The sequence below is a fragment of the Thalassophryne amazonica genome, chromosome 19 (genome assembly GCF_902500255.1).
Source record: "Thalassophryne amazonica chromosome 19, fThaAma1.1, whole genome shotgun sequence".
Lineage (NCBI taxonomy): Eukaryota > Metazoa > Chordata > Actinopteri > Batrachoidiformes > Batrachoididae > Thalassophryne > Thalassophryne amazonica.
Genome location: NC_047121.1, coordinates 48,101,914 through 48,171,804, shown reverse-complemented (window position 1 = coordinate 48,171,804; position 69,891 = coordinate 48,101,914). Strand labels below are relative to the sequence as shown.

General features: G+C 42.9%; 1 long non-coding RNA gene across 1 annotated transcript; it reads right to left on the bottom strand.

The window, feature by feature from the left end:
* Nucleotides 1–41,109: 41,109 nt before the first annotated feature.
* On the bottom strand, nucleotides 41,110–57,335 carry LOC117500632. The gene is made up of 3 exons (XR_004557811.1): nucleotides 57,259–57,335; nucleotides 41,770–41,777; nucleotides 41,110–41,119 (listed from the first exon to the last, which is right to left on the bottom strand). It is a non-coding gene; the product is annotated as an uncharacterized LOC117500632 (long non-coding RNA).
* Nucleotides 57,336–69,891: the final 12,556 nt, after the last annotated feature.

Sequence of the window (69,891 nt, the reverse complement as noted above, 5' to 3'; positions counted from 1 at the left end):
TAGAAGACAACAGTTGTTATGATTATTTATTAGAAAATGGAAGAAACACAAGATGACTGTCAATCTCCCTCGGTCTGGGATTCCATGCATGATCTCACTTTGTGGGGTAAGGATGATTCTGAGAAAGCTCAGAACTACACAGGAGGACCTGGTCAATGGCCTGAAAAGAGCTGGGACCACAGTCACAAAGATTACATTAGTAACACATGATGCTGTCATGGTTTAAAATCCTGTAGGGCAGCAAGGTCCCCCTGCTCAAGCCAGCACATGTCTAGGCCCGTTTGAAGTTCAGCAGTGACCATCTGGATGATCCAGAGGAGGCATGGGAGAAGGTCATGTGGTCAGATGAGACCAGAACAGAGCTTTTTGGAATCAACTCCACTTACCATGTTTAGAGGATGAGAACAACCCCAAGAAAACCATCCCAACCGTGAAGCATGGGGGTGGAAACATCATACTCTGGGGGTGCTCTTCTGCAAAAGGGACAGGACGACTGCACCGTATTGGAGGTAGGATGGATGGGGTCATGGATTGCGAGATTTTGGCAAAGAACCTCCTTCCCTCAGTAAGAGCATTGAAGATGGCTCATGGCTGGGTCTTCCAGCATGACAATGACCCCAAACACACAGCCAGGGTAACTAAGGAAGGGCTCTTTAACAAGTATTTCAAGGTCCTGGAGTGGCCTGGCCAGTCTCCAGACCTGAACTCAATAGAAAATCTTTGGAGGAAGCTGAAACTCCAAACCTGAAAGATTTGGAGAAGATCTGTGTGGAGGAGTGAACCAAAATCCCTGCTGCAGTGTGTGCAAACGGTCACGAACTACAGGAAACGTCTGACCTCTGTAATTGCAAACAAAGGCTATTGTACCAAATATTAACATTGATTTTCACAGGTGTTCAAATACTTATTTGCAGCAGTAACATACAAATAAATTATTAAAAAATCATACATTGTGATTTCCAGATTTTTTTTTTTTTTTTTTTTGGATTATGTCTCCCACAGTGGACATGCACCTAAGATGAAAATTTCAGACCAATTCATGATTTCTAAGTGGGAGAACCTGCAAAATCGCAGGGTGTTCAAATACTTATTTTCCTCACTATAATTTAAAATGTTTAGAGTCACATAGGCTGCTACATTAAAATGTGTGGTTGTTAATTTGGTACATGCTTTTCACCAGATGCCCTTCTGGTGCGACTCCACATTAGATAATTAGCAGGTGTGGTTTTGAACCTGGATCCTCCTGCACTAGAATACAAGCAAAGTAACTGCTTTTCCACAACCACTGCCAATCAGCTGGTAGTATATTGACTGCAAATTCTGATGAAATTTAAAGAAATTTTAAAAAATATTAAGTTAAACACTACTTTTAAAGCTTTTAAAACAATCTCATATTTGACTTATCTAAATTTTGTTTGTAAATACTAGATATTTAGACGTTTTTTCATTACATTTGGTCCAGTACGACATAGTACGTGCTCCACTTTCTAATTCACTTCAGTCCAGAAGGTGGCAGTAATGCACTAACAGTTCTTCACAAACTACCAATAATAAAAAGGAGAATAAGAGTTACAGACCCGTTTGACGTGATTTCCAGTTTGTGTTTTGTTTATTCTCCCTTCTTTCCAGTGGTACTGTTTTCTTAAGACTAGTTCCTGGTTTCGGTCGCTTGATTCCAAAGAGTGTTTGGCGCTGATCTTTGGTTCAAATCATGTCATGTAAGATGATCACAAAAGTACACAGTCAAAATAAGACAAAAGTAGCTGGAAGATGAACTTGGAACACAAAGGCTGTGGCGGTTGTCGACATACCAATACTTTTTCTGTGTATTTCAACCAGAGTGATAGCAGATGAGTAAATGGACTGCATTTATATAGCGCTTTTCCATCTGTATCAGACGCTCAAAGCGCTTTGCAATAATGCCTCACATTCACCCTGATGTCAGGGTGACATTCCTGCGTTGGGTGTGAGTGATTTGTCAGTTGGTGCCAACTGGTTCAAGACACAATGAGAGAAAAGTTTGATGCTCAAATTAAAACTCAACCTCAGGTGACATGATTGTGAAAACTTCATGACTTTCCATAGAATTTCATATGATCCAACTAGGTCGGGGGCAAGAAGTGTTGGAACACACTGACCGCCACTTCCACACTGTCACTCTGAGCATACCATATTTGTTTGTTTATTTACTTATTTATTTATTTTTATTAATTATGTTGTGTATATTGAGGAGATGTATTGAGGGATGGTGCCCTAGTGCCTTCTGGTGACCAGCAGGCACTGGGACAACACACACATATTAAATGTACACTGAAAAACTTTTGGAGTAATATTTACTTGAAAAAAACCTAGGAAAGTTTTTGTTCACTCAGAAATTCCAAGTAAATTTTACAAGGAGAATTCTTAAGTAACTTTTACTAATCGCTTGTCCACCACCCCTGCACTGAGTTTTAAGTCCCTTTAGTTCATGAACGTGTTCATTATAAAACAACCATCATTTTTTCTAAACACAATTTCTTTTGTCTCACTGGCTGACATATTTAAGTATTTTTTAATAATCCATACTAGGCAGAGTTTTGGCCAAGTGGTTAGTGCACTTGGTTTCAGTGCAAAAGGTTCCTGGTTCAAACTCCATCCCTGCTGCATTTCTCCATGTAATGAGGTCCTTACATCAGGAAGTACATCCAGTGTAGAATTTCTGCCAAAATCAACTGTGGCAACCTTGAGTGAAAACAAGGGGAACAGCTAAAAAGTTTTACTTTTCATGAATAAAGACAGAGTAAAATTCAATGATAATATTCAGTTGATGATTGCTAGTAAATGTTTCTTGAGTTATTCTTTTAGAAAAACTAATATGTGCAAGTAAAATTTACTTAACAATTCGCCTTGTAAAATTTACTTCAAATTTCTGAGTTTCAAAAACTTTCTGAGGTTTTTCACGTAAATATCACTCCAAATTTTTTTCAGTGTAGCGTGAGGATGAGATGGTGAAGTAGAACTGGAGGCAGACTGAGGACACCTATTGGACAGGGGTGACAGGTGTTGTAATGAGAGGACATGTTTGTGGGTAAGTGGACAGGGTTTAATGAAACCTATAGGAGTTACATATAAGAAAGCTAGAGGGCGGAGTCAGGCTCCCTGTTGGGAGCATGCACCGCCATTATCAAGATGGGCAAAAAGTGAGGGTTACCACACACTTCAATGCTACAAGTGACATCATGCTGTCATGTTTTCAGATGGATTTTACTTGTATTGGACTTTTACTTGGACGGATTTCACTTACATGCATGTTTGCATTCACTCTCTTTAATCCCATATCAACTCCAGAGTGTGCTTCAAGCATTATTTTGTGGTAAGCTGGAAATGTCATGTCATTAGGACCTTGGGACAGCAACATCACAGGGATTTATCTGTGGATTTATTTACAATGCATGACGCACCGTGCTGTGTTTAGCGATGGTCGAATCGCGAGTGTATTTCCACATCAGTGGCCGTTATGATCCCGAAGCCCCGCCATTTCTGCCAGGAGGATAAGAAATTGAACTCTCTTTATTCAAATTTAATGAATTATTTTAAATAAAAAGTGAACCAAGAACAGATAGGTATGACATTTACATTACACCCATTGTTTTTTTTTAATGCATTAAATACAAACAAATCAGGTACTGCACAAACTCTTGAAATAGATGCACACATAAAAAGTAATAGAACATAAGGGGCTTATTATATATTATTTACATATAATAAAAGAAAATAAAGCATAAGGCAACCGAACATTTACAGATCAAATTTGTCAATAAAAGAAACTAATTCTGAAGCATTACTGGATTCAATCAATGATAAAGACTTATAATAAAGTTTTAACTCATTTCTCCAATGAGTAATGTTAAGTTTTTCTAAAAAAAAACGACATTTATGTATGTAATTAGATAAATCTTGTTCACTCAAAACACATGCTGTATTGCACAGCCGTGTCCTTTTTGCACTCTTTGGTAGTGGCGGCTGTGCCCCGTGTAGGCATGGCAGCGTTACGGTACCAGTATAGGGAGTCCGCCGTCGAGCTTTCTTATATGTCACTCTGTGATGAAACCACAACACCTGAGACTCTGCAAAGCAAATGTGATTCGCTCCCATGGGAAAAGAAAAGCTGCAACAAATGTAGCTTGTTGTAAATGAATTGTACAGCTGAGGCCAAATTTATATCTTTTTACAGCAACAGCTTGTCAAATGTCAGGAAATGAAATTATCTTGTCACTTTTTCCTTGATCTTGTCTCATTGTGTTGCTTCCCATTTTTTTCTTTCTCCTCCCGAAATCTTGCATTTATAAGACTTATAAAAGCAATACCTGGCTGAAGAAGTTAGATATTATTTTTACCAAACACTTTTAACACTGTTTGAGTGAATCCCTGTGGGTAGAGTGATGTATGTTCTACATCCTTGAAATGCTGGTAGCAATTGATTCACCTAATGTACAGTTGTATACAAAAGTTTGGGCACCCCTGATAATTTTCATGATTTTCCTTTATAAAATCATTGGTTGTCTGGATCAGAAATTTCAGTTAAATATATCATATAGCAGACAAACACAGTGATATTTGAGAAGTGAAATGAAGTTTCTAGTGTTTACAGAAAGTGTGCAATAATTCTTGAAACAAAATTGGGCAGGTACATGCCCGTATATAGAGGGGGTTCAACCGAACCCCACCCCTAAGAATTCTGCTGATTTTTTTCTGATCTGGATATCAACGTTATGTATTTTCTTTTCATTGATAATAAGCAACAAGCACTAACTGTTACACAGCTATTAGCACACACCCTCAAGTTTCAATTTCCTCTGCCAGAGTAATCCCTTAAGTGATGAAAGGGGAAACTGCTAGATAAACTTTTCCCATGGGGGTTGAGAATTTTTGCTCCCTGGTCCCTATCCTCCTCTGATATCAAACAGATTAGTAGGCTTGTAAATACCCATGTAGACACACAATTACACTTGTCTGGTTTGTAAAAACATGTCTGTATGTATAAGCTGAGTAATAAAGGGAGCTTCTCCTTCCTGTTGCAAATACTGTAAAGGTGCAAATATTCGCGTGGGTTATGCGAATTTCACGAGTTAAACAAGGTCGCCAAATTAAATACCGCTATTTTAATACATAACGTACATATACGTACATATTCATAATGTAAATGCGAATATTAATACCGCTAAATACGAGGTCTGTTAGAAAACTATCCGACCTTTTTATTCTTTGCAAAAACTATATGGATTTGAATCGTGCGCTTGCATCAGCCAAGCTTGAACCTTCGTGCGCATGCGTGAGTTTTTTCACGCCTGTCAGTTGCGTCATTCGCAGCCGACAGACAGGTATAAAGTTTGCATTAATGTTATCTTGGTTCTTCCTGGGTGGTTCTTATGGCAACTGATCCAGTCTCAAGCAAGGACTATTTGTGTATAAAAATGTATTTCCTAAAATGATACATTTTGGGTTTCAAATGAAATTTATGTAGCTTTTTACCCCTCGAAATCCTCAAAAAGCTTCTGCTTCGGGGGGCTTCGCCCCCCTGGGCCCCCCACAAGGGGGTTGCCCCTCGACCCCACTGGGGGCCCTGCGGCCCACTGGGCCCCCAACTCAAGGATTTGAACCCTCCCTTTCACATTCCTATATACAGCCCTGGGTACATAAATTTGTGGTTAAAATGAGTTGCCATTCCAACTCATTATACAAGCTTTGCTTAATTTCTCACCCTTGAAAAATGTCAGCTACCTATTTTACAAAACACAGGCAACACGCTAGTGTGTGCGTTTGTATATGTACACACACACATACATACATACATACATACATACAGTAGTGTTCAGAATAATAGTAGTGCTATGTGACTAAAAAGATTAATCCAGGTTTTGAGTATATTTCTTATTGTTACATGGGAAACAAGGTACCAGTAGATTCAGTAGATTCTCACAAATCCAACAAGACCAAGCATTCATGATATGCACACTCTTAAGGCTATGAAATTGGGCTATTAGTAAAAAAAAGTAGAAAAGGGGGTGTTCACAATAATAGTAGTGTGGCATTCAGTCTGAGTTCGTCAATTTTGTGGAACAAACAGGTGTGAATCAGGTGTCCCCTATTTAAGGATGAAGCCAGCACCTGTTGAACATGCTTTTCTCTTTGAAAGCCTGAGGAAAATGGGACGTTCAAGACATTGTTCAGAACAACAGCGTAGTTTGTGTTATGTGTCAGACGCAGTCGGAGAACCGACCAGCGTTTGACAGGACCCAGTATAAAATAAGCAGAGCACGGTTCAAAGGATAACAGAATTTAATAACATAACAGTGAGTGCTAAATTACTAACAAATAAGTGCGCGGTCTGGCGAGGTGGAAGAACGGTGCGCTCCCAGCAGCACAAACGGTCCGGAGCCAGAACAGTTCGGACCCAAGGACCCCGCCGACACCCCCCAGGTGGCCGCGACCAACCGAGTCTGTGAAAGAAGAAACCATCATGTGAGTCCACCACTCCACACACAGAGAGACCACTCAAAGGTGTACATAAACAGCAAACACTTCCTGGCTTAATCACCAATCAGCTTCCCACCCTGCAGGCATGGAACACCCAGTTCAATTCTCCACTGCAGTGGAAGCTGATTAAACGACTAACATAACAGCTCAATATAATAAGGTGTGAGGGACACCACATTTACTGACTGTACTCATGTTAGTCACAAAACCTAAAGTACCTCAGGAAGTGTGCTGACGAGCGTGAGACCTCACCCCCTCCTCTTTCACAGACCATGGCATCAAACCTGGTACGGTCTCTGCATCCATGATGATGAGATGGTTCCCATCTGGTCACAAGGTCGAGTCTCTGGCAAATACACACTGTGTACTCCAGACTTAAATGCAACCATGCCCCAATCCATATAAATGCACCACAGCTGTGAGTCCTGACGAGCTGCACATAACCAGCCTCAGGTGATCAGGGTGAGGTCCTAATAACTCAGCCACACAGCCACTCAGTCCTGAATGCATGCCACCTGGAAGGAAAAACAGAAGACAAACAAAAGCCAGCCAGGCACGCCAGGCACCCCAGCCACAACAGTTTGATTAAAAAGTTGATTGGAGAGGGGAAAACTTATATGCAGGTGCAAAAATTATAGGCTGTTCATCTACAATGAACTTGAGTGCTTTAAAATGGACAAAAAAAAACAAAGACGCGTGGAAGAAAATGGAAAACAACCATCAAAATGGATAGAAGAATAACCAGAATGGCAAAGGCTCACCCATTGATCAGCTCCAGGATGATCAAAGACAGTCTGGAGTTACCTGTAAGTGCTGTGACAGTTAGAAGATGCCTGTGTGAAGCTTATTTATTTGCAAGAATCCCCCACAAAGTCCCTCTGTTAAATAAAACACATGTGCAGAAGAGGTTACAATTTGCCAAAGAACATATCAACTGGCCTAAAGAGAAATGGAGGAATATTTTGTGGACTGATAAGAGTAAAATTGTTCTTTTTGGGTCCAAGGGCCACAGACAGTTTGTGAGACGACCCCCAAACTCTGAATTCAAGCCACAGTTCACAGTGAAGACAGTGAAGCATGGTGGTGCAAGCATCATGATATGGGCAAGTTTCTCCTACTATGGTGTTGGGCCTATATATCGCATACCAGGTATCATGGATCAGTTTGCATATGTCAGAATACTTGAAGAGGTCATGTTGCCTTATGCTGAAGAGGACATGCCCTTGAAATGGGTGTTTCAACAAGACAATGACCCCAAGCACACTAGTAAATAAGCAAAATCTTGGTTCCAAACCAACAAAATGAATGCCTCTGTTGTATGGCTGGGGGGGCCTGGCTGCCTTTTTGTTTCTGTCTTTTGTTTTTCCTTCCAGGTGGCTTGCATTTGGGACTGATTGGCTGTGTAGCTGAGTTTATCAGGACCTTACCCTGATCACCTGAGGCTGATCACCTGCGGCTCATCAGGACTCACAGCTGTGGTGCATCTACATGGATTGGAACATGGTGGCATTTAAGACTGGAGTACACAGTGTGTATTTGCCAGAGACTCGACCTTGTGACCAGACGGGTGAGATCGTCGTCTCGGGAGCCATCTCATCATGAGTGGATGCAGAGAACGTCCAGGTTTGATGCATGGTCTGTGAAAGAGGAGGGGGTGAGGTCTCACGCTCATCAGCACACTTCCTGAGGTACGTTAGATTTTGTGACTAACACTTATACAGTCAGTAAATATGGTGTCCCTCACACCTTATTATATTGAGCTGTATGTTGGTCGTGTAATCAGCTTCCACTGCAGTGGAGTTTTGTGAACTGGATGTTCCATGCCTGCAGGGTGGGAAGCTGATTAGTAATTAAGCCAGGAAGTGTTTGCTGTTTGTGCACCTTTGAGCGTTCTCTCTGTGTGTTGAGTGTGGACTCACAATGATTCCTTCTTTCACAGACTCGGTTTGTCGCGGCCACCTGGGGGGTGTCGGCGGGGTCCTTGGGTCCGAATTGGTTCTGGCTCCGGACCGTTGGCGCTGCTGGGAGCGCACCGCAAAACCACCACGCCAGACCGCGCACTTTTATATTTTTTCACATCACTGTTATGTTCATTAAACTCTGTTATCCTTTGTACCGTGCTCTGCTTATTTTATACTGGGTCCTTCAAACGCTGGTCGGTTCTCCTGCTGCGTCCGACACATAACAGCCTCGCAGATGTGAAGAAATCATGAAAAACTGTGGTTATACAACTAAATACTAGTTTAGTGAATCACAGGATTGCTAAAAAAGCAGTTTGAACATAATAGTTTTGAGTTTGTAGCGTCAACAGCAGATGCTACTATTATTGTGAACACCCCCTTTCTACTTTTTTTTTTTTTACTAATAGCCCAATTTCATAGCCTTAAGAGTGTGCATATCATGAATGCTTGGTCTTGTTGGATTTGTGAGAATATACTGAATTTACTGGTACCTTGTTTCCCATGTAACAATAAGAAATATACTCAAAACCTGGATTAGTCTTTTTAGTCACATAGCATTTCTATTATTCTGAACACTACTGGCCTTCTTGTAGTTAACCCAGGCTGTACTCAGGGTGGTCTGCCTATATATATATAGGACCAGGCAGACCACCCTGAGTACAGCCTGGGTTAACTACAAGAAGGCCTATGACTCAGTGCCTCACACATGGATACGGGAGTGCTTGGCACTATACAGAGCTAACAGCACAGTGATAACCTTCATCAGGAACTCAGTGGGACTGTGGAACACATCGCTGCAGGCCAAGTCAACGTCAATTGCGGACTATACCAAGGTGATGCTCTGTCAACTGTTGTTCTGTAGGCTTCAACCCTCTTTCAGCCAACTCTTCTCAATGAGCGGCTACGGATATTGATTCAGGAGTGGAGTTACCATCAGCCACCTCCTGTACATGGATGACATCAAGTTGTATGCCAAGAGTGAGCGAGACATTGACTCACTGATCCACCTTGCCAGGATCTACAGCGAGGATATTGGGATGTCATTCGGGTTGGATAAGTGTGGGTAAATGGTGGCAAAGAGAGGGAAGGTGATTTGGATTGAGGGGGTGGAGTTGCCAGAAGGCAGGATAGTGAACATACAGGACAGCTACAGCTACAGTACCCGTGAATCTCACAAGCCACTGAGAACCATGGTGAAGATGCAAGAAGGTCAGCCACAACCAAATACCTCCAGAAGGTAAGACAGGTGCTGAGAAGCCAGCTCAATGGTAGGAATAAGAGCCATCAATACATACACCATACGAGTGATCAGACACCCAGCTCGGATAGTAAGTTGGCCACATAGATGCCAATGATATCAAGATACCAAAACTAACAATGCACAGAGGATTCCACCCAAATTTCAGCAGCCCGAGGCTCTATGAGCATTGCAAGAAAGAGGGCGGGCAAGGATTAGTGTGTCAGAGCCACAATCCAGGATGAGATGAGGAGCATCCATGAATACATCAGAACGATGCCCCCCCCCCAAGATCGACTGCTACAAGAATACCTCAGGCAGCTGAAGACAGACGGTGATAAAGTACAGAAGGAGGAGATATCATGGAAGACCAAGACCTCTGAGATGTACCACTGACAGCTAGAGGAAGTGACTGACATCAAGTAATCTTAGCAGTGGCTTGAAAAGGTCAGCCTAAAGGACAGCAGAGAGGCTCAGATCTTGGTAGAATGAGAACAAACCCTAAGCACCAGATCCATAGAGCCAGGAGTCTACCACAGCCGACAAGACCCATGTTACAGGCTGTGCAAATGTCCCCCAGAGGCAGTGCAGCACATAGCAGCAGGATGCAAGATGCAAGCTGGGACAGCATTCACTAAGAGGCACAACCTAGTGTCGGGAATCATGTAGGAACATCTGTGCCACATACGGATTAGAAGTCCCCAAGTCCCGATGGGAGACGCCGCCAAAGGTAGTTGAGAACGACAAGGCCAAGGTCCTGTGGGACTTCAAATTCCACAGACAAGCAGCTGTTGGCCAACCAACCAGACTTAGTGGTGGTTGACAAGAGAAAGATCGCAGTTGTGATCGATGTGATTGTGACTGAAGAGTGGTTAATGTCAGACTTTATTGTTGTTGTTTTACTCATCAAAATCTATTTAGTAGACATCAGATTCTGACTCCTTTTATTAAAAACTCTCATGTGGACCACACCGCAAGTTGTTAACGTTGCACTGCAGTCAGCTGACTGCCTGTGAAATTAAATAATAAGAATTAGACGATAAGCGCACACATCAGTTCACTATTAAAAATAACATTTACTCCACAGAAGATTGGTTGTATGAGAGAATACCAGACTCAAAGGGCTCCGTATAAAATAATTATTCACATTCAAATTAATGCTTATTTGGCTGTAATTTTTGGGGGTATTATTAACAAACTACTTCTGGCCTGGCGGGGGTTCTTGTTAGCCTGGCGGCCCGCCAGGCCTGTAATATTGTAAGGGAAGCACTGGATTTGCTGTTGCACATAAGAACATAAGGTCATGAATGATGTCCCATTTCTGATAATAAACAAGCTTAAATCTTATTCACTGTACCTTTAACTTTCAGAAGCGGACCACTTATTTTAGTAATAGAGTGGATTGTTTGTGTTTTTCTTCTGTTGTAGTGCTTTTTGCCAGTTTGCGTTTTATTGCTTTATCGCTAAATGCACTTTATTTTCTTCAACATTCTGTGGTTTGTGAAATCTTCGAGTCATTCTTTACAGAAAGAAAAATACAAAGTTGAAAGTGAAAGAAGATCTGGGTGATAATTATGAACGCACAGCGAAACACACTGACAGATCAGAAGAGTCTCAGATGATACAGTTTGCGGTTGAAACTCATCTCGGACGTGGTGAAAAGCAATATGGATTTGAGTCTAATATCTCACCGGGAAGTGTGTGGTGTAGATTATGACCTTTGTTGCTGTCTATATATTTTACAGGCTGTCTTCTGCCGTCAAGATCATTATTTCGCCCTGTCACATCTTCCTAGCGTGACACTTGATCCGCCCAGTCCCCGATAATCATTTTCCATAAAAACTATGTAGCCATCATGACCTGGCAGCAAAGGAGAAGGGAAAGAGGTGTATTTTTATCCTCATTTTTCAAAACCTCTGATGGGAAATGGCTGATCACGTATCGCATGTTTCAGGAGAAAAGGAATAAATCCTGAGAAAGATGAAGGGATCATCAAATATGAACCACAAGCCTGGCCAGTGAGCGGCTGTAGCCAATTATTCATATTCCATTTGCACTTTATGCTCTAAAATAGAGATGCAACTGCTGATTATTTTCATATTTGATCAAGCAAGAAAATAATGTTTTGTCTACAGCCCAAAGATAATCAGTTGACTGTCAGGGACAATTAAAGAAAGTAGTCAAATAAAGCAGAGGATATTCACATTTAAGAAGCCGAAATTAAAGAATAAAAAAATCAAAGGATTAATCAATTATCAAAAATGGGTGTCCATTAATTTAATACTTGATTAAAATTGATGAATTGCTGCAGGTCTAACTTGGAAAAAAATGCAGTGGCTATGCGTTTGAAATGAACAAACAAGCGCATTTCAAGCTACATCTAAATTCGGCTGCACCTTCTCCTAATTTCCATCATCCATCCAGATATCTCCAACAATCCAGCAGGTGGCAGTCTGGACACTGGTACATTGCATACAGAAATAATTTTGTCAGAGCTAAATATGTGGACTGTGCCAGGAGTATATGTGACCACTCAAAATACAGTTAAATGAACTGTCATCATGTTAAATCTACTTAGAGTTTAACAACTTGACTTAACACCATGCTGGAGCTTATTTAACATACAGTTTATTTTCCAATGCTATTTCAAGTAGGTCCAGTTGTACTACCGATAGAGTAAATTCTACTTGGCAAAATTATCTCCACAGCACTCAGACATCATTTCCACTGTATCATACCATCTGTTGGAAATAAAAATGTGCAATGCTCACATTTTTATGTGTGTACTGTAATTGCATGACTGAATCCTTTCTACTCTCAACAGTAATTTCTAATGCTCAAGGGTTTAAAGGCAATCCAAATAAACAGCACTGCTTAAGTCATTATTTATTTATTTTTTGGTATCTCTACTGACACTTGGCCAGTGTAAATTTTACTTGGCAAGATGTACTCTGAAAGGAGAGAAAGGTTCCTTTTGGAATTGATCTCATGCATTAAAATTCACCCAATTGTGATCAGTTTTCCTCATTAGATGCTATTTTAATTTGGAGGGGTACAAGATGATGGCATTGGGTTTTTTTTTTAAGTTAAAAATCTACACTCACTGCATTTTCCAGGATACATATCTGGGCTTTTCCAAAGGTAAACTTTTTTTTAAACAATGTCTTCTCACACACATGCCAATACCATGATAATAATATTTGTGATCATTTTGCTCATTATAATATGGAAATTTCGTACTGTTTTTATCTCAAGTATGTGCCTAGGCTTTACCAACCCATGCCACTATATTATTTAAACAAGGTAAACTTTTTTTTGGGGGGGGGGGGGCATGGTCTAGCGCACACCTTGCATACGTAGCTGCATTTTACGAATACTGTAATAATTTTGTTCACTATACAAAATTTTTGTACCATTTCATGTCTAGTAAATCCTACGAAATATACCAGTATACGAGGGCTGTCAACAAAGTATAGGTCCTTTTTATTTTTTTCAAAAACTATATGGATTTCATTCATATGTTTTTACGTCAGACATGCTTGAACCCTCGTGCGCATGCGTGAGTTTTTCCACGCCTGTCGGTGATGTCATTTGCCTGTGAGCACTCCTTGTGGGAGGAGTCGTCCAGCCCCTCGTCGGAATTCCTTTGTCTGAGAAGTTGCTGAGAGACTGGCGCTTTGTTTGATCAAACTTTTTTCTAAACCTGTGAGGCACATCGAAGTGGACCCGGTTCGAAAAATTAAGCTGGTTTTCGGTGAAAATTTTAATGGCTGATGAGAGATTTTGAGGTGATACTGTCGCTTTAAGGACTTCCCACGGAGCGGGACGTCGCGCAGCGCTCCCAGGCGCCGTTGTCAGCCTGTTTCAAGCTGAAAACCTCCACATTTCAGGCTCTATTGATCCAAGACGTCGTGAGAGAACAGAGAAATTTCAGAAGAAGTCGGTTTCAGCATTTTATCCGGATATTCCACTGTTAAAGGAGATTTTTTTAATGAAAGACGTGCGGGCGGATTGCAGCGTCGGCTCGCAGCCGTCGCAACGCTCCGCCACAGGAAAAACACCTCTGTTGGAAGCCTTAAGGACAAGTTGGAACATGTCTAGCTGTTAAACAATTTCTCATATACTCACTCCACTGAAAGCCATCAAAAGCCACCTGGATTTTACAAATGGTTATCAACACGGAGGTGTATTCCCTGTGCTGCCGCACCGCGCCGGCTGCGTCCCGACGCGCGGACACGTCCGCACGTCTTTCATTAAAAAAATCTCCTTTAACAGTGGAATATCCGGATAAAATGCTGAAACCGACTTCTTCTGAAACTTCTCTGTTCTCTCACGACTTCCTGGATCAATAGAGCCTGAAATGTGGAGGTTTTCAGCTTGAAACAGGCTGACGACGGCGCCTGGGAGCGCTGCACGACGTCTCGCTCCGTGGGAAGTCCTTAAAGCGACAGTATCACCTCAAAATCTCTCATCAGCCGTTAAAATTTTCACCGAAAACCAGCTTAATATTTCGAACCGTGTCCACTTCGATGTGCCTCACAGGTTTAGAAAAAATTTTGATCAAACAAAGCGCCAGTCTCTAAGCAACTTCTCAGACAAAGGAATTCCGACGAGGGGCTGGAGGACTCCTCCCACAAGGAGTGCTCACAGGCGAATGACGTCACCGACAGGCGTGGAAAAACTCACGCATGCGCACAAGGGTTCAAGCATGTCTGACGTAAAAACATATGAATGAAATCCATATAGTTTTTGAAAAAAATAAAAAAGACCTATACTTTATTGACAGACCTTGTATCCTTGAATGAACACACACACACACACGAGGACGCAATTGAGAAGTTTTGAGCCTGTCCAAGAAAAAGTAGGATGTGGGTCTCCGTATTTGGCTTTCTGAGAATGAACATTTCTTGAAAATGTGTGAGATTTTGACTCGCTGGATGCAATGTTGAGAAATGTTGGTTTCTCAGAATGCATAATATGGAGAAGCACACCCTACTTTATCTTGGTCAGACACAATCCCACACTTCCCTATCCTCTGCCAAGCTCTTTAACTCCTCCTGAGAAATCCTCAAACATTCCCAAGCCACCTGGGAAATATAATCCCTTTCACATGTCCTGGGTCTTCCCAAGCTCTCCTCCCAGTTGGACATACCTGAAAGACCTTCCTAGGGACACGACCATGTGGCATCCTGACCAAATGCCCAAACTGTGTCACACTGAAAAATGAGCCAACTTAAAAAGTTGTTTCAATTGAAATCATCTAAATGAATTAAGTTGTTTGAACTTCACTTAGTAAGTTAGATCAACTCTAATTTACAAACTTAAGTTCAAACAACTTAATTCTTTTAGATGTTACCAATTGAAACAATTTAAGTTAATTCAACTATTCACTCTTTTCAGTGCAGCTGGCTCCTTTTGATGCAGTTAAATACCAACTGTTGCAAATAAAAACTGTGCAGTACCCACATTTTATGTGTGTACCGTAATCCCACAATGGAGTCCTTACTACTTGGAGCAGTAATTTATAATGCTGAAGGGTTTTGTGTGTATTCCAAATAAACAGCACCACTTAAGTCATTATTCTTACATCTCTACTGAACCTTGGGGTGGTGTAAAGTTGCATCGCTCATCTGCAATCTGCAGAGCGTGCTGCAAAAAAAAAAAAAAAAGCAATACTTTAAATAATTTTTTGTTAATTTGTCACAGGCTATTCAGCCCATTTCATTTTTATGACAAACAATAACGCCGAAAATAATGTACAGTTTGACTTTACTTGTATTGTCGCGATCAACTGGAACAAACAATGTCGCATTTATCATTTGGTTTTTGATGTTTTGTAATTTGCTGCACCTTTAAGTACTTAAAACATTGTCAATGAGGAAATGATTGTTCTCCTTTTTTTCCTGCTAGACGTTGGATAGCTGAATTAATCACACACAATAGATGCCCCAGTGTAATTACTGAAATTGCATTAATGCGATTTGCTCATTGTGAATGTCACATTAGGGCTGGTAGTGGTAATATTTGAAGGGAGATGGAGAAACACAGGCAATGAGAACATATTAAGGATTTAATCAGCTCGTGTGACAAAATGTGATCATTGTGATTTCTTTTTTCCCTCGGAACGGTTGTGTGCAAGCAAATGGTAATTGAAAGAGATTTAAATTACCCTTTTGTCAATGTGGCGTCGAAACGCTGCACCTGGGAAAACCATCTCAGCTATTTTACCAGCATCTCCGTATGACAATCTCCAGCCAATTAGGGGATAACAATTACTCAGGCTTATCATCAGAATCGTCCCTTTTTATTTTGGGGGGCGTATGAAGGAGGACGTTCAGAAGCGGAAAAGCAAATGACAGGAAAGCTCCCAGACGGAGGCGAAGACGGGAGGAGGGTGCGTTTGAGGTGAAGCTAATTAATTGGTTTTGCTAAATCCTCCTCAAACAGCAGAAGCCAGTGTGGTTCCACAAAAGGCCATTACCGGTAATCAATTTAAATCTGTTTTACTCTTCCCAAGGAAACCAATTAAGCCACGTAATTTGACTTTTTTGATTCCTGTCATAACCGGGACTCTAGATAGGACGTCCAATTTGCATCCAGCAGAGAAGGACAAGTGAAAACACTAGGTGGTATTTTCTGGAACAAACAAAGCAACTGATCTCACGGAACACTGAAAGAAATCCAGGAATCGGTGAGAATGAGCCAAGGTGAAGACGAGAGGATGTTAAATTCATGGTTGGCAAACACAAAACGCAGCAGTTGTTCTGCAGTGCCAATTTCAATAATTATGAATGAAACGTTTTACAAGCTACAGCTTGAAGATTAAACAAGACAACCCTTTGAGCAAGTTGATCTTGTTAGGTTTTAGTCTGGATAAACACTAGATGGCAGCATGTGAATGCTGATGAGGTCACAGCAGTGGGTGCAGTAGCCTGAGTCATGTGAAGCACTGCTTCAAAGTCAAATGTGCTTCATTCCTATGATTCTTATTGTCACTCGCACTTGGAAGCCTTTCCCTTTTGGGTACTAATGTGTGCACCTCTCAGTGCCTGCAAACACGTGCGCTATGCCTGTGCGCCCTGCATTTCCTTGCACCATTGGTCCCACTGCAGCATCACACTGTGTCAAAAGCATCCGCTGAATATCTGCTAAATCAACAGTGTCACTGCACAATTTCAGCAGATTGCCTGTTTGGTTGGAAAGAAGGAAAGCGTCAGTCAGCTGTGTCAGCCATCATCGCGAACAAACACTTTCTCCTGCGGGGATACGCCATGCTGGATTTGTGTGCCGACGTGTTATCCATCTCCCATCATCCCTTTCTTTCTCTCTGTGTGTGTGTGGGGGGGGGTGGGGGGGTGGTGGGGATGTCAATCGGTTTGTCATGGTAATGAAGAATATGTGCGATTGTGACAGACAGGAGTTCTGGGTGAGCGCACAGACGCACTGATAATGTGCGAGAGAACGGCGGCAGAACCTGGTGTAAAAATTGCTCAAATGACTTTTATATTTCCCAAATTAACCCACAAAAGAAGCAGCCGTATTCCACACTTCCCTGTCTTACTAATCTGTCAGCAGCCTTTTTTTTTTACCCCTTCCTTCTCCTTTCATCTCTCTATCCTCCTCACGCCAGCTGCATTTCTTGGACAGGGCTCCTGGCTGCGGTCTGGGAGAAGCGAGTGAAGCTAACCGTTGGAGAAAAACAGCTCTGGCAAGGCCAATTACACCCAGACAAAGCACTTTGCATGTTATTGTGTTCGGGATTCATGCTTGATTGACTGAATGGGTTCTAATGAGACTGGGGAACGATGTTGAGGAAAAGAAGAAACACGCCTGTGTTTCCCACCGATGGATCGATTCGACGGCGACGCACCGCTCACATGCACAAACATGGATAGAACAGTTGCAGTACAAAGGTGTACAATCACACTAGCATGCACATGGAAGAGGGGAGAAGACAGTACACATACATCAATGCTAGCCCCAAATGCAGCGTTCTCTTTTAGGTAACGCGTGTAGTGGGTGGCAGGTGAAGAGGTGGATATTATAGTGCAAAGGTAAGTTACTGTATTGCCTCTGCAGAAAAGCTTCACTCCCACTGGCTGCCTTTTATAGCATAACTTCACAAAGTAAAGTTAGATATAGCGACAGATGAATTGGTGACGCCTACAATGTCGATTTTAAAGAAAACAAACAAAAACACCAGTACTTCTTTCTGTTTGGCCTGTGTAACAGATGTCAGTTTTATTGTTCGATGTTTTTCTGTGCCGAGCTTCAACTCCACTCGTGTTTTTGCATCTTTGAAGTTCTTTGTTGTCTGCCTCGGTGGAATGAAAGTTGAAACGGATATTACTAGCCACAGGCTAATGAAAATAACAAATGGCAGCAATGGCACTCACAAGATTGCTGTCAGTAGAATGGAAATTGAAAATGAAATTAGCTAGCACCCTCGGTGCAATCCATGAATTTTAAAAGGGAGGTATGTATGATACAGGGTGGCACAAGGGGAAAAACACAAACATCTTGGGAAATGTAGAGTTTATACTGCTGTATTGTATGATCTTAACCAAGTATTGATGAGTGGGTGATCCAGGCATTGTGGATTGATTGACCAGATCATGCAGTCATGAAGTCTATCAGTTTCTTGCAAAGTGATTTCCTTGGGTCTAAAAATTCCTTTGCAGCCTGTCTGTACATTGATGCAGGAATACAGCCACTCAGATACGTGACATCTAGGAGTTTATTCTCAACCTAACTGCCTTCCAATCACATTTTGCATTATTGAAGTGACATTCTTAGTTCCAGAAATTCTTGTGTTTATATAGTCTATTTCGCAACTTCCCATAATGCCCTGTGCAGTACTGGAGTAGCGTTTGCTTCATAATGTGGGAGTTAAGATGAGCAAAGTGCTTCTATGCACAATTGTGCTATTTCTGCCTATGGAGGGGACATTCTGTGATTCACATCGAGAGGAATTGACTGCTGAGCCTGAAAAGTCTGCACCAAAGAGCTTGTAGAAACAGCCAGTTTAGGTCCTGGCAGTGTGAAAATGTTCAGCGTGTGGACAAAAGACATCAGATGAATACTGTATCTGCTGATGATATTGGACGTGTGAAGGACAGCCTCATGGTAACAAAAAGATAGAATGTTTTGCTGAAGAAACACGATCATATACAGTAGTGTTCAGAATAATAGTAGTGCTATGTGACTAAAAAGATTAATCCAGGTTTTGAGTATATTTCTTATTGTTACATGGGGTCTAACCTTATCAACCCCCAGAGCAACAGTGGTAAGGAAAAACTCCCTCTGAGGAAGAAACCTCAAGTAGATCCTCCGGTCACAAGCACACTTCTCTATTCTCCAGACCACCATGTCGGTGACATCCAGATATCTAGCAGATCACTCAGCACCTTGTTTTTGCATCATCTGGCCTTCTTGTGACCTCCCCAGTTCCACTGACGTCCCTCTCAAAGAATTTGTCAACAGCAATCCATCCTGGTGGACTGGATATCGCTAGGCAGCAGTCTGGATAGAATACAAAACAGAAATGAACAGTATCCAAGGTTTTAACATGCTTTAACATCAAAAACTGTGTACATGCTAATCAGTTAACACTTCCCAGTATTAGAGTTTAGTGAGACTGAATCCTTCCTGTTGAGTGACATGATTAATAAATATGAGCGATAAGACGTCGATGCATTGCAGCTAATTATAATTTTGAGAGAACAAGAACAAATATCTTCAGTCTGGATTTAAAGGAATCAGAGTTGGAGTATCTTTTCTCAGCTGGCAGACTGCCAGAGAAAAGGAAGATGATAAAATAAAGCCCTGTGGCCTGATTATTTTTTAAACATTTTGAACAGACTGTATTTCCACATTCTGAGAATGTGAAGCACAGGGAGGTACGTAAGGTTTCGCAAGTGCTATCATATAAAAAGGACGCTAGTCTATTTAGAATTTTATATGTTGGCAACACATTAAAATTTGACTTCATATTTACAGGAAGCCAGTGAAGTGAGGATAAAACCAGTGTAATATGGGCAATTTTTCTTCAACTGTTTAGAACTCCAGCAGCAACAGCACTCTGAACTAAGTGAAGAGGATGAAAAGTGTATCAAATAATGATGTCACGGGATCATAGTGGTGTCTGCCTCACTTGACCTCAGTCATCTGTGAGTTTAGAAGTGGGGAATTATGACATCCAGTTTTTCACAGAAACCAGGCAATCTTCTAAATTCTTTAATATATAATATCACTTGAGTTAATGGCCATGTAAAGCTGAGTGTGAAGAAATTTCACATTTCATACCACCTATCCAAGGTGTGATGTAAAGCAAAAATAACAAAGGACCAAGAACAGAGCCCTGAGGTACCTTGCATTCTGTTGTAGAAGATTTAGAAGTAGTGTTATGATACAAATTTTGCTGTGTTACTTTGCCAAATAAAATGCATTGTGATTAGTTGGATAAATATGTCAACCAATTTATTATTTTTTTAACATGCACATATAATTTGCCTCCTGGATGTGATATACCCAGTCATTGGAAAAAAAAATGTGTTTTCAAAGAAATATGCAAATGTATGTTTTTATTTGAAATGTACATTTCAAACCAATAATCAAGCTTGGCATTATTTAGATTTCCTAAAATAATGATCACATGATGTTACTTTTGTGTTTCTGAATGCCTCACATTTTTATGCACAATGCTCCTTGTGATTTGAGCAACTGCCCTCCCCACCCCCATCCCCTATGCTGGGCCAGAAAAAATTCTGGGGGAAACACAGATAAAGACATTTAGAGGCCCAGTATGTAAATAGATCTCTGATACAACAATATGACACTACCAACAAGAAATATCAACAAGTTGGTATTACTTTATATCAGAATAATTCTGTTTATTGCCAATGTTTTGCAGTTGTCCTTCCAAACTGCTGGCTGTTAGTATGGGCGTGACTCCAGTCCAGCAGCCTTTAGCTAAATATCAATGTTTTGCATCATTGTCCAGGCCATCTGTGTAATTGTTGCTCATTCTGAAGTTGCTTCTTGTGAATGTTTGTTTGATTCTAAAAATCTACTTTCATATTTCAGGATAAAATGTATATAAACCAGCATCGTGTCAATGCTGAATTAATGAGCACTATTTTTCTGTGGTTGCTTCTGATGGGACGTGATGTACCCCCCCCCCAAGCAAATTAATACCCACCCATCTATTTATTTTTCTGCCTTATCCCAGACCAGGTCATAGTGGCAGCATGTTGAATTAAGCTAGACCACATGTCCCTCTTCTCAGCCACATCTTCCAACTCCTCCAGGGGTAACCCAAGGCATTCTCTTGCGAGATGGAATAAATAATCCCTCCAGCATGTTGTGGATCTGGTTTTGTCCCAGTTGGACATGCCAAACAAACAAACAAACAAAAAAGCCTCAAAGGGAAGCATGATAATCAGATAACCAAACCTCCTCAACTGGTTCTTTTCAGTGAGTGTTATTGAGGGACAGAGTCCTCTGAGGACTGTATACTGTGGCCTTTTAGTTCCCTCTTAATCTTTGTCCTAATTTTGTCCTGCCTCCCTGTCTGCTCCACAACTTGCACATTCTTTTCCTTTTCCACATCACTCTCATTCATCATTTTTCGTTGCTGCTCCTCCTCTACCTTGTCCATCTCCCTTGTTGTAAAGAGGTCAGGGTGAAGGGTCAATTGCCCGGCCACACCACCGTGCCTGTTTTTGAAGGAGTAGCAATGGATCTGCAACCTGTCTTATCTTTGCCTTTTATACCATCTGACAAGTCTTTCCCAACAGAGATGACCCCACTTTGATTGGCGTGTGGGTGCAGTTGTGTCTGCATGTCTCGAGGTGGATGCTGTGCCCTTGTGTACTTGGCCTACCCTTTTGCCCATCCTTGTTTACATGCCCCAGTATCGTGCCTCCTTTTCAGCGCTGCTTCATGCCTGACCTTTTTCTTCTTTCTGCATTCTCGCTTCCATCGATAGCCAGTGCTAATAAGGCAATTAAAGCCTAATTAAAGGAGTGTTCTGACACGGGGAAGGTCTCAAGTACTTACATGACACTCAGGTTGCAGTGTGTTCATTTGTTTACTTCTTTTTGACCAATGCCGTCAAATTTGTACTTTAAAAAAAAGTGCAAATTTGCCGGCTTTCGGTGGTTTTTCAGTCGTGTGACTATCTGAGAAATTGTGGACGAGGTGAGCATGTCACAACATGTCCTGTGAGGCTTCAACATGGTGACGCTTTTGCTGCGCCATCAGCTTTGTGCCAAAGCCATCGGCATGAATTTCGCTGCAACTCTTTTCATGGCCAAATCTTCTGTCACAGCGGAATGTGCCGAAAAAGTGCTGATGTCCACCTCTTCCACAATTTCTCGGATAGTCACACGATGGTCCCACATCACCACAGCGTTCACTTTGGAATGATCTACTCATTTCAGCATGTTGATGGCCGACCGGAGCGTGGTTCGCTCTCCTCCGTTGTGCGGCTGTCTTTAAACCGGTTGTACCGCTCCTTAATCTGTGTGATGCCCAGAGGATCGTCAGCGAAAGCCGTCTGAATAATCCGAATGGTTTCCACCTGGCTGTCGCCCAGTTTCTGGCAAAATTTGATGCGGCGCTGCTCCAGTCGTTCCGCCATTTTCCTTGCAAAGAAAATCCGATGAGAGACTACACCCATCCTCACACAAAGGCTGCTTACAAGCAAATGACGCAGTCGACAGGTGTGAAAAAATTCACGCATGCGCACGAAGGTTCAAGGTTGGCTCATGCAAGCACACGTAATTCAAATCCATCAGGTTTTTGCAAAAAATAAAAAGGTCTGATACTTTTCTAACAGACTTTGTAAATAGTCATTATATGATCACTACTATTAATAACAAACTTTGACTTTTTAGTAGATAAGTCGCACCGGAGTACAAGTTGCAGGGCATCCAAAACTAGTAAAAAAACAATGACTTATACTACGGAAAATATGGTAAGTCCTACACAGGCCCCGATGCCCATTGATGCTGGTGCTCTACGAGTTCCTGTGTATGAGACACCAATCCGATGCCGGGTATTTCCCTTGCTAAGGGTGGTACCCATTTACAGCTTGGTGGACTGAGACAACGTAACTGAAATGTCCGGTCACATGACCAGGGGTCGAACTCAGGTCTACATATTGGCAGCCCAACTCCTTATCCTACTGAGCTACCTACACTATTGTTGTTGTTCATTCAGCTGCTCCCGGTTTTGTCGGGGTTGCCACAGCGGATACAGGCAGATCTGGAAATCTGCAAAATTTGATGCAGTCGCGCTGCTCCAGTCGTTCCGCCATTTCCTTGCAAAGAAAAAATGACGAGAGACTCCACCCATCCTCACACAAAGGCTGCTTACAAGCAAATGACGCAACCGACAAGCATGAAAAAAATCACGCATGGACACGAAGGTTCAAGGTTGGCTCATGCAAGCACACGTGATTCAAATCCATCAGGTTTTTGCAAAAAATAAAAAGGTCGGATACTTTTCTAACAGACCTCTTATGAGAGGCAACATGCTTAGTTCTGCTTGCGAATAGAGCAGATCCAAGTGTTTTCTGAAGCTTATTTCTCAGGCTGTGCTTCTAAAATGCTTCCATTTTTCCCCTCAAAAATCTTATCTGTGGGAACACTGGATAACTAATAAAAAACATGACTGGTATTGCTGGAGCCTGAGCTGCAGAAAAATTCTGGTTGTCCCATTCGCTTCAATGAAAATGACAAATGGCTCTGAAGGGGTGGTTCCAAAGATGTCACTGAAGTCAACATTTCTCACAGTCTAGCATTTTTGAGCGTTTTTCAGCGGTAGATGAAATCAAGCCAATTTCTCCATTTTTATGACTTAATTCCCCATTCGCCCTATTGACGTCAAGCAACATAGAGAATCCAGATGATGACAATTGTAAATGAATATTATACTACAAAAATGTCATTTTTTATGCTTTTCATCACGTTAATAAGAAACTGCTGCATGATACCCTGAAAAGTTGCTAAAACAATTATAACAAATAATCCGTGTCTGCTATGTTTAATCTGCGTGGACTTTAATAAACGCAAACCGAATTTTAGACATATTATATATATTAGTCTGGAACAAAGAGGACAAACTGTGTTGTAAAGAACAATAATCAAGACGTTAAAGAGCAAACTTCACTTTCCCCCAGAACATGATAAGGAAGCGAGTGTATCTCACAGTAGCTCCCATTGAAAATAACAGAGACAGCCTGTGATTCTCACATTTACATAAAATAAATGCAATAACAACGTCTATAAACCCAGAGAATATATTCACGAGAGTTTTAGGCACAATATAAAAATAGTTTTATGTTGTGATGTTAATGCTGTTGTCCATGTGCAGCGTGATCAGAGTTTCTCAATGCAGTTCTCAATGTTACTGAGATCTCACAGCGCGGCGATCTCTCCGAGGTTTTGCGGGATTTGAAACATCAATAGGGCAAATGACATATGGCACCAAAAGTAAAACATGCTACATCAATATTTTCATAAATGTTAATTTATTTATTTAGAATAGTCAGCTCATTTGACAGCTCATTTAGCAGTGATAAGCACTTGAAACGCTACACTGCCAGCATATATTGATTGCTTCATTACAACTCCATTGTGGTGGTGTAAACAGGCAAAATTACACAACTGTCCAAACACTTATGGACCCAACTGCTGAACCTTTTAGGACTTAATGTTGGTGTTGTGCTGAAATAACAGTTATGTTAACGGAAATACAAAAACCAGACTTTTCAACTCGCGTTCTTCTGATGCAGAACGATATGTAGCATAAGTATCAACCAGGGATGGTTCTGGCCCTTGCAGGCCACCATGCAGAAGCCGCCTATGTGTGCTCACGCTGCTTTGTGTTTGATAGATCTATATCTTTCTTGCTCACACATCCCAAAGCTTCTCATACTGTACATCCCGATGCATGCAATGATTGCGTGCACTTGTAGTCTGAAATAAAATCTTTACCCCTGATTTAGAAGGCTCTTACAATGCATTAGCCTTGTGGTAATTACTAGAAACTCAATTAGAAGAAACCACTGAAGACCAAGGCCAAACTGGAGGGCTTAAGCTGCAACGCTGGTAAATGGATTTAGAGTTAATTTAGTGAGTCAGAGGGTGAAACAGCCATCAGTGATGTTTTAAACTGCAGCAAGCACCCTGAGTGCTCAGGGGTCTGTGCCGCTGGCTGATCTCTGCTGCTCACTCTCACACTGGTGTGAGAGCTTTATTTAAATCATTGTTAATCACATTTCTTTAATGGCATTACAATTTTATTCATGTCAGCCTTATATATTGCTCTCTGGTGTTGGAACCCTCATCTTTTGGAAATTTTGGACTGGTTTGACTGAGCAGATGGACCCCACCTTGAAGAAAGAGTGGGTGGTAAAAATCTGCATGTCCCGGCGTCTGAGCCGGTGAATGCTCCAGTTCTTTCCACCATGTGTGTTGGCGTGTGAGTCTTCACGTAGGCGCTACAGCAGGATCTTGGCTTTTGCCTTGCATTAAAGTTGCACGTGTGCGTGCCATGGGTTGGTGAGTGTGTGTGCTTTGTGAGAGCACTGCTGCGTTTCTTCTTCTGGGGACCAGATGGTCCCTGAGCCGGTCGCTCCGCATGACTGTTCTTGACATCATTACTTAGAGACAAAGCGGGTGAGAGGGAGAGGAATAGCATGCGAAATGCAATACACAAGCTGTTGCAGAACAATTTCACAGCATCTTGACCTCATAAAAATGCATTTTATCACAATCATTTAAATGAACTCTTTGACTAGCCACAGATTTAATCAAGGTTTGATTGTTTGGCACTAGACATAAAGCCCCAAGATCTACTGTTTTTACGATATTTACTTTATAATGAACACTGAGATTCATCCCTTCATTCATTGTAAATGTTTGCATTATGTTATCATTTGAGAAACATTTATGTCTGTTAACCTACTCCTCTGAGAACCTTGGCCAGATTTCTACCAAATATGATGATATGTAGATGAAAGTTGAACTTTAAGGGAGGAAAAGTATAGACCCTTTGGCTGCTCCCTTGCTTTTACACCCAGGGACACCACAACAGACCTGATGTGGATCTGCATGTTGAATTGGCACAAGTTTTACACCAGATGCCCTTCCTGACACAACTCCACATTACATGGAGAAAAGTGGCAGGGGTGTGGTTTGAACCAGGAACCTTCCACACTGAAACCAAGCGCAGTAACCACTTGACCACCATCCCTGCTTTAAGACAAAGGAAAAGTCATTGGGATCAAAAGTCAAATTTTTGAATTTTCACTCTGGTGTCCACCAAACATGGAGGTGGGTTATGGAATTGCTCAGGGGAACTCAAATTGACCAAAGGTCAAAGTTAATTTATTGTCATTCCAGCATGTCATACGAGGTCTGTCAATAAAGTATAGGTCCTTTTTATTTTTTTCAAAAACTATATGGATTTCATTCATATGTTTTTACGTCAGACATGCTTGAACCCTCGTGCGCATGCGTGAGTTTTTCCACGGCTGTCGGTGACGTCATTCGCCTGTGAGCACTCCTTGTGGGAGGAGTCGTCCAGCCCCTCGTCGGAATTCCTTTGTCTGAGAAGTTGCTTAGAGACTGGCGCTTTGTTTGATCAAAATTTTTTCTAAACCTGTGAGGCACATCGAAGTGGACACGGTTCGAAAAATTAAGCTGGTTAAAGGAGTTTTTTTAATGAAAGACGTGCGGACGGGTCCGCGCGTCGGGACGCAGCCGGCGCGGTGCGGCGGCACAGGAAAAACACCTCCGTGTTGATAACCATTTGTAAAATCCAGGCGGCTTTTGATGGCTTTCAGTGGAGTGAGTATATGAGAAATTGTTTAACAGCTGGACATGTTCCAACTTGTCCTTAAGGCTTCCAACGGAGGTGTTTTTCCTGTGGTGGAGCATCACGGCGGCTGCGAGCCGACGCTGCAATCCGCCCGCACGTCTTTCATTTAAAAAAAATCTCCTTTAACAGTGGAATATCCGGATAAAATGCTGAAACCGACTTCTTCTGAAACTTCTCTGTTCTCTCACGACGTCCTGGATCAATAGAGCCTGAAATGTGGAGGTTTTCAGCTTGAAACAGGCTGACGACGGTGCCTGAGAGCGTTGCGCGACATCTTCCACCATGGGAAGTCCTTAAAGCGACAGTATCACCTCAAAATCTCTCATCAGCCGTTAAAATTTTCACCGAAAACCAGCTTAATTTTTCGAACCATGTCCACTTTGATGTGTCTCACAGGTTTAGAAAAAAATTTGATCAAACAAAGCGTCAGTCTCTCAGCAACTTCTCAGACAAAGGAATTCCGACGAGGGGCTGGACGACTCCTCCCACAAAGAGTGCTCACAGGCGAATGATGTCACCGACAGGCGTGGAAAAACTCACGCATGCTCACGAGGGTTCAAGCATGTCTGACGTAAAAACATATGAATGAAATCCATATCGTTTTTGAAAAAAATAAAAAGGACCTATACTTTATTGACAGACCTCGTACATGAAAGGAACAAAACTCCATACACAAGGCCCAGAGAAGGCATGAAAGTTAAAACGTAAAATATGCAAAATATATACAAATAAAATGCATAATAAGTTAAACATAACTAAAATAAGTTGAACCTAAGGTAAGTTAAACAGAAGAGTCAGTGTTGTGGACTACAAAAAGTGAATTGCGACCATATTGCACTCCCATTCAGCAGCGCTGCATTAGGTGTGTGACGGCTGTGTGTTTTGGGTCACTGTCATGTTGGAAGACCCAGCCATGACCCATCTCCAATGCTCTTACTGAGGTTGATTGCCAAAATCTCATGATACGTGATCCCATCTATCCACCCTTCAGTACGGTGCAGTCGTCCTGTCCCCTTTGCAGAAAAGCACCCCCAAAAATGTGTCCACTCCCATGCTTCAACGGCGAGTGGTGTTGATACCAAAAAGCTCTATTTTGGTCTCATCTGACCATATGACCTTCAGCAATATCCTTCTTTGGCCAGGTCATTCCCCTCGCAACTTCAGTCACCAACCTGGGTGTTAGAATGGACCCTCACCCTGTCATATGAGGCTCACATCAAACATCTGTGTAAGACCTCCTCAGGAACATCGCCAAACTCCAACCCATACTTACTCTGGCAGATGCGGAAAGGCTCATCCACGCCTTTGTCTCCTCAAGGCTGGACTATTGCAATGCACTCCTCATCGGGATCCCTAGAAAGAGCATGCAGAAGCTCCAGTACATCCAAAATAGTGCTGCTAGGATCCTGATGAGGGTGCATAAATACGATCACATCACCCCCATCCTTAAGTCACTCCACTGGCTTCCTGTCACATTCAGGGTGAGTACAAGGTTTCCCTCCTCACTTATCACTGCATCCATGGTAATGCTCCCCCCCACCTCAAAGAGTTCCTTAACCCCCAAACTGCCACATGCAACCTCCGCTCTGGAAATGCTAACTTCCTAAAATGCCCCAGGATCAAGCTTCGGACCATAGGAGACTGGGCTTTCTGCTTGGCTGCTCCCAGGCTGTGGAATGCTCTCCCTGAGCATCTGAGAATGCTACAGTCTGAACATTCCTTTAAACAAGGACTGAAAACCCATTTATTTATTAGAGCTTTCTCTTAGACCTTTTATAATTGATCCTATCATTTCTGCCTCGAATAATTGCTTTATTTTTACCTCAACTTTTTGTCATGTTTCGTGTGGATGTTATTTTATGGTTTTATGTTTTTAATTCTAGCATTTAATGTTTTAATGTTTTTAACCTGTAGCACTTTGAGATGACTGAATGTAAAGTTCAATATAAATAAAATGTATTATTATTATTAGTTATGGGAAAGAGTAGTAGAAGCTAGGCTTAGAAAACAGGTGAAGATCTGTGAGCAGCAATATGGTTTCATGCCGAGAAAGAGCACTACAGATGCAATGTTTTCTCTGAGAATACTGTTGGAGAAGTACAGAGAAGGCCAGAAAGAGTTACACTGTGTGTTTGTGGACTTAGAAAAAGCTTATGATAGGGTGCCAAGAGAAGAGTTGTGGTATTGTATGAGGAAGTCTGGAGTGGCAGAGAAGTATGTTAGGGTAGTGCAGGACATGTACAAGAATAGTGTGACAGCGGTGAGATGCGCAGTCAGAATGACAGAATCATTCAAGGTGGAGGTGGGATTACACCAAGGATCAGCTCTGAGTCCTTTCTTGTTTGCAGTGGTAATGGACAGGTTGACGGATGAGATCAGACAGGAGTCCCCATGGACTATGATGTTTGCAGATGACATTGTGATCTGTAGTGAGAGTAGAGAGCAAGTTGAGTCTAGTCTGGAGAAGTGGAGATATGCTTTGGAGAGAAGAGGAATGAAAGTCAGTAGAAACAAGACTGAGTACGTGTGTGAATGGGAGGGAGCCCAGTGGAATAGTGCAGTTACAAGGAGTAGAAGTGGTGAAAGTAGATGAGTTTAAATATTTGGGGTCAACTGTTCAAAGTAATGGAGAGTGTAGTAAAGAGGTGAAGAAGAGAGTGCAGGCAGGGTGGAGTGGGTGGAGAAAGGTGGCAGGAGTGATTTGTGACTGAAGAATATCAGCAAGAGTGAAGGGGAAAGTTTACAAAACAGTAGTGAGACCAGCTATGTTGTATGGTTTAGAGACGGTGGCACTAACAAAAAGACAGGAGGCAGAGCTGGAGGTGGCAGAGCTGAAGATGTTGAGATTCTCTTTGGGAGTGACAAGAATGGACAAGATTAGGAATGAACATATCAGAGGGACAGCTCAGGTGGGATGGTTTGGAGACAAAGTCAGAGAGGCGAGATTGAGATGGTTTGGACATGTGCAGAGGAGGGACCCAGGGTATATAGGGAGAAGGATGCTGAGGATGGATCCACCAGGCAGGAGGGGAAGAGGGAGACCAAAGAGGAGGTTCATGGATGTGCTGAGAGAGGACATGCAGGTGGTTGGTGTGACAGAGGAAGATACAGACGACAGGGTGAGATGGAGATTGATCTGCTGTGGCGACCCCTAACGGGAACAACCGAAAGACAAAGAAGAAGATTAGCCCATCCCAGCCTTGTGCAGGTCTAAAGTTTTGTCCATGGTGTCCTTAGATACCTCTTTGGTCTTGGCCATGGTGGACAGGTTGGAGTGTGATTGATTGAGTGTGTGGACAGGTGACAAGTTCAAACAGGTGCAGTTAATACAGGTAAAGAGTGCAGAATAGGAGGGCTTCTTAAAGAAAAACTAACAGTGAGAGCCTGACTTGTTTCTGGTTGGTAGGTGATCAAATACTTATTTCATGCAATAAAATACAAATTAATTATTAAAAAATGATACAATGTGATTTTCTGATTTTTTTTTTTTTTAGATTCTGTCTCTCACATTTGAAGTGTACCTATGTTAAAAAATTACAGACCTCTCCATTCTTTGTAGGTGCGACAACTTGCTAAATCGACAGTGGATCAAATACTCACTTGCCTCACTGTATGAGTACTTTTACAGCCACTAATCACGTGATGGATACATGAACATTTCCAAGTCACTGAATATGATGGCAATCATTAGGAAATACAAACCGTAGGCTACTGTGTGCTAAGTCTGTCTTGATGGCAGTTCAACAACTTGGTGACTGTGCAAGAAGGAGACGTGTGAGAAAAGTCACCAAAACACCCACTGTGGCTATGAAGGCGTTATAAGCTTTTATGTCTGCGATATTCGTATTCACATCAAACATCCATAAGTGTATCTTTAATACTTCCTTGATATATCCATTCTGAATATCTAGTGTATATAAATTGGGTAAAAATTTTGATGTTTGCTCAATTTTTCATCACATCGAATCACTTTGACCTTGACTACCCCTCAGTCATTCCATTTGTGATCCAAAATCAGATATAAACTCTTTGAATGATTTTGTTTGCACACGCACATCTGCTGCTATGCGTGAGTATGTCATCTTTATTTTGGACAATATATAATAATGTATATTAAATAACTTAACAGACTACACTCCAAAAATGGGAAAGATAAACGTGTAAAGACAGAGTAGTGAGGGCGACATTATACATCTTCTCGCTTCACAGCTCCTGCACATCCACAAAAAAAAAAAAAAGTCACAGAAGGACAACATGAAAACTTCATCTAATATTCTCGGAAATGATGCTTAAAACCAGCTACATTTTCCAGATTGCTGTGGTGGTAAAATGGCACACACACTCTAACTTGGAACGTTTTTAACAGCATGCAGTGCAAGAGGTCAGGATTTTGAGTTTAGTAAAACTGCGCAGCGCCAGAAACGACACAGCAGCGTCACCTTCCTGTAAGCTTGACGACTCGTATTCCCAAGATGCCTCTGGCTCAGAATTACAACTAGTCAGAGGATTGAGCCAAAGCTCCCATATAAAGGTCATTTGTGACTATTAATGAGAATCTTTGTTCTGGTCTCTGTCTCTGGAGCTTCCTAATTTAGTTAGCAGCTCCTTTTCCTCCACTCTTGGATGTACATGCAGATGCAAAGACCGGCAGCTGACTAAAGGTTGTCTTTTTTCCCGCTGATGACTTCTGCTACTCGCTGTGACAGCATAGCGAAATGAGGCCTGTGATGGACGCCGTGCCAGACAGGCATCCACGCTCACCGCTTCCCCTTCCCTCGCCGTGCACCAAAACGGCCAATCATCTCCTCGCACAAAGGGAGAATTAGCATATTCCCTGGCACAAAATTGCTCCCTTAATTGCAGCTGTATTGAGCTCTTGCTCCCTGCACCACCTCCCTGCTCCCCTTCTGTCCCCTCTTTTTTTGGTGCACTCTCTCCATCACCAGCCTCTCCAACTGTTTCTTTCCTCTCTTATTTTTTTGAGCATTTTACTTCGTACCTCCTCCAATCATTCGGTCTTCATCAGATGGCTATTGTGTGAGCTCAGAGGGAGAAGAGCGAGCGCAGGAGAGTGATGGGAGCGGGGAATGTGTTTGGCACGCTGTACTGTAGGAACAAGGTTGTCAGTCTCAAATGATGCTCTCATAATCAGCACATTGGAGCTCGGGTGCAGCGCAGAATGACAATATCAACCGGATGCCACGCGCATGTCTGCGCTCTCCCTTTTGGCCCGTCAGTCTTTCGTTATCTCTGTTTGTGCCGTCTCTCCGCGCTTCCTCTGTAGCCCAGCATATTTTTTTTAGTTTTGTTTCTTTTCGTCTTTCTACCCTTGCTCTGTTTATTGACATGCATTGCTGTTCTTGTGCAAATTTCCTTCTGCTCCATCCCAGCTTTGCCTGCGGTGTTTCATCTCCATCGTTTGCGCTTGTTTGCATTTCTCTCCTGAAGCACCCCCGTTCCTCGTGCATCAGTTTATCCTTTCCTCCTTGCTTTTTCCCTCCCTTGCTCTCATAATAATTGCACTCAGCAAAGCACAAGGTGAGACAAAAGGTTCCTTTTAATACTAGTTATATTTTCTGGAGTTTGTGGGTTCCTGTGCCACAAACACAGTCTGAATGTTATCATTTGTGGCTCAGTGTAAATCTCTCAATATCCTTTGCAGAGCTGATAATACACTCCTAATGCCACAGTTAATTGTCACAGCTACGTGCAGTATGTCTCATTACATGTGACTTATTTGCAGTTCAAGTCAAATTGAAAGCATTTTCTTTGGTTATTTGGGCGTCTGGATTCACTCAGCATTCCAGGATCTCCCCATTCAGTTAGTTTATTTGTACAGCGCCAAATCACAGTGTCAGTCGCCCCAAGGTGGTTTACAAGAGTAAGGGCTAACGTTACCCACACCCTGAGCAAGCAGACTGGCAACCAGAGGTGGGCGATACCGGGAATTTTGGTATTGATCCGATACCAAGTAAATACAGGCCCAGTATGGCCGATACCGATACCCATACTTTTTCATATTTAAGCTTCATAGATCCAAAGGATCCAAAAGACCTAGGATAGAATTTCGCCAAACATTGTATGTGACAACAAAATACTTTATCACAATCAACATTTTTGTTTAAAAAAATATCACTCAACACAACTTAAAACAAAATCTCCGGAGGTAGAGGACTGACAAACCACAATACAAGGGTGCGATGCTCTGCGTTGTGTGACAGCGCAGAGCTGCTCTTACAGACAGAGAGTAGACTTTGATGAATCTGTGTGCGCGCAGGAGATAAAAAAAGCTTGAGTATTGATCTTTTTACACGAGGATCGTTCAATATCAATACCAGTGTTGGTATCGATATTAGGATCGATCTGCCCACCTCTACTGGCAACACCAAGTCTTCTCACTCTTCCTGGAGGATCCAGAGGTGTTCCCAGGCCAGCTGGGAGCTATAATCCCTCCAGCGTGTCCTGGGTTTTCCCCCGAGGCCTCCTCCCAGTTGGACATGCCTGGCAGATCTCCCTAGGGAGACAACCAGGGGGCATCCTCACCAGATGCCCAAACCACCTCAACTGGCTCCTTTCAGTGTGAAGAAGCAGCGGCTGTTCTCCGAGTCCCTCTCGGATCGTTGAGCTTCTTACCCTGTCCCAAAATGTAAGTCCAGATACCCAGCAGAAAAATTTTATTTCTTCTGTTTTTATCTGCCACCTCGTTCTTTTGCGCGTTACTCAAAGTTCTTGACCATAGGTGAGGATAGGAGCGTAAATCGACTGGTAGATCGAAAGTCTTGTCTTTTGGAGAGAGAGAGAGAGAGAGAGAGAGAGAGAGAGTACAAATTGCAAGCCAAACCATGGAGCAGTGGCAGTCCAAAATCTTAATGTTATCATACTGCTCTTCAAAATAAAGTTGTTTCTTCACTCTGTTCCCAGATGATTTCGCTTATCTTCACCAAATTTTGTGTTTAAAAATAACCTTTTTTGCAGGGAAATTCTACAGAAGCCACTTCAGCTGTCTGTCTTTACATTGTAAATCATGACAAGCTGCAAGTGATACAGTTTTTATGTATTTATTCATTTATTTTTGTGGTTTCTTCGGCGACACTGTCGATGCACCGGAGAAGCCACTGTGAAAATGGCAGAAGTCGTAGGAAACTGAGATCAGCGAGAGCCTTCCTGGGGAGAAGGGCACAGCGACACCAAGCTGCTCTGGGGCTGATGCAAGCGTGTTGTCTTATGGAGTTTTCCAATACTGAAATATATTGTTTGCACCCATACAGTTGGTAGTGTGGGGGCTAGTGAAGCCAAATGTGAGGGAACCCTGTCTTTCAGCATTCCTTAATATGTGTGTGTGTGTATATATATATATATATATATATATATATATATATATATATATACACACACACACACACACACACACACACACACACACACACACACACACACACACACACAAGGTCTGTTAGAAAAGTATCGGACCTTTTTATTTTTTTCAAAAACCTGATGGATTTGAATCACGTGTGATTGCATGAGCCAACCTTGAACCTTCGTGCGCATGCGTGAACTTTTTCACACCTGTCGATTGCGTCATTTCCTGGTAAGCAGCCTTTGTGTGGGACATGTGCAGTGCGCTTGGTGGATTTTCATTTCAAGGAAAAAGACGGAACGACTGGAGCAGTGCCGCATCAAATTTTGCCAGAAACTGGGCAACAGCCAGGTGGAAACTATTTGGATTATTCAGACGGCTTTCGGTGACGATCCTATGGGCATCACACAGATTAAGGAGCAGTACAACCGGTTTAAAGACGGCCGCACAACGGTGGAGAGCGAGCCACGCTCCAGGCGGCCATCAACATGCTGAAATGACCAGATCATTTCCAAAGTGAACACTGTGGTGATGTGGGACCGTCGTGTGACTATCCGAAAAATTGCGGAAGAGGTGGACATCAGCACTTTTTCGGTACATTCCACTGTGACAGAAGATTTGGCCATGAAAACAGTGGTGGTGAAATTCATGCTGCTGCTGATGGCGGCACAAAAGCGCCTCCGTGTTGGAAGTTTCACAGGGCATGTTGTGACATGCCCACCTCTTCCACAATTTCTTGGATAGTCACACGACTGAAAAGTCACCGAAAGCCGTCTGAATCTTCCGAATGGTTTCCTCCTGGCTGTCGCCCAGTTTCTGGCAAAATTTGATGTGGTGCTGCTCCAGTCGTTCTGTCTTTTTCCTTGAAATGAAAATCCGCCGAGTGCGCTGCACACGTCCCGCACAAAGGCTGCTTACCAGGAAATGACGCAATCGACAGGCGTGAAAAAGTTCACGCATGCGCACGAAGGGTCCGATACTTTTCTAACAGAACTCGTATATATATATATATATATATATATATATATATATATATATATATATATATATATATATATATATATATATATATAAAACTTGTGTATTTTTCAGTGAAGATTTGTCTTTAACAACTAATAATCAAGCTTTGCAGGACTGTGCAAGGATTACAAAAATAATGAGCACATCATGGGGCAGCACAGTGGCTTAGTCATTAACTTGGCTGCCTTACAGGTATAAGGTCCCAGATTTGCTTCATACTTGGTTCTACTTCTGTGGAGTTTGCATTTTCTGCCATTATTGCGTGGGTTTCCACAGGTTAGGTGAATGTATATGTGCTCTGGTCCCGTAGACTGCCGGCCTGTCCAGGGTGTAACCCCCCTCTCACCCTGCTTGGTTAAGCTCCAAGCCCCCGTAACCCTCCACAAGACTAAAGCCCTCGTCAGACCGAATAATAAAGCCATGAATAATGAGCCAAGTATGGATTTATCAGAAATTTCATTGATTATTCGAATAATGAGCCACATATATGATGTACTTCTGAAGGAACTGCAGGAAACAGATATTAAAAAAGGCTACAAGGGCTTTCTCAGAGTGGAACCTGCTCTGTTGCAGGTAGCTTGTCTTGTCCTCATAGTCGCAGGTAATCAGATAATGGGTCTCTAACAGCCTTGTACCCACCACTAACATGCCTCTAACATCCTCGTTTGTCCTTGTAGTACCTCATACACAAATTGCCCCATGCTATTTTTGCAAAATTTTGAATTTTGCGAAATTAGCGCCGCGCTCAGAGATGAGCCTCGTTAGCTGAATAATCTCCCTCTAAGAGCCACTATTCTCCCATGTTTCTTGAATAACTCGAATCACACACACACACACACAAAAATCATATTACGTGGCTCATGATTCATCATTCATTATTCGGTCTGACCAGGCTTAAGCAGGTTCAGAAAATGAATGAGTGATGAGTTATATAAAAATATAACACAATGCTAAAATACCTTTGGCTGTATCAACATGTAAAAATTCAAATTTATTCATTTATATAGTGCCAGTTCACAACTATATCGCCTCAAGGCGCCTCACACGACACAGAAAAACACAACAAAATAATTAAAAGATTAAAATATTATAAAAAGCAATTCATAAAGAAGAAATACAAATTAAGAAATACATAATAACATACATAAAATACTAATGATAAAACAGGGAAAGCATGTAACATGTAGAAACAGTGTGACCTTTTGACCACTTTAGAATAGGTCAAGGTTAGCCATCTTTGAACGTGTCCAAGGTGTGTGTCCCAATTTGAAGCCCCTGGCAGTAATAGGAATGGAGTTATGCTGAGCGCAGACAGACGGACTCAAAGTCTTCGCAGTACTCGATTATCATATTTTTCATATATTTTTTTTGGTACTAAACTGGAAACTTGTTTAAGTCTACTGCAAAGTTGAAGATTTTAACATGGGCGTCTATGGGGACTGACTCACTTTTAGAGCCAGCCTCAAGTGGCCATTCAAGCAACCGCAGGTTTTGGGAAAAACATTTTGGCTTCTTTTTTCTGCAGCTGGGAAAATCCCTGATCGCCAAAGATTCACTGTCACTGATACATAATACATGCAAGCTGCTAGTGTGGGGGAGCAAGGCGGGCGTATCATTTTGTGAGCAAAATCTCTCTAGTTATCTCCTGTTTCCTCCTGTAGTCGTATCCACGTCTATCTTCTCATATACCACCATGTTTGTACGTTTGCCTCTAATGTTGTTCCCATCACTGGGCTCAAACCCCCGTTTGTGCCAGGAGTGTCACAGCTTTATCTCTCCCTCTGTGTAATGTCGCAGTGGTGGCGTCTCTGTCTACCATCTATTGTGGCGTGCAGTTTGTCTTCCAGCATTGCTGTTGTGGCTAGAGTGTTTATTCTGCCCGTCAAAGACGTAGCAGAGACAGCATCAGTCATTCCTGTGTTGTGGAGAGAGGGGAGAAAGAGAAGAAAAAAAAAAACTGATGGGGAACAGTCAAATTTCAGACTGTAAAGAATCCCAGGTGGTTTACACAGTTGTGTGCGTGCGATAAGCCGGGGTCTTGACTGCTATTATGCAGAATTCCAAAGCGGTGCTGCGCTGTGAGCAGAGCCTGTCATGCAGCAGCAACCCGAGTGGATTTTTCCAAACAGCATGAACGGACAGCACGGTAAAATGAGGTGTCACCTTTGTGACGGGTATGAGTCTCACCCACGCCGTTGTGAATGCAGCTGCTAACTGAACAGTTCCCCCTCACCACTGTTCCTTCTGTGGTTTCCACGAGTAACCTAATAGGAGGCTTTTCATATGAAACAGCTGGAGAAAGCGATGGCTTATTTTTTAAAAGGTCAACGACTGTGTGTGCCACAAAAGGCCAACAGTCTGGGGTTTTTTCCCTCCTCCTACAGCTGATCACCTCAGCAGGTGAGGAGCTAATTAGTGAACTGGCCTGCTGAGGTGATCAGCTGGAATGCAACCACACATAGTACTCGGTCTCTGCGGCTGGTTCATGTTAAAGGAACTGCAGTTGTTCCATTTGTATTTACTGGATATCCGCACATCAATCGAACCTTCATGCCTTTATAGCAGTTGAAGATTGAGAGGCATTGCTCAAGGGCACCTTCAAAGTTATATTGAGGCAGTGGTGGGCACAGCTAACCAAAAAGTTAGCTTCGGTAACCATTAATCCGATAAATTAAAAGTTATCGTTTATGATGCTAAACCAATGTGTTGTCATTTCGGCTGCTCCCGTCTCAGGGTCGCCACAGCGGATACAGCCAGATCCGCATTGGTAATTGGCACAAGTTTTACGCCGGATGCCCTTCCTGACGCAACTCCAGTTTCACCCGGAGAAACACACACACAGCGGCTGGTGTTCCAAAGAGGTCTCCCGTCCAAGCAGTGGTGTCAAAAGTACACACATTTGTTACTTAAGTAGAAGTATAGATACTGCAGTTTAAAAACACTCTGGTAAAAGTTGAAGTATCAACTTGACCTCTTTACTCAAGTAAAAGTGAAAAAGTATGTGCTCCAAAACCTACTTAAAGTATAAAAGTATAAAGTAACCTTAAAAAAAAGGTAGATGCCACTATATGAATTGAAAGCTTAATTTAAAAACTGATTCGTTCTACATGTGGCCCAAGACCCAAAACCCAAAATTACCCCCAACACCACCTGCATGAAAATGTTTCAATTCTAGAAGCTCTGAAATGCAATCTGGGACTATTCCAGACAATAAACTGCAGTGAGTGCAGCATCCATTTAGTGAAGAAAAAAACAAAACAAAACACAACTTTCCTTGTTCAAATTCATTCTGCTCTTACTAGGATACAGCAGTTTTCTAGTTTGGCAGATAGTTCTGGAGGAAATCACTGAAGAAATTAACACATTGAAAATATGGTCTGACCAAAACAAACTGTCATTAAATAAGACAGGGATGAAGTGGAGGTGTAAAAGAGTCACTAGGTGTTCACAGGAAACATTTATTTCTATATCTATTTATTTATGTACGTATGTTCATTGTTAGTTGCTTTTATATTTTCTGTTGTGTTTCTATTCAGGTTCTTTTTGCCTCGTTCTCTAAAATTGTATATAATAATCATTAGATTATTGATATATAAACAAAAATAAATTTAAGAAATATTACAATTTGAAAACAAATGCACCCGAACGTGATGAGAGCTGCAATTGCTTAATGCTAACTTTTAACATTGAAAATGCCATAGACATGCTAACGCGTTAGCGTCGCTCCTGTTTTTAAGTTATAAAATACATCTATCAACTGTTTCAGAAGACCATAACAGGTCGGTTTAACATAGAAAAGGTAAATAATACTCACAGAAGTATGCTCTTTAGGGTTTTAGCTCGGGAAAATTAAGCGAAAGAAAGAAAGAATAAACGAAGCAATAGGTCGAAGCATTGCTTCAATCTGCGATCCACTGCTTCGATTGGTTCACGGTTCAAAGCAAAGCCGTGCTGCAGAAAAGTTGATTACAGGCGCACATGACGTGAGATTTATATATATATATATATATATATATATATATATAAAACCCTAGCCATGAGTCCAATCAGAGATAAATCCTAGAACCAATAAGTTGCAAGAATGTTTCTCATGCATAATCTGATGGATCTGAATAATTAAACCAAAGATCCCAAGGCACATGTCTGGTTCCTCCTTAGGAGACATCTCGAAAGGATTTAGTATGCCATGAGTAGCTGTGCAACCTGTTCTATACAAGAATAAGAAGCTTAGGACCATGCAGGTTAACTAGGATTAAATGTTTACTGATCTTGACTTCATGGATGATGATGTGGTCTTTGTGGAATCAATGGATACCCTGATTCCAGCATTTAATAAGCTCGGCCTTTGAGATCAGGATGCACCTAGGAAGAGTTTATAGGTCATGATGTTGCTGTACAGAGGTGTATGGTGATGCCGATATCTTTGTAGGAGAATAAAGGTCCAGGAATTTAGGGTCTTGGTGCTTCCTGTCTTACTGTGTGGTTACGAGACCTGGATGCTAACAATGACCTAAGGCAATGACTGGACTTTGTCTCTTCAGTGGATCCTTAATTATTGTTGGAAATCTTTGTGTCAAATGAATAATTTTAACTGGGGAATCGTGAATAATGTCTCTCACGTGCATTGTGAGGAACATCAGCTATGGCATTTTGGACACGTTATATTTTTCTCAGCATGATCCATCACACAGATCCCTCAGTGTTCTGGAGAAGTCCAAGGGAATGCCAATGTTTTAATGGGCTTCTGCAGATGCTAACATTTTTGAGAGGAGGTGATGGATCAGATATCTGCCTTGGTGGTGGCCATCCAGGACTCAGGGCAGTTTTGTAGTGATTTGAAGCCCAAATTAATGCCAGTTTTAAAGGAATTTTGTTCTAATGGTCCACAAGAACATTAGGAACATAACTTATGAACAGATGGAATTGGAAACATCAGTCACGTGACATTGTCCACCTTTAAGACAGCACTCCTTCGATATGATTTAAAAGACTAGATCATATACAGTAGTGTTCAGAATAATAGTAGTGCTATGTGACTAAAAAGATTAAACCAGGTTTTGAGTATATTTCTTATTGTTACATGGGAAACAAGGTACCAGTAGATTCAGTAGATTCTCACAAATCCAACAAGACCAAGCATTCATGATATGCACACTCTTAAGGCTATCAAATCGGGCTATTAGTAAAAAAAAGTAGAGAAGAGGGTGTTCACAATAATAGTAGTGTGGCATTCAGTGAGTGAGTTCCTCAATTTTGTGGAACAAACAGGTGTGAATCAGGTGTCCCCTTTTTAAGGATGAAGCCAGCACCTGTTGAACATGCTTTTCTCTTTGAAAGCCTGAGGAAAATGGGACGTTCAAGACATTGTTCAGAAGAACAGCGTAGTTTGATTAAAAAGTTGATTGGAGAGGGGAAAACTTATAGGCAGGTGCAAAAATTATAGGCTGTTCATCCACAATGATCTCCAATGCTTTAAAATGGACAAAAGAAAAACAGATGCATGGAAGAAAACGGAAAACAACCATCAAAATGGATAGAAGAATAACCAGAATGGCAAAGGCCATCCATTGATCAGCTCCAGGATGATCAAAGACAGTCTGGAGTTACCTGTAAGTGCTGTGACAGTTAGAACACGCCTGTGTGAAGCTAATTTATTTGCAAGAATTCCCCACAAAGTCCCTCTGTTAAATAAAAGACGTGCAGAAGAGGTTACAATTTGCCAAAGAACACATCAACTGGCCTAAAGAGAAATGGAGGAATATTTTGTGGACTGATGAGAGGAAAATAGTTCTTTTTGGGTCCAAGGGCCGCAGACAGTTTGTGAGACGACCCCCAAACTCTGAATTCAAGCCACAGTTCACAGTGAAGACAGTGAAGCATGGTGGTGCAAGCATCATGATATGGGCATGTTTCTCCTACTATGGTGTTGGGCCTATATATCGCATACCAGGTATCATGGATCAGTTTGGATATGTCAAAATACTTGAAGAGGTCATGTTGCCTTATGCTGAAAACGACATGCCCTTGAAATGGGTGTTTCAACAAGACAATGACCCCAAGCACACTAGTAAACCAGCAAAATCTTGGTTCCAAACCAACAAAATTAATGCCTCGCAGATGTGAAGAAATCATGAAAAACTGTGGTTATACAACTAAATACTAGTTTAGTGATTCACAGGATTGCTAAAAAAGCAGTTTGAACATAATAGTTTTGAGTTTGTAGCATGGGAACTTGGGAAAGTTCTATATACAAGGTCTGTTAGAAAAGTATCCATCCTTTTTATTTTTTGCAAAAACCTGATGGATTTGAATCATGTGTGCTTACATTAGTCAACCTTGAACCTTCGTGCGCATGCGTGATTTTTTTTACACCTGTCGATTGCGTCATTTGCTTGCAAGAAGCATTTGTGTGAGGACGTGTGTTGTGTTCTCGGCGGATTTTCATTGCAAGGAAAATGGTGGAATGAGTGGAGCAGCGCTACTGCATCAAATTTTGCCAGAAACTGGGCAACAGCCAGGTGGAAACCATTCTGACGGCGGAGCAAAAGCAACTTTGTGTTGAAGTCTCACAGGACATGCTGGACTCCGAAAAATGATGCCCACCTCTTCCACCATTCGGAAGATTCAGACGGCTTTCAGTGGCTTTTCAGTCGTGTGACTATCCGAGAAATTGTGGAAGAGGTGGGCATCATTTTCTGGAGTCCAGCATGTCCTGTGAGACTTCAACACAGAGTTGCTTTTGCTCCGCCATCAGCAGCTTCGTGCCGAAGCCTTCGGCACGAAGGGACACATGTGACTTTCGCCACCACTCTTTTCATGGCCAAATCTTCTGTCACAGTGAAATGTGCCGAAAAAGTGCTGATGTCCATCTCTTCCGCAATTTCTCGGACAGTCACCCGACGGTCCCGCATCACCACAGCGTTCACTTTGGAATGATCTGGTCACTTCAGCATGTTGATGGCCAACCGGAGCACGGCTCGCTCTCCACTGTTGTGCGGCTGTCTTTAAACCGGTTGTGCCACTCCTTAATCTGTGTGATGCCCATAGGATCGTCACCGAAAGCCGTCTGAATAATCCGAATGGTTTCCACCTGGCTGTCGCCCAGTTTCTGGCAAAATTTGATGCAGCGCTGCTCCAGTCGTTCCGCCATTTTCCTTGCAAAGAAAATCCAACGAGAGAGTACACCAGAGAGAAAACTGACCCACCTTTCGTCAAAAAAGTGACAGCTGCCAATCAAAATCGACTACGTCACTAAGCCCCGCCCCCTCTATGACGGCACAGCCAATCAGAATCGATGATGTCACTATGCCCCGCCCCTAAGCCCCTCCCCTAGTCCCGCCTCCAAGCCCCGCCCCTTATGACATCACAGCCAATCATAATTGATGACATCATTATGCCCCGCCCCTAAGCCCCGCCCCTAGTTCCGCCTCCGAGCCCCCGCCCCTTATGACGTCACATCCAATCAGAGTCGATGACGTCAGTATGTCCCGCCCCTAAGCCCCGCCCCCCGGCTCCTCCCCTAGTTCCGCCCCTGGCTCCTCCCCTAGCCCCACCCCCAAGCTCCTCCCCTAACCCCGGCCAAGCACCGCCTCCAAGCCATACCTCCCCTCCCACCCAGGGTCTAATATTTTAATGTCATTTTATTTCATGAATTAAAGAATGATTAAAAATACCTAGATCTTTTTAATGTATTAAAGAATTAACTAATTCTGAAATAATTAAACATAAATCAGTGTCTATTATTTAATGCCCCTTTAATATTTTTAATTCTTAAATTATTACGTTTCCTTTTCTGTTTTTTAATTCGTAAATTAAAGAAGGGAAACAAATAGCCGTCTCTCGGCTGTAAGTCTTTGCAGCAAGACAGTCAAATACCCACGCATAGAGCCGCTCGCGGAAACATGACCCCACGGCTGTAAAACCTGTTGCAGACGCTAACTGTGTCTGTGTGAGTGCGTGTGCGTGTGTGTGTGTGTGTGTGGCGGGACACCCGCTGAGCGGAGATGCTGCCCCGAGGTGATGAACCCGAAGAACAATAAACAATGCTCCTTATCACTCACGCCAGATGATGTTTTCTTTTAAGATATTAGCCGATCGATCATGGGGCGCGGGACACCCGCTGAGCGGAGATGCTGCCCCGAGCCCGAAGAATCAACAATGCTCCTTATCACTTACGTCCCTGGGAACGAGTCAGCGAGCATTTCCACTACGACCGGTGAAGAGTGAAGATGCCTGGACCCCCAGCTATGGGTATAAAATAGAATAAATTTGCGGAAAAAATCCTGGAAAACCATGTTGTTTAATTAAGTTTTCTTGTCTTCGAGCAGAGTGCGAAAACCGCATCAGCTTTCAGGGTAAGTGATTTAAGTAATCTGTTTTGATAGAAATGAGTGTTTTTAAACGATGCACGCCGTCTGAAACTGTCCTTTAGACAAAACCACGCAGACGGTCCAGAGCGCGTTCGGACCCGTCCTCGGTAATATATTTGAAATAGTACAGAATATCCGCTTGCGAGGGTGATGCTTTGTATTCATTTATTTATGTTAATTCTAGAAATCAAGTCAGAGCCCCCTGAAGAAGTTCGAAGGCTGGAACCCCCGACTTCACCACGCAGATGTAAGTACAGCGATCGAGATTAAATCACGGTTAAAACTCTGGAATAACCCAATTTTTTCTGTCACAGCCCATGGAGAAGCGGGTCAGCGGGAGAGACCCGTAAAACGATCCGCGGATGTACACGGTAAGGAGTCGGAGTTTATGTATTTATTTATTTTAAATATTTAATAACTAACGATTTTCTCTTTTTTCAGCACGCGGTGGAGGGAGACCGTCTATTTTCCACCGACACGCAAGGCTCGAAGATATTCTGAGCTGGGATTAACCTCATCACGCAACTTTCTTGAAAATGTGTAGTCTGTTTTTATTTTTTTATTTTTTCTCTTATTCCGATGGAACGGGAGAATTCATTTGAAGAGGTATATTAACTGAATTTCTCGAGGTAGATTCTTCCTGCTACAGATTTTAAAAGATGGAAGGACAGAATTCACATCGGGAAAATAACTTCGGACGTGTATTGGATTTAAACGCTTCAATAATCGACTCAGCGGGGAGCGCTCCTGGAGCAGATGGCCCATTACCCGAGACGTTAAATTCGGCGCCTCGAAATAACATCGAGTCCGGAGAGAGACTTTTAAGCCGTGTTCGTTTAACACCGTTAAATGAGGCTCTTAACAATTTAGCGGCTGAACGAGAATCGGAAGAAATTAACCCCTACATCATTTCTGCGATTAACGCTATAAATTCGACGGTCCAGTCTGATACTGAAGAGCCCCCTGACCCCCCGCACACCCCGCCTCCAGACGAGGCCGGTCCCGCGGCGTTGAACCAGGTACGCCTGACTCCGTTAAATAATGCCGTAAACCTCCTCGCGTGTGAAGTTAATCCTCACGTCCAATCCGCGGTGGATGAATTAAATCAAACGCCTAGCGACGCTTGCGCTTTTTCACCTTTAAGAAGTCCCTCCCCGCGCAATGCGCACGGAGAAGAGATTTTAAACAGAGCTCGTTTAACCCCGATAAACGCGGCGATCTCTGTTTTGATGGAAGACGGGGATGATGCACGACCGGGGTCCAGCCGACACTCTCCCATGACGGGCGGTGGGGCTGCTAACGTCATCAGGAGACCTGCTTTTAACAATATCGAAATCAGGCTGCCTCTAAATTTCCAGCGCGCCGACGAAATTCCCGACTACGCGGAATTTTACCGTAACGTCGTAGGGGCTCTTCATAACTCGGTCGAAAAGGCTTTAACACACGCCAGGGCCGGGGACTTTATCCAAATGGAGATTCGTGGGGACTCAGTCTACAACGAGGCCGCTTTGATCAGCTCATATAACGACGCTGGCGATGTGACGGGCTTCCAAAATCTGTTAGAACGATTGATACAATCGAATTCCAACGTTTTATCCGACGAGTCTCTGGAATTAGTGGTTCAAGTCATCCGCAACCAGAACGGCGCAGGGAAGCACAGAATAGATGACCTCCTCCATCACGAGGTTCTGAGGAAAAAATCCAAATGCCTTAATATTGTGTATAATCCTGACAACAGTTTATGTTTCGCGATAAACCTCGTTCAGTTATTGAATCCTCATCTGAGTACGCACGAGGCGGAGCAGCGCGGACTGGCGTTACAAAATAGCCTTGGATTAACGGAAGCTACGCCGGTATCTTTAGAGCAGGTGGGAAAATTTGAAAACACTCTGGGTTGTAAAATTGTGGTGTTTTTCAGAGCCGAAGGGGAGAGAAAGCTGACAAAATTCCAGACAGGAATACCGGCGCAGCAGAAAACTCTTCGTTTTTCTGTTTAATAATCATTTTTACGGAATCATCGATTTAAAGAGATTTTTGGGAGTGAAATATGTATGTAAGTTTTGCTTTGAGGGGTACAATAACCACGCCTCCCATAATTGTCCGTCATATTGTAAAATTTGTGAATCCACGCAGTGTTACGAGAAAAATAACCCTGTATTCTGCAGCGAATGTAACAAGGAGTGTCACTCTCCCACCTGTTACAGCCTGCATAAACAGCCGAAGTATCGTCCTTCCGGCGGTAAGTTCGTTAATGTGTGTGATAACAGAAAAAAATGCTCTCGATGTAAACGCGAGTATTACATAGCGTTTTCTAAAAACAGCGCTCCGCACGTGTGTAAGCAGAAGAGGTGTCATATATGCGGCGAGGCTCTCCAGGAGCCGAGCGAGGGTCACCTCTGCTATATGACCCCGCTCAAAGCTGAAGAGACGCATTCAGAGAAATATGTTTTTTATGATTTTGAAACGTATGTCGATAATAACGGGGAACACGTACCGTTTTACGTCAGCGCTGTAACAAAGACGGGTGATTTTTGGAGCGCATGGGGGGCAGACTGCGTAGCCCGCTTCTTTAAACATTTTAGAACGAGAAAATTCAAAGAATACATGTTCATTGCTCACAACTCAAAAGGTTTTGACGGCTATTTGCTTCTAAAGTATTTAGTCCAGCAGGGCGTAACCCCCGCTGTGATTATGACCGGGAGTAAACTATTACTCATGACAGACGCCGCCTTTAAACAGAAATATATAGATTCGTTATCTTTCCTTACAATGCGCTTATCTCAGATGCCTAAAGCCCTGGGAATCCGGCTGAAAGACGAAATCGTCCGCAAAGGTTACTTTCCGCACCTGTTCAGTTCAGAAAAAAATCTGAACTATGTCGGTCCGTACCCGGACTCAGCGGCTTACGGGGTCGCAAATATGTCAGAGGGAGAAAGAGAGGAATTTAACGCGTGGTACGTGCAGAAAAAAAACGCAATTTTCGATTTTAAAGCCGAGGCCGTTATGTATTGTGATAACGATACAAAAATCCTGGCTGCAGCCTGCTCCAAATTTATGTCTGAATTCATCGCTGAAACACTCGTGGATCCTTTTACCTGCGTTACAATCGCCTCGGCGTGTATGAAAGTCTTCCAAACTAACTTTCTTGCTCCAAAAACGCTGGCGATCCCCTCCGCCGACAATTATAGAACGAAGCATAAAAAATATTCGAACGTGGCCGTGCAATGGTTAGAATGGGTTGCTGAGACGCAAAACATTATCATCGATCATGCTCTAAACAGGGGCGAGAAAAAAATAGGAGGTTATTATGTTGATGGGTATGCCCGGATTGACGGCCGGATAAAAGTGTGGGAGTTTCGGCGGTCGGACTTGCGCGGCCCGTCTGAGGTACACGGCTAAGCAAGATGAGACGGTCTATTACGTCGACATGACCTCGCTGTATCCTTACGTTAACGTAAATTTCACATATCCCACGGGGCATCCGGAAATTATCGAGAGAAATTTCCGAGACCCCAGGACTTATTTTGGGCTCATCAAAGCCATCGTGTACCCACCCCGGGGGCTAAAATTCCCCGTCCTCCCACACAGAACTCCTCATGGTAAACTGGTGTTTACTCTGTGTCGCACCTGCGCTGATGAAAATAATCAAGCTGCAGCGTGCACACACAGTCAGCAGCAGAGAGCTCTGTCTGGGACTTGGACGACCCCGGAATTCCACAAAGCTCTGGATACAGGCTATGCTGTAGCTAAGATTTTTGAAGTCTGGCATTTTGAGGAAAAAAGTGATAAAATCTTTGAGGGGTACATAAACACCTTCTTAAAACACAAGCAGGAAGCCTCTGGTTTCCCTCCCGAATTTGATAAAGACCCCGAGAGCAGAGAAAAATATATCACGGACTACTGGCTGAATCAGAAGATTCGTTTAGACCCAGAAAAAATCAGTCACAATCCGGCAAAACGACAGATGGCTAAGATCTGCCTCAACTCCTTCTGGGGGAAATTCGCCCAGAGGGCAAATCTGACGCAGACCGCGCTCGTTAAAAATGCTGACGATCTGTTCAGGTATCTGTTTTCTGAAGAGTACGAGGTCACATATCTAACATTCCTCAGCAGTCAGGCGGCTATGGTTCAATGGAGGTACGGCCCGCGGCACGTCAGCCGACCGGGTAAAACCGTCAATATTTTCATCGCAGCGTTTACAACGGCGTACGCGCGTTTGACCTTGTACGGTTTTATGGAGGCTGTGGCAAATCCTGACAGGATTCTGTATTATGATACCGATAGCCTGATTTACGTTTGTAGGCGGGGTGAAACCCCGCTGCCTACCGGTAATTATCTGGGGCAGCTCACCGACGAGTTGAACGGCGACGTCATCACAGAGTTTGCAGCGGCGGGACCTAAAAGTTACGCATATAAAACCGCACGAGGTAAAACGGTCATGCGTGTGAAGGGGATCACTCAAACCCACGAAAGCTGTCAGAAAATAACCTTTGACAGCGTCAAAGATCTGGTCGAGGGTTATATAAAAGATCCCGCCCTCGCTGCATCTATCATAACGCCGCAGCAGGGAATTAAACGTCATAAAAGCAGTTTCAGTTTGACAAACGTGTCATTTCAAAAATCCTTCAGGGTGGTGTATGACAAGCGGCGTCTTTTAAAGGACGGGTAAACCGAACCGTTCGGATTTTGAAACATGTCTCACTCTGGAAATACGGTGGAGATTGACCCCAGACTTCAGCTCCCATTCTCCTGTCTCATCGTTGGACCGAGTGGTTCGGGAAAGACTGTGTTTGTGAAAACATTGCTGGAAAATTGTAGCCACGCTATGAGATATGTGCCTGACAACATTGTATTGCTGTATACGTCTGAACAACCTCTGTATTCTGAACTGAAGAATAAAAATATTACCCGTAACAGAGTTTTTGTCTGTAACTTTTGATCACAGCCAAAAGTAAGTGTGCCATGCCGACTTTCACCGTTTTCAGGAATTCCTCTGACAGGAACCCGTCAGGCCGGTCAGATGCGAAAGATGTGGTGTATTTCTCAGCCGGCTCGAGGTCTTGTACCTCCCGCGGACTCGCGGCCTCCGTGACAGCGGGAAGAGACCCCACGCCTCCCGGGCTGGAAAGCGCGTGAGAAGGATGGATCTCGCCCCAGACCGCCTCGAGCTGAACTCCCCACGGGCTCTCGTACCCGCCGCGGGTCCGTGAAGCCTGGCTCAGGGACGACAGGTCTCTTCCACAGTCGAGCGCGCAGTCACAAGCGATGTCGTCGGCCGCTGCAATGGGAGAGGTTGAGGAGCTCATGCTGGTTCGTCGTCCGATGCTTGAATGAGATGTGGTCCCCTGGTTTTTATAGAAATCCCCGTGCATGCGGGGAGGAGCTACGTCAGAGTTTTTTTTATTTTTTTTTTTAAGTAAAAAGAGGGGCCAAGTTTTTTCGGACTTCGATAACGTCCCTCCAGGCCAGGCACCTTGTAAAGAGGCCCGTAATCCTGTCGTTGCAGGTGTTGAACATCTCATGCCAGCTCTCAGCCGCAGCTGTGACGCTTCTGACGTGGCCGCTGGCACTAACCCGCTCCAACTTAATTTCACCCTCAGAGACAGTGTCAGGAGGTCCACGCTGAAAAATCACCCTATAGCGAGGCCCCTGGGTGCTGAGCCAGGTGAGTTGGAAGCGTGTTTTCTTCTTTTCCGGCGTCCGATCTCCTGGAGGTTCAGGGTTGACCGTGTCGCGAATCATCGAGCCCGCCGCCGCGGAGAAGACACCCCAATCGGCGGAAGTAAGCGCCACCCGTGGGGTTCCTCGAGTGGCAGTCTCACCCTCGGCCAGAGTGAAGAAACTTACTTGGGCATAATACGGGTCGAACGTGTAAGTTAAACGTTCGTGCCCCTCCAGGCTGTACATCAGATCTTCCTCCGGTATCGGCTGGCTCAGACGGCTGACGTACATCCTCGCTTTTTTTTGGAGCGAGCGAGCCTTCTGTTGTCATGGTGATGTTAACCGGGGTCTCGCAGATGTTGCGGAGGATCGGAGTTCGTCTCGCCATGGTGAATGCTGTATGTCACTCTGTCGTCGGAAAGGGGATTTTTAAACCCTTCTTTGTCCGCGGGGCGTCCTCAGAAACTCCCACACTTTTATCCGGCCGTCAATCCGGGCATACCCATCAACATAATAACCTCCTATTTTTTTCTCGCCCCTGTTTAGAGCATGATCGATGATAATGTTTTGCGTCTCAGCAACCCATTCTAACCATTGCACGGCCACGTTCGAATATTTTTTATGCTTCGTTCTATAATTGTCGGCGGAGGGGATCGCCAGCGTTTTTGGAGCAAGAAAGTTAGTTTGGAAGACTTTCATACACGCCGAGGCGATTGTAACGCAGGTAAAAGGATCCACGAGTGTTTCAGCGATGAATTCAGACATAAATTTGGAGCAGGCTGCAGCCAGGATTTTTGTATCATTATCACAATACATAACGGCCTCGGCTTTAAAATCGAAAATTGCATTTTTTTCCGCACGTACCACGCGTTAAATTCCTCTCTTTCTCCCTCTGACATATTTGCGACCCTGTAAGCCGCTGAGTCCGGGTACGGACCGACATAGTTCAGATTTTTTTCTGAACTGAACAGGTGCGGAAAGTAACCTTTGCGGACGATTTCGTCTTTCAGCCGGATTCCCAGGGCTTTAGGCATCTGAGATAAGCGCATTGTAAGGAAAGATAACAAATCTATATATTTCTGTTTAAAGGCGGCGTCTGTCATGAGTAATAGTTTACTCCCGGTCATAATCACAGCGGGGGTTACGCCCTGCTGGACTAAATACTTTAGAAGCAAATAGCCGTCAAAACCTTTTGAGTTGTGAGCAATGAACACGTATTCTTTGAATTTTCTCGTTCTAAAATGTTTAAAGAAGCGGGCTACGCAGTCTGTCCCCCATGCGCTCCAAAAATCACCCGTCTTTGTTACAGCGCTGACGTAAAACGGTACGTGTTCCCCGTTATTATCGACATACGTTTCAAAATCATAAAAAACATATTTCTCTGAATGCGTCTCTTCAGCTTTGAGCGGGGTCATATAGCAGAGGTGACCCTCGCTCGGCTCCTGCAGAGCCTCGCCGCATATATGACACCTCTTCTGCTTACACACGTGCGGAGCGCTGTTTTTAGAAAACGCTATGTAATACTCGCGTTTACATCGAGAGCATTTTTTTCTGTTATCACACACATTAACGAACTTACCGGCGGAAGGACGATACTTCGGCTGTTTATGCAGGCTGTAACAGGTGGGAGAGCGACACTCCTTGTTACATTCGCTGCAGAATACAGGGTTATTTTTCTCATAACACTGCGTGGATTCACAAATTTTACAATATGACGGACAATTATGGGAGGCGTGGTTATTGTACCCCTCAAAGCAAAACTTACATACATATTTCACTCCCAAAAATCTCTTTAAATCGATGATTCCGTAAAAATGATTATTAAACAGAAAAACGAAAAGAGTTTTCTGCTGCGCCGGTATTCCTGTCTGGAATTTTGTCAGCTTTCTCTCCCCTTCGGCTCTGAAAAACACCACAATTTTACAACCCAGAGCGTTTTCAAATTTTCCCACCTGCTCTAAAGATACCGGCGTAGCTTCCGTTAATCCAAGGCTATTTTGTAACACCAGTCCGCGCTGCTCCGCCTCGTGCGTACTCAGATGAGGATTCAATAACTGAACGAGGTTTATCGCGAAACATAAACTGTTGTCAGGATTATACACGATATTAAGGCATTTGGATTTTTTCCTCAGAACCTCGTGATGGAGGAGGTCATCTATTCTGCGCTTCCCTGCGCCGTTCTGGTTGCGGATGACTTGAACCACTAATTCCAGAGACTCGTCGGATAAAACGTTGGAATTCGATTGTATCAATCGTTCTAACAGATTTTGGAAGCCCCTCACATCGCCAGCGTCGTTATATGAGCTGATCAAAGCGGCCTCGTTGTAGACTGAGTCCCCACGAATCTCCATTTGGATAAAGTCCCCGGCCCTGGCGTGTGTTAAAGCCTTTTCGACCGAGTTATGAAGAGCCCCTACGACGTTACGGTAAAATTCCGCGTAGTCGGGAATTTCGTCGGCGCGCTGGAAATTTAGAGGCAGCCTGATTTCGATATTGTTAAAAGCAGGTCTCCTGATGATGTTAGCAGCCCCACCGCCCGTCATGGGAGAGTGTCGGCTGGACCCCGGTCGTGCATCATCCCCGTCTTCCATCAAAACAGAGATCGCCGCGTTTATCGGGGTTAAACAAGCTCGGTTTAAAATCTCTTCTCCGTGCGCATTGCGCGGGGAGGGACTTCTTAAAGGTGAAAAAGCGCGAGCGTCGCTAGGCGTTTGATTTAATTCATCCACCGCGGATTGGACGTGAGGATTAACTTCACACGCGAGGAGGTTTACGGCATTATTTAACGGAGTCAGGCGTACCTGGTTCAACGCCGCAGGACCGGCCTCGTCTGGAGGCGGGGTGTGCGGGGGGTCAGGGGGCTCTTCAGTATCAGACTGGACCGTCAAATTTATAGCGTTAATCGCAGAAATGATGTAGGGGTTAATTTCTTCAGATTCTTGTTCAGCCGCTAAATTGTTAAGAGCCTCATTTAACAGTGTTAAACGAACACGGCTTAAAAGTCTCTCTCCGGACTCGATGTTATTTCGAGGCGGCGAATTTAACGCCTCAGGTAATGGGCCATCTGCTCCAGGAGCGCTCCCCGCTGAGTCGATTATTGAAGCGTTTAAATCCAATACACGTCCGAAGTTATTTTCCCGATGTGAATTCTCTCCTTCCATCTTTTAAAATCTGTAGCAGGAAGAATCTACCTTGAGAAATTCAGTTAATATACCTCTTCAAATGAATTCTCCCGTTCCATCGGAATAAGAGAAAAAATAAAAAAATAAAAACAGACTACACATTTTCAAGAAAGTTGCGTGATGAGGTTAATCCCAGCTCAGAATACCTTCGAGCCTTGCGTGTCGGTGGAAAATAGACGGTCTCCCTCCACCGCGTGCTGAAAAAAGAGAAAATCGTTAGTTATTAAATATTTAAAATAAATAAATACATAAACTCCGACTCCTTACCGTGTACATCCGCGGATCGTTTTACGGGTCTCTCCCGCTGACCCGCTTCTCCATGGGCTGTGACAGAAAAAATCGGGTTATTCCAGAGTTTTAACCGTGATTTAATCTCGATCGCTGTACTTACATCTGCGTGGTGAAGTCGGGGGTTCCAGCCTTCGAACTTCTTCAGGGGGCTCTGACTTGATTTCTAGAATTAACATAAATAAATGAATACAAAGCATCACCCTCGCAAGCGGATATTCTGTACTATTTCAAATATATTACCGAGGACGGGTCCGAATGCGCTCTGGACCGTCTGCGTGGTTTTGTCTAAAGGACAGTTTCAGACGGCGTGCATCGTTTAAAAACACTCATTTCTATCAAAAACAGATTACTTAAATCACTTACCCTGAAAGCTGATGCGGTTTTCGCACTCTGCTCGAAGACAAGAAAACTTAATTAAACAACATGGTTTTCCAGGATTTTTTCCGCAAATTTATTCTATTTTATACCCATAGCTGGGGGTCCAGGCATCTTCACTCTTCACCGGTCGTAGTGGAAATGCTCGCTGACTCGTTCCCAGGGACGTAAGTGATAAGGAGCATTGTTGATTGTTCGGGCTCGGGGCAGCATCTCCGCTCAGCGGGTGTCCCGCGCCCCATGATCGATCGGCTAATATCTTAAAAGAAAACATCATCTGGCGTGAGTGATAAGGAGCATTGTTTATTGTTCTTCGGGTTCATCACCTCGGGGCAGCATCTCCGCTCAGCGGGTGTCCCGCCACACACACACACACGCACTCACACAGACACAGTTAGCGTCTGCAACAGGTTTTACAGCCGTGGGGTCATGTTTCCGCGAGCGGCTCTATGCGTGGGTATTTGACCGTCTTGCTGCAAAGACTTACAGCCGAGAGACGGCTATTTGTTTCCCTTCTTTAATTTACGAATTAAAAAACAGAAAAGGAAACGTAATAATTTAAGAATTAAAAATATTAAAGGGGCATTAAATAATAGACAGTGATTTATGTTTAATTATTTCAGAATTAGTTAATTCTTTAATACATTAAAAAGATCTAGGTATTTTAATCATTCTTTAATTCATGAAATAAAATGACATTAAAATATTAGACCCTGGGTGGGAGGGGAGGTATGGCTTGGAGGCGGTGCTTGGCCGGGGTTAGGGGAGGAGCTTGGGAGTGGGGCTAGGGGAGGAGCCAGGGGCGGAACTAGGGGAGGAGCCGGGGGGCGGGGCATACTGACGTCATCGACTCTGATTGGATGTGACGTCATAAGGGGCAGGGGCTCGGAGGCGGGACATAATGACGCCATCGATTATGATTGGCTGTGATGTCATAAGGGGCGGGGCTTGGAGGCAGGACTAGGGGAGGGGATTAGGGGCGGGACATAGTGACATCATCGATTCTGATTGGCTGTGGCGTCATAGAGGGGGCGGGGCTTAGTGACAGTCGATTTTGATTGGCAGCTGTCACTTTTTTGACAAAAGGTGGGTCAGTTTTCTCTCTTACACCCATCCTCACACAAAGGCTGCTTACAAGCAAATGACGCATTCGACAGGTGTGAAAAAATTCACGCATGCGCACGAAGGTTCAAGGTTGGCTCATGCAAGCACACGTAATTCAAATCCATCAGGTTTTTGCAAAAAATAAAAAGGTCTGATACTTTTCTAACAGACTTTGTAAATAGTCATTATATGATCACTACTATTAATAACAAACTTTGAATTTTCAGTAGATACGTTGCACCGGAGTACAAGTTGCAGGGCATCCCAAACTAGTAAAAAAAACAATGACTTATACTACGGAAAATATGGTAAGTCCTACACAGGCCCCCGATGCCCATTGATGCTGGTGCTCTATGAGTTCCCGTGTATGAGACACCAATCCGATGCCGGGTATTTCCCTTGCTAAGGGTGGTACCCATTTACAGCTCAGTGGACTGAGACAACGTAACTGAAATGTCCGGTCACATGACCAGGGGTCGAACTCAGGTCTACATATTGGCAGCCCAACTCCTTATCCTACTGAGCTACCTACACTATTGTTGTTCATTCGGCTGCTCCCGGTTTTGTTCGGGGTTGCCACAGCGGATACAGCCAGATCTGCATTGGTAATTGGCACAAGTTTCACACCGGATGCCCTTCCTGATGCAACTCCAGTTTCACCTGGAGAAACACTCACAGCCGCTGGTGTTCCAAAGAGGTCTCCCATCCAAGTACTAACCAGATCCTGCTCTGCTTAGCTTCTGAGATCTGACGGGATCAGGCTGATACAGAGCAGACCAGCTGCACTGAGCTACCTACACTATAAAAATAAAAAAAAAAGCTGGATAAAATTTTACAATTCATCATCAGGACAAAGGCTTTTTTGTGTCAATTAAGTAAAATTAATTTTTAAAATCCTATTTCAGAGCACTTCAATGTGCTTTATTCCCTGCGCTTAACTCTTAATAAGCATGTTTAAACTGAAAAGTCCTGCACAAATAACTTTTTTATTAATAATGCTTGACAGGGTTTTTGGTTGCAAGATAAAAGCTCATTAGTCCACACTAACTAGTCCCTGGTAGGAGAGATGCATGGGTGCTGCAGGTCTCTAATAAAGACTAGAGTAATTGGCTAATTATATTTGCAGACAAAGCTCATGAGCTCTTTGCTTATTGCCCTCATTTCAAAGGCCACCATTTAAAATACGTGCCATAAAACCGGGGTCGTGCTTAAGTAAGGCTGGCAGAAAAGAACAAAGGATCACCGAGTGGGGAAAAATGCACAACTTGCACATATATTCAGTCTCATTTCACAGAAACATGTGCTACCTATGGACAAAAACAGGAGCAGTGGTTTTGCATTTAACTCATTAAAGTAATGCTTTACAAACAGGAGTGCGTGCACACTATGTGTCACGCTCAGTCTTTGTTCTGCCTCACTTCAAACGTTATCAGGCTGACAACCTATTTCTGGAATATTTTACACTCTGCTCCACGTTTTCAAACGGGTCCCAGTTGTGAGCTATATAAAGGCTGAGGTGGGCGAGCTGGATAAAAAGGTTGGAGGAGAAGAAAAGAAAGAGTGCAGCTGACCCGAAAGGAAGTCTTTGACAGGGACCCACACGGCAGGTAGCAGAGGTGCAGGACTCTGACACAGAAACTCGGCTCGCAGTCATCCATCAACGTGGCAACTCCTCCTGTCAGGACGGCGAGTCGGGGGATGAAAAGGTGGTGCAGGGGCAGATGGGATGGGAGAATGAGGCCTGGAGTCCTCTGCCAGAGGACCACGGTCGAAGATAGAGAGAGACAGGACGGCAGCCAGGATGTGCACTGACACAAAGACACACACACAGTACATGTTAAAAATCAGGGCTAAAGCGTGTGTTGACCAATGCCCTTCGCTGTCCCTCTGTCCACTCTGCAGACCGGCTGTCTGGAAGAAATAAATACTGGACATCCATCATCGAGCTGTCACTGAATCCAGGACCTCCAGCCCCGGCTGTGGGAGAAGTGCACGTGTGCATTTGGCGTGAGGTATGTAGCTTTTTGTGCTCCTGTGCGCTGACAAAGAAGACAAAGAGCACACAGAATGGCACGTCTCTTTGTGCGATTCTGAGCTGGTGTCTTTACACTGTTTTATATTCAAACACCAACAGGTACGAGCGTGCACAGCAACATTTACTGAAGCACATTTCACTGCTAAAGTCCCGGAGGGGAAAAGAACGACCAACACGTCATCGACTTTGTTGCTGTTTGTGTGTGTTTACATGCACGCGTTGGCGTTGCTTTGCAACAGAGACACACCCATGCAGCGACTCCAGCCGATCAATGACAGTCAGTTTTCGGGATGAGCTGTAAGACCTGCTCTCTGTCTAAATGTGAAAATCGTGTCAAATTTACAATTAACGCTGATTGCAATCATCACCGGCTTGTTGTCACAGGATTAAGGGAACACAAACACAACGCTAGCAGACAGATTAACAAGTGTGAGCAAACAACTGAGGCTGCCATTATGGCATTATCGGCAATTTAATAATTGTCTTTGATGAAAAGATTTATAAAATGCTGTTGTGGTCGGCCGTGTTCAGTGAAAGTCCCTCCGGAGCAGCTATCGTGGAATTGTGGGTAAATTGTAAGTCATAGTGAGTGTGTGTGATGAAATTGTTGGTGCCCTACAGGCCGCGGCTCGCCTGCCATTATGCTGTACTTATAGCAGGGTCTCAAATATTGCAGCAATCAGTGAGCCACTTTATTTTAATCTCAGTTGGATTTGTTTTATTATCTAATAAATACTTTTGACTTCATTTTCATGCACTAAATCATTGTGTTTAGATTCAGCAGATTAAAATGGAACTCAGCTTCAACCCTATGATAAATCAGTTTTTAGATGTCCTTTTGCATTGCTCAGATCCCAGAAAGGCAGATGTATTTCAAAGAATGACTTTGATACAGTTGGATATTGAACTAACAGGTGCAGAACCTCGATCATGATGATTTGTACTTGAGCTGCGAGAGTCAAGGGTGACTTTTAAGGTAGAGTCTGCAGAAGCTTCACCAGATTGAAGGCCTCCTCCTAACATTGCACCAAGCAATAGAGAATACTGGCCTGTCAGAGATAGGGATAGGTATTGAAACCCTAACGCTCTGTGACGTCACCCACGTATATATATATATATATATATATATATATATATATATATATATATATATATATATACATACATACACACACACACACACGTAAACTGTAAAATTTACATAAATATGAATGTGTAAAACCATTTACATATTCATGTAAAAACTGGATTATTTCTTACAGTGTAAAAGATGAATTTTATTTATTGTAAACCAAAACAACCCAACGTAAACATCACCCACATCATGTTTGTCTGCTTATCTTTTGTTTTAAAAATAAAAAGGCACAGGCAAGTAAAAGAGTGTACAGTTTATAATTGTTCATTTTTTGATAAATTCTTACTGCGTGGTCAAACCATCATTAATGATGAAGGGCATACAAACTGTAATCATAACTGCTACATTACTCATCTCATTAGTATGATGAAGCTATAAGAATGTGTGTTCATCCACTACTATAGCAACAGATTCATTGTCATGTCCCACAGCAGCCTGTGCTCAAGGTTCTTGAAATGGAGCTGTATCGCCACCTGGTGGACAATTACCATTAATGCAGGTACAATAGAATTTTGCCAAGCGCTCCAATATTAATTTATTTATCAAGTTAGGTACATATTTAATGTGCGGCAACTGTCTACACTTTTGAGTCAGTCTTTGGTTTGCCTTTCATTGCAATCTTATCTGGGAATTGGACTTGTAGGAAGTGAATAAAGAGTGAAAATGCAAATTGAATGAAGAAATTAAGAATTCTTTGCTCAGGAAAGTGTGACCAACAAGTGGAGGAAATCTTTAACTGGCACCATTTGTTGCTTGTATCAGAATATTGGACTATTGATAGGTTATTCAGGACCTACAGTAGCAGAGTGGGGAGGGTTGTGCTCTTCTGATCGATCAAGCTCATCAATATTGAATGTGTTACACTAGACTACGCTAGGCTAAGGTGCAGAGGGGATGGGGAAGAGAGACGTGAAGGGAAAAGACTTTTGAAGTCAAATATACAAAAGAGCCGGATTGTGGCATTAAAGGAGACATAAAAGATTCTGAGAAAGTAATGCAGCCCATGGGAGAGCTACACAGCATCGGCTATAATAAAGATCGACTAACTCACCAGTGTGCCTATTTTAGAACATTGCTTATAAAAGGCACTCTTAAAAAAAACTCCAATGCCGCCAATAATGTGACTGCAGCCTTCAGAGACATCTTAGGAATGGTTCTTTTAAAACATCATAAATGGTGTTTTTAGTGTATTATCTAATCAGTCTAGCGTGTAAAGCTAAATGCTGTGGCTGTATGGTCTTTGTCTAGATTTTACTGCTGGAATCCAAGTTAATGAATCACTAGCTATAATTACTGATAGGGGTTTTTTTTTTTTTTTGCACACAGAGTGAAATATAGATAACATCTCTGTATTCTTCAGAACAGCCATTCTCAAATTTAACAACACCAGGGCCCATTTTGAAATCTGAAAAGCTATATATATATATATATATATACACACACATATATATATATACACATATATATATATACACATATACACACACACACACACACACCTTAGTCTGATAATTAACACAAATTAAAACCTATTTGGATCCAAAATACTTCTATATACAATGTTTGTGATTAATATGTTACACAATCTGAAAGCTGAGGTTGTTGTGAACATTTGATATGCAACATATGAGCATAATACTGAAAAAAGGACTTTAAAATAGGAATTACTAAAAGTATGGTAAAATCTTGAAAATTTAAGCACCGTGATTGTTGCACATGTGTGCTTTATATTGGCCACAGCAAAAGGTCACTCTAAAATGTGCAGTTTGTCTTATGAGGAAAAAAAAATCTTTATTAGGTGAGGAAGCTGGATGTGGCAGTGCTGGGTTGGCGTGTTAACATGCTGAAAACAACTTTGTTGTGGCTTATGATAGTAAATGGGCAATCAGATCAGGGGCAACACTGCACCCAGGATACCATCTGCACAAAACCATCTGCAGCACTGTGTTGTCTGATAGCACTGCATTGCTGAAAAACCTTTGCAAAGCTGCATGCACTTACTTTTTTGAGGAATTGGTTAAAGCTTGAACACTGCGGCACCTCTAAAAGAGTAAAGCTTTAATGTGCATGATCTTATTGAGTCACTGCATAAACAAGTAAAACATCAAACTGCATACAGACTCAACAGTCTGAATAAGGCTGTCTGTGCTGCAGAGCTGTCAGAGATCACTTCATTACTTCTTCAAAACAGATCCAACTCTCACGTGCAGCTTGTCTGTCCATTAAAGCTTTTAAAAACTCAACTCAGCGGCACTCACAGAGGCCATCTCCATTTCTGGAGAGCACATCGATATCACAGGAATCACGTCCTGTTGCTCCTCAGCAGCTTGAGTGAAATTCTCCTGAGGTTATTGTACATGAAAATGTGTTTATATGGGAAATGTGAGTGTGGAAAACCTGTTATTGGATGCAAGTGTGTGTGTGTGTGTGTGTGTGTGTGAGGGTGCTTTTTAACCATTTTCACTTTGAACAATCTGTGTATATCTGGAAACGATAGCAGGCCCTGCTGAAGAGGTGCTTGAAGGTATTAAGAACCCTCAAACTTATATATAGAGAAGCATATTTGCAGAAAAAGTTTGGAGATGTGTTCACAAAACATTTGCTCATTACCCTGTAGAATCACTGTTTTAACAGTTACATCTTTGAGTGACATAATCAGCGCATTCCTCAGTCCCCAGCGCATTCTGACATCATATGCATCTTTTATATATATATATATATATATATATATATATATATATATATATATATATATATATATGTGTGTGTGTGTGTACGGCCTGAATGTAAGGCTCCGTAGACTGCTTTCATTTGAGCAATCTTGACTTTGAAAGCGAAGTCTTCTCATAGGCAATGTGAAGGACCATAACCCTAAAACTGACCTTGCACAAGCTTCGATCTGAGTGCAGGCCTTCAAATACTTGCTTGGAGCTCCGCGTTGGATGCTGCAGTCTTGTGAAGCACCAATCAGAAAACACCTTTGGCAACCTTTTGAAAACACAAGTAGTTTGGCAGCTGCACCACAACACCAGACTCTTTATAGAACGCAAGTCATGAACACAAAGTGGCTCAAATACACAAGCCCGGTTTTATGTTTGGCTCTGACTGACTATGTGACAAGGGGATGTTTAGCCTGAGAACTGGCTATATGTCATAAAGAACATTACCTTAGAAAAGACGTGCTGTCTGCATCAAAGCTTTTGAAGCCCAGAACTTGCTGGTGGGTTATGAAGGCATTTTGGAAATGCATCATGATTGGAATTAGATCTGGGGAGTGTCCTAATTTTGATGACTGATTTGGCATCAGTGTAAGCACAGATTTACTATAGAGATCCATTTTGGAGGGACTCCAGTCTTTTCCTCCTAGTTGTCTTTTTGGACACCTGTCATTGGAAGTACTAGGGGACTATATCATTTCTCAAGCAGAATACGACTCAGATCTCTGGTACTCTATATGTATTACTGTATCAAAAAAAAAAATCTGTGTGCTTAATACAGGTTATATAAATTATATTTAAATGCATGCATAAATCGTAGTGTGTGGTGTTGGTGTGTAACCCAGCTGTTCAATACTTAATGTGTCTTTCATGTACAGTAGCTCTGCAGGAGCACCCCCCCGTACAATGACAATAAGACTATTCTATTCTATTAGTAATTTCTTTGCTTTACCCTATCCTAAATTGACTTCACAACCTTAATGGATTTTAAAGCGAGAACCCCAAATAGACCCAGTTAGGCCCTGTCTTAGATATTGCTAAAACATAAATAAATAAATAAAGTTGCAACACGTCCCACTTACGAGGTCTGTTAGAAAAGTATCCGACCTTTTATTTTTTTCAAAAACCTGATGGATTTGAATCACGTGTGCTTGCATGAGCCAACCTTGAACCTTCGTGCACGTGTGAATTTTTTCACGCCTGTCGATTGCGTCATTTGCTTGTAAGCAGCCTTTGTGTGAGGATGGGTGGAGTCTCTCGTCGGATTTTCTTTGCAAGGAAAATGGTGGAACGACTGGAGCAGCGTGACTGCATCAAATTTTGCCAGAAACTGGGCGACAGCCTGGTGGAAACCATTCGGATTATTCAGATGGCTTTCGGTGACAATCCTCTGGGCATCACACAGATTAAGGAGCGGTACAACCGGTTTAAAGACATCCGCACAACGGTGGAGAGCGAGTCGTTCATGCACCATTCTGCATGTCAATGGCGGCCATTGACATGCAGAAATGACCAGATCATTTCCAAAGTGAACGCTGTGGTGATGTGGGACCGTCGTGTGACTATCCAAGAAATTGCGGAAGAGGTGGACATCAGCACTTTTTCGGCACATTCCACTGGGACAGAAGATTTGGCCATGAAAAGAGTTGCAGCGAAATTTATCGGCACGAAGCTGATGGCGCAGCAAAAGCGCCTCCGTGTTGAAGTCTCACAGGACACGCTGGACTCCGAAAAATGATGCCCACCTCTTCCACCATTTGGAAGATTCAGATGGCTTTCGGTGGCTTTTCAGTCGTGTGACTATCAGAGAAATTATGGAAGAGGTGAGCATGTCATAACATGTCCTGTGAGACTTCAACACGGAGGCGCTTTTGCTCCGTCAGCAGCTTCATGCCGAAGCCATCGGCATGAATGTCATGTCATGGAACAACATCTCTGAGGAATGTTTCCAACACCTTGTTGAATCTCTTCCATGAAGAATTAAGGCAGTTCTGAAGACAAAAAAGGGTCCAAACCCGGTATGAGTAAGTTGTATTTAATAAAGTATCTGGTGAGTGTATATCCTACAGGCATGACACAAGATCAACAAAATACCAATTTATTATTGTCTTCTCATGCGATCTGCGCTGTATGTGCACTAATTTCATAATCGCCCCTCTGTAATTTTACTATCCAACGGGGCCGCACTCTGTGTGGTCGTGAGATAAAAGTGAGTGAGGAGGTAGCAGAGGAGGAGTGCAACGGTTCCAGTGTGCACAGAATTCTCATCAGCCAGAATACCTGTTGTTCTCTATGATTGTGTTTTCTCGTTATTGCTGTGCATAGGAAAGCCATTCTCCTGAAACAGTGTAATCATCATCTCACTGACAAATATTCCCATTTATATGTCCTATACAAAATGTAATTGGCGGCCATCTGCGAGCAGACATTTTCATAGCTGTGCAGTGACTTAAATACACACCAACACTAAATGGGCATCAAGACGATAAATTCTGTATTCCACACAGAGAAGTGTGGAGAACTTCTTGACAAAGAAGATAATGAGATTGATTGATTGGATGCTCTTGTTCATGATTGCCTTAATGAAGAATTAATATCATCACTGAATATTTGTGAGAGCAATTATAGTGTGTTAACATTTCATGACTGAGCCAAAGAAATGCGAGCGACGCGGGAAGTCGACCGGATTTACACTGAAATCGCTGCACTCTATTGTAACAAAATATCTTCTATTAGTATGGAGGTCGCACTTATGGTGATACACAGCTAATTAGTCTCAAGCTCAATACGGGAACAGTTCCAATTAATAGGCAGCATTGCCCTTTTCAGAGCACAAGAGTCATTCTCTTGGCTGCTGTGTGAGTGCTGCCTCGCCTGAGTGGCGGTGACAGGCCGGCCAGCGGTGGACAATCGGCTCAGAGGTGATCGATGCCTCTGAAGCGCAGAGTTGAACAGCAGCAGCTCAAATCGGTCTGTGGCTCTGCTTCAGTTTGAGATGGAGATTCGCCCGCTTTTGCTGCCCACAAAAATCAGCAAGTGGAGCCGCGCGCAGAAAAGTGGCTCCGAGTACAATGAAATGCGTTCATCCAATTTGTTAATAAGTGCTGTAAAGATTTCGCCGCCTTCTTGATCTACTAAGATGCTTCACGTTGGAACACACACACTCAGGAGCGGATTGAAGTGGCCGCAGGTCCCCTGGGCTGCACATCTGTTGGCCCTTAAAAACCACCTTATTGTCATCAACCTAAAATACTGCAAACACCACTTAGTATCACTTTAAAAGGTGTAATGCCTTTGGATTTTTCTTTAAAACAACTTAAGTAATAAGGATTTCCTTTGGCACCACGATAATTTTATTGCTTAATATTGCAAAAAATGATTGACTGACAATTTTGTCAGAATTCACCTCATTCGTTAGGGATTTGACCCAGGTGGGTTAAAATACAGCATTGAGACACTATGACACACTTTATGTGGTGAAGTCATAGTTGACACGGTGGGTGGGGGTGTGTCTTTTCTGACCCTTAAAGGGCAAACTTGATGAGGGTCAGCGTTATGAAGCCAAAGAAACATGGTAGACCTTCAGTTGTGACTGAAAGCGGTCTTTGGGCTCTATGTCTCTGTCGACCCTTAACCCTCTGGGGCCGACGCTGTTGTGTACGACAGCTGAGACAAGTTTTACTAAATTATAAATAAGTTTAATGATATGAGATAGAAACTACTTTTTTTTGCTGAAAAGTTAACTCTGGCGGACTTTCGAGCCAGCCATCCGCCATCTTTGTACTAATAATAGAAGCTGTGTGATGACGTGCACAATGTGAGTGTCCAATCAGAATTGGTTCACCGTCACATGGTTTTCCAAAATCCAGTCGTAGGGCAGATTTACCTCACATGATACACAAAAGATTGTTTTTAGGAGTGATGTGTTACTAATTGGCCAGTTTGAATAGCCCCCTGGCTGCTGGCTCCAATGCGCCCTGCACCATTACACACAGCGATCAGTGAAAAGTGAGCAGATGGAGAGCCTCTCATACAATCACGTGCTCAAAGAGTGTATGAATATCAGGATTGCGCCACTAGTTTGCCTGTGAATGTTACTGGATAAACCTGTGGCAAGCTTTCTCACTTCGGTGTAAAGCACCGTTTACCATATTAATGGAGTGAGGGGGAGGGGCTGCTCCTCAGATGTAAATGGGCCCTCGAAGTATGAAAGCTGCTTTCAGAGGCAGGAGAGAACAAATACACAGTCAACTTCATAGAAGTATAAGTTTGGGCGTGACCTTTGTGCAATGGCAGACAGAAATTGCTTTGAGATGAAGACAAACAAAACGCATAGACCATTTTGTATATGTATTGTTCAAATGTGCATTTGTGTTTACTGTACTGTCCTTTCACACAAGACCTCAAATTACCTTTATAATTGTCAAAACAGTTGTTATTATATAGTTTGCTGTGTGTTGAAAATATTTCCGCTTTATTTTTTTCCTTTCTTATTTCTGATTGTAAACCTTATTACATAAAACATCACTATAGCATATATATTCTGAAAGTACAGGTTGTCCTGAAAAAAAAAGAGACAAAACTTGATTGTGAGATGCAGGGAGCACTGTTAACAGCAAAAATAAAACATTTATGCCAGGCGAGAGAACTGTCCAAAAAATGCCCTCGGATCCCAGAGGGTTAAAATGTCATACTAAAACATATTATATCATAGCTTCTGTTTCTATAATAACCATATTTATAGCTTAGCCTACTAGCTATCATTTAGTTTTACAAGCCTACAGACTAGGTATACGTATACTACAATCTTCTCCTGTATAAATATTTAGGTTTTAGAAGGTAACTCCTATAATATTATGTAGTCACTATCTTTCTTGTATATGTTGTTTACTATCCTGAATGTGTAAATGTCACTTATATACATGCTATCCATTTTCTTGAGCCACTTAGGTGGGTAGGGAGAGTTCCCATGGGGTAAAAAAGCTTTTCTACCAACCATCCCTGGTTCTCAAGACCAGGCACCTTAAGTGGCTCTACTCTTTTTTTTTTTTTTTTTTTTTAGATATGTAGATGTACCTTAGTATACACTCGTAGAGTTCTACCTTACATTTGGAATGTAAAATAGAAGATATACCTTACTGAATTTTCATGATAGTGGTGCAGCTTACCTAAAATTTCCATAACAATTGTTCATTTTGTGACTAAAGCACCAAATTTGGCACACATATTCTAAATTAACTAATACTTATTTTCAGATATGAAGGTATCCTGGAGCTGATCTGTCATGACCTATAGGAGTCAATGAAGAATTTAATAGGGGTCAATTTTTAAAATGTTACAATCATATTGAAAGGTATATATCATATTATTTGTCTGATCATAACTATTCCAAAAAGGTATAGTTTAGACTATCCTTGACAAAATGTTGTGGAGTTACAGGGTAAAAACAGCAAAAATGATGACAAAAGGTCAGTTTCAGTTTGTACAGGGTTGTTCCAAATGTGGTTGAAAGTGATGCAAATTATTGGTTGAGTTCAAAAGTGTTTTGGTTCCTCGGCATGTTTCTGTCTTATGACTGTTTTTACACGAGCAGTATGCGAAAATCGCAGAAAAGAAGATTGGACAAGAACTTTTATGAAAGAGGGAGAAAATAATCAGTACAGTGTTGTGATTGTACACTCACAAAGAACCAAATCGTACCTGCGTGTACACTTGGCATGAAAAAAGCGGCAGTAGCAAGTGTTGATAAACCCACTGTACCCTCCCATCCTGTAAGCAGTGTGACACAAACCTCAGAGATTTAAAAGCCAACGGTTTGAATTGTCCTCTTTTCTCATCTTTCTCTTCTCCTTCATAGGTCAGCTCATTCATCTTGAGGCCTGCTGAGACGTCAAAGCAGGCCACGGCTCAATCGATCAGGAAGTCTAACTGCCCTTTGTGTTTACGTGTGCGTGTCGGCATGCACGTGTGCACATACAAGAGGTCTGACTGGAGCCTTTTATTACTGGCCACAGGGAATGGCTGCAGCAGCCTTTGCCTCTCACCTCACTTTCTCAGCCTCCCTCGTCCCGTGGCTCAAATTTACGCATCGCCCAACTTTTTTTTTTTTAATTCTCACCGACATTCATCGAGCTTCCACTCCTCCTTACTAATTCATCCAATCTGATCATCATGGTACCGGTGCTCTTCACTCTTTTACTGACTCACCTCTGTGTCCATACATCACAACAGCCAGACGTGAAAAATTGTTTTAATCTTTTATTTTAAACAAGTAACTCAGCCAAAAAAAAAAAAAAAAAAAAGTGTCAAAAAAAAAATGCTACAAATATTCAGTCCTAAAGAAGAGGTAAGAATATTATTTAAGATAGCAGGTTCACTGTCCATGACTTGTATGTTTGACACAGATTCATGTCTTTGTGATTCAGTGATACTGTAAAGGTGGTTCATTGTGGCGATCACATTTAATCAAGTCTCTCCACAGTCAAAAAACAGTTGTGTTCTAGAGTTTGACTGTTCAATGTCACCCAAGGTCAAAGATCATGTGACCATTAGAAAGGCAGTATATGGCTTCATATAAGTGTATTATACTTAGTAATCAGGGGTGTATCAATAACCAATTTTCAAAAGTAATTATACAACAAGAGCAATTGAAGATTTCTGATGTCCACCAATCTGGATCCGCATCTTCTCCAAAATGCAGTGGAGTCTTCCAATCAAAGCGTATATAAAGTAAAATTATGATCTAAAATCTGGATCACCTCCAAACTTTTATGGAGTCTTCCAGGGCCTAATATGTGTCTGCAGTGAAAATTCGGTGAGAATCCATGAAGTAGCTTTGATGTAATCCTTCAAAGCCTGTGTAAAGTGAAACTTCATAATGAATCCAGATCACCTTCAAAATTTAATGGAGTCTTCCATGGCCTAATATGTACAGTAGTGTTCAGAATAATAATAGTGCTATGTGACTAAAAAGATTAATCCAGGTTTGCGTATATTTCTTATTGTTACATGGAAAACAAGGTACCAGTAGATTCTCACAAATCCAATAAGACCAAGCATTCACGATATGCACACTCTTAAGGCTATGAATTGGGCTTTTAGTAAAAAAAAAGTAGAAAAGGGGGTGTTCACAATAATAGTAGTGTGGCATTCAGTCTGTGAGTTCGTGAATTTTGTGGAACAAACAGGGGTGAATCAGGTGTCCCCTATTTAAGGATGAAGCCAGCACCTGTTGAACATGCTTTTGTCTTTGAAAGCCTGAGGAAAATGGGACGTTCAAGACATTGTTCAGAAGAACAGCGTAGTTTGATTAAAAAGTTGATTGGAGAGGGGAAAACTTATACGCAGGTGCAAAAAATTATAGGCTGTTCATCTACAATGATCTCCAATGCTTTAAAATGGACAAAAAAAAAAAACAAAAAAAAAAACAGACGCTTGGAAGAAAACAGAAAACAACCATCAAAATGGATAGAAGAATAACCAGAATGGCAAAGGCTCACCCGTTGATCAGCTCCAGGATGATCAAAGACAGTCTGGAGTTACCTGTAAGTGCTGTGACAGTTAGAAGAAGCCTGTGTGAAGCTAATTTATTTGCAAGAATCCCCCGCAAAGTCCCTCTGTTAAATAAAAGACATGTGCAGAAGAGGTTACAATTTGCCAAAGAACACATCAACTGGCCTAAAGAGAAATGGAGGAATATTTGTGGACTGATGAGAGTAAAATTGTTCTTTTTGGGTCCAGGGCTGCAGACAGTTTGTGAGACGACCCCAAACTCTGAATTCAAGCCACAGTTCACAGTGAAGACCGTGAAGCATGGTGGTGCAAGCATCATGATATGGGCATGTTTCTCCTACTATGGTGTTGGGCCTATATATCGCATACGAGGTATCATGGATCAGTTTGGATATGTCAAAATACTTGAAGAGGTCATGTTGCCTTATGCTGAAGAGGACATGCCCTTGAAATGGATGTTTCAACAAGACAATGACCCCAAGAACACTAGTAAACCAGCAAAATCTTGGTTACAAACCAACAAAATTAATGCCTCGCAGATGTGAAGAAATCATGAAAAACTGTGGTTATACAACTAAATACTAGTTTAGTGATTCACAGGATTGCTAAAAAAGCAGTTTGAACATCAACAGTTTGTAGCATCAACAGCAGATTGTTGTGTGGGCCGCTGAAGAGGAGGTACTGCTGGCCCACCACCACAAGATGGCGCCCTGCTTGAAGTGCGGGCTTCAAGCACGAGAGGGCGTCGGAGCGACCGGGAGTGACAGCTGTCACTCATCATCAGTACCAGCTGTCACTCATCCACTACTCATCATCATCACCATAAAGGCCGGACTGCAACTCCACCTCCCCGCCGAGAAATCAACCACCATAAAGGTAATTCTCTGCTGTATCAAAAACGACAATAGTCTGATCTTATTTGCAGCCATTTTCCTGTGACGGTGTCCTTGTCTGCTGCATTGGCGTTTGGTGTGGATTGCGACGGCTTCGCCTCACACCCCAACCAGATAAGTGGTTTCACAGGAGCTGCACGAGTGTGTTATTGGAGGTGGAGGTTCTCCCTCCGTAAGAAACATGGACTGAGGGATTACTGAGTGTGCGAACTCACTCTCATCTGTACTGTTTCTGTTCTCTCTGCCAGCAGTACCAGGTCTGACAGCTGGAGATGGTGGCCACCTGGGGACTCGGGACTTGGTGGCTCCGGTGTTCTTCAGATCCGTTGGTGGTGGAAGCCGTGTGGGATCTGGCTCGTTTCTGGACGGACGTCTCCTATCCTCGAGCCTGCCCACACGTCACTCAACGTATAATTGACTGTTTTTCCAAACCTGTTTTGTCTGTATTCCGTTGTGCACCTCATAACATTAAATTGTTACTATTTTGGCTTATCCATTGCTCGTTCATTTACGCCCCCTGGGTCCGTGTTCCTACACTTTCACAACAGGATTTCTCGGCCAGCGTCATGGATCCCGAAGGGCGTCAACCATCGCTTGAACAGCCAATGGAAGAGCGAGGTGCACAGGTGCCAGCAGGAGGTGTGTTAGGTGAGCTGCAGCACATCATAACCGCTTTCACTGCTCGGTTGGACGTGGTAACCGAGCAGAATGTGATTCTCAATCGGAGGATGGAGGCTCTCACCGCCCAGGTGGAAGCGCGCGCACAGGGCGCCACTGCAGCACCTCCTCCTGCTGACCGAATGCCAGACACAAACATTCCAGTGGTCATTCAACGAACCCCCCCTCCTTCCCCTGAAGCATATATAAGCCCTCCGGAGCCGTACGGAGGTTGTGTCGAGACATGCGCAGACTTCTTAATGCAGTGTTCGCTCGTCTTTTCACAGCGTCCCATCATGTACGCGTCAGATGCTAGCCGGGTGGCTTACGTTATAAACCTGCTTCGAGGAGAGGCACGCGCCTGGGCTACGGCGCTCTGGGAGCAGAATTCACGGCTCCTAACGCCATATACTGGGTTTGTGAGGGAGTTCAGACAGGTGTTCGACTACCCTCATAGAGGCGAGACTGCTTCAAGCGTGCTGCTGTTGATAAGACAGGGGTGCAGGAGCGCAGCTAAGTATGCAGTCAACTTCCGCATTGCGGCAGCGCGAGCCGGCTGGAATGCTGTTGCGCTCCGCGCCGCCTTTGTAAACGGACTGTCTCTGGTCCTTTGGTCCTGTATAATCCAATGAAAGACTCGTAAGTAGACTATTACTGAGCCTTTCATTGGATTCAGGTGCGTTGGAATAGGGAGACAACGAAGAGTGTCAGGAAGGTGGCTCTCGAGGACCGAACTTGGCCACCCCTGTATTAGACCATGAAGACCTTTGGAAATTTTGGAGGTGATCTGGATTCTGGATGAAGATTTCACTTTACATAGGCTTTGAAGGATTACGTCAAAACTACTTCACCGATTCTCACCAAATTTGCACCACAGAGATTTTAGCACATGGAAGACTCCACTGAATTTTGGAGGTGATCTGGATCCAGATTGGCAGACGTCAGAAATCTGATTGCGCTTGTTTATTATTAAGATTTC